Source organism: Acipenser ruthenus, chromosome 34 (assembly GCF_902713425.1).
Source record: "Acipenser ruthenus chromosome 34, fAciRut3.2 maternal haplotype, whole genome shotgun sequence".
NCBI classification, from domain to species: domain Eukaryota; kingdom Metazoa; phylum Chordata; class Actinopteri; order Acipenseriformes; family Acipenseridae; genus Acipenser; species Acipenser ruthenus.
In genome coordinates, this window is record NC_081222.1 from 10,554,237 (window position 1) to 10,626,325 (window position 72,089).

The following is a 72,089-nucleotide window of genomic DNA, read 5'->3' on the forward strand; positions in this document are numbered from 1 at the left end:
CTGTGTTTAGGAGCTGCTCTGCTGTTCTAGCTGCCTGATATTACATTGTCTGATCTGCTTACTCTATCTTTGGTTAGGTGAGTTTAGAAACAAAGGTAATTGGAAAGGGGCTCAGGAGGCTGGGAAATAAAGAATATATAATATATCCTGTTTAAACACCAGACAGAAAGCAGAGTGACATTTCTTTTATTGACTACTTTCATGTGATCTGGCTGGCTGTTGTACAAGGTAATGTGCACAGATTCTGGCTGCTTTTCTGTAACATGCTAATCAGACACTAGTGCTACAGTATGTAGATCTTCTCTGTAACTGAACTGCAGTGACTCACTCAATCGAGGTGTGATAAATACTGCACTGGAAATAGAACACATCTACTGTAGAATATCAAGTAATATAATTGTAATTCTCAAGACAAAATGTACAATATCAAGTAATATAATTGTAATTCTCAAGATGAAATGTACAATATGTTTCTGTGAAAACTTCTGAAAGTTAGTGGGTGTTATCCTGTATAGTTAAGGATCAGCAGGCTAAAGGAAGGGTCCTGATGGTGTTGAAGACTGAAGAGAAGTTCTCACACAACAAAAGTCCCAAAACAGTTTTTATTTATTTGAAAAAAATCTTCACAAAACAGAGAGAGCTCCTCAGGACCACAGCTGGTATGGTTTAAAAGCAAGGGACAGTCAAAACTATTTACAGGCAAAACAAGAAAACAAAATAAAATAAATAAATGCATAGAGCATGCATTCAAACTGGCCTGAAAGAGAAAAAAAACCTCTAGTAGTCACAGCACTCTTACAGCACCAATAGTTCCCAGTCCTATTTATCAATGGGCAGACACCCCTGCAGCTCTAAATACCAGGACGGACACACGCGTGCACACGTTCTTTCTCATGACCGCACTGAGCCCTCAGCCAGCAATACGAGAAGCTGTCGCTCAAAAGAAATAAAATGAAACTTAACTTTTAAAACACTACAGAAAACATTGGACAGTCTTTTAAAAAATAAAGATATATAGCATTTCATATCAATGCTACCCTTTTCCCATGCAATATCCCCTTCTTTTTTGTTTCCTTTTCAAGAACATGGCCTGCCGCTGCTGCCTCTGCTGCCTCTGCTGCCCCTGCTGCCTCTTCTCACGGTAAGTACTATTAGGTTTTCCCTGCACTTTACTAATACTGCTCCAAATAGAGTCACAGCACCCTAGAGCAGCAATAGTTCCCCAGTTGTTTACGGTAACAATATTATAACCAACACACCAAATAATATAGTTTTATAATTTTGTAAGTGAACGTCAACAAGTGGCATCATTTACATTCCAATGATTAGTTTTTGTAGGATATTTATAAGTCAGTATAATGCCAGTTTTTTGCATATGGTAAGTGCAGACCGGTTTGGGAAAGATGCTCTTCCGAGGATTCCTCAGGGAAGTATGAAGTAGAGGTGTGTGACGTACTGGAGTTTAATGGCCATTTGAGGGAGTATGCGCCAAGGTCTGGGTGCAATCCATCTGCAACATGTCATACAGAAGCTGATGAATTCAGAACCTTGCCAGGGACCTACTTCACTCAGGGAGTTTGCTGAGAGAAACTGAGATGAATTTTGCAAAAATGTCATCCTCGTTTTTTTCTTTTGATGTATCTATACGTTTTAGCCTGTCTAGCAAAGCTTCTTCAACAGGATCTAAACTATTTCTCTACTTTTCTAGCTTATTGTGCATCCTGGGAGTCTGTAACTGGTGCGTAATTTAGCTGAGCTACAGATGCAATTTCTGTATTGCTGCAAATACTTTCACTCTCTTCAGCATTGTCTGGTGGTGCTGGGTTCTAAAATAACAATAATAACTTCTTCACAGCACAGGCTACTTGTAATAAAATAATAATCATAAGAAAAAACATTGGAAACAAAGGTTTCAAACTTCATTGTTATGTCAAAGTACAGTATATTATTACTTTTAACTCAAACGATTGCAGACTGAATAATACTGAATAAGACATTAACATGATAGTATCTATCAAACAAGTCTAACAAGTTATCTTCAAGTTCATCTGGGAATACGTAATTATATCTAGCCTATATATATAAACTTATAATATGGCAAATTATGAAAGATACACGTGCTGCATTCTCATATTCTAAGTTAAATAATATTTCTACGGAAATAAATATTCGTGTGTTTATTTTGTGACAAAGACATGAAAGTGAGATGGGGTAAAGAGTCTCTCAAGCTAGAATTATTTTCTGTTCATGAATATTTAACGTACTTGTTCATTTCTTATTACTCCTACTCCTTAATTCCTTATGGCAAGCCTGCATATACTGTACTTGTTTGATTTATTTATTTCAATACATACCTCATCATCCTGCTCTGGCACATTTAAATATGTGTCCCTGTGTTTGATAAATTCGGATAGCCAGCTCAAAAGTTCAATATATTTCGGTGTTCTCCTACTTCCACCAGTGTCCCCACTCTTTCCCCTCATTTTTTTCTTATTTTTAACATGTCTGTCGCGTATATACTTCCACTTCTCCCTGCAGAGTTTGGCGTTGTTACCAATATGTGGCAAAGTGGTTAACAGTGTGCAGGAGCAGGTGATCAATAAACAGACAGACGATTATAATTCAGATGCAAGGTTGTTTTAATGGTTTGTAATCCAGTTGCCTGGTGGTGAAACAGCAGTAAATAATAACAATGTTAACAGGCAATCAGCGGCGTGTGTTGCTCTGTTTCCCAAATAATAAACAGTCCCGTTCTTATTCACCCACACGTAACACAAACAAGTCCACAGTGGGTGCTCGAGTGCTCGTAGTGAATATACAGTCCTTAATGAAACAAAGTGCAGTGATGTTGTCCGGGTTGGTGCTGGCCTTTGGCGACAGCTCCAGATCATGTTAGCCGTCTAAATAATTACAAACAGTATTTTTAGACGTGACAAAACAAAACACTCATGATACTCTTTCACAATGCTGGTCCTTCCGGATCCTTCCTTAACCATAACTGAGGGAACAGATTACGTTGCTTCGACCCTGATTTGTACCGTCACGCATGACCCCTTGGTAAACGATTGCAGCCGCTCCTCCAATCCACGGCTGCCACATCATTTCCCTTCCGGGTCGATGAGTTAGTGCATCGAAGCTCCACCCCCTTTTAACCCTAGGAATAAATTCTCAGACCAAACAGTCCAGGGTACTCTGTTCCCGCTACTTAGCGCCCTCACAGGTCAGGAGGGAGATTTACCACCAAGAATCATTGTCTTTCTGTCACACAATATTATTAGCAATTTCCTTCCATGAGTTATTGCACATTTCACTGTCTTTGTGTTTTAAAAGAGGAATCGTACATATGCCTGTACTTCCTAACCTCCTCAATTAGCTTTTCTTCAAAATCGTCCATGGTTTCTGCTGTGGACGAGGAAGCGCCTCGCATAAAAAGTGCAACATTTTCAACTTAAGGATTTGATGCGCGCGTCTACACCTTGCGCCTCACACATCTCAAGACGCGCACCAATTATTTTTAGAATGTACTGCGAGTAGGTTGCGCGTCCTGGACTCTGAATAGCCCTTAATGCTGCTGCTGTTCTGCTCACCTGCGAGTGCATACTGTTCCCGCACGCTGCAGACCTGGATGAAACATGAAACCTCTCTGGTTGTGTTTTTAGAGTTTTATTAAGAAGAAACAGCATACAAAAGTTTACAAACACAAAGTCTAGTTTCAGAGTTGTGAGGCTCTGAACATAACAGTTCACTTGGATTACAAACAACGTGTCCGGGTTCAAGATGATGGTAGATTCTCAACAAACTACAAAGAAAATTTAAACTTGAAACCTGATGAAGGCACAGACGTGCTGAAACGCATTTGTTTGTTTAAGTTTTTTTTATATAAATAAAATTAACTGAATTTTAAAGGCAACAGTTGTCATGTCTGTCTTTTAAATGACATGGTGAGTGTGCAGCCGATAATTTGATGCGATATATATATATATATATTGTGAAGTAGCGGGTTATGAGAAACAGCAGGGAGGGGGTTAAAACCTCCCTGCGCGAGAATCATGTGCGGAATGCACATTTTGTTTAATTGTTTTATTGTTTTGTTAATTGGTTTATTGATTAATTATCACCCGCACCTGGGCACGATTGTAAATTAAAACCAGGTGCAGGGTATTTAAGACGTGCAGCTTGTCTGCACAGGGGGGCTGCAAAGGAGAAGGAGGCAGAAAGGAGTGCTCTGCTTCCTGGCAGTCCTGAGATAAAAAGGTATAGTGCAAACCTGTGTGGTTAAGTTTTGGGGGCAGGGAAACGGCTTAGCCGTCCTGTATTAGTTAGGTTCCTGCGTGTGTAGTTAGTGCTCGTAAAGAGCTAGGTGTTTGTTTTGTGTTTTGTTTTATTTTGTGTTTCATTAAAAATTAGCGCGTCAGCGCTGAAAAATCAATTTCTGTGTGTTGGGTCTATTTTTAAAGGGGCAACGAACCGAGCGAGGGTGATTCCTTTTACAATATATATATATATATATATATATATATATATATATATATATATATATATATTTAGCTCAAAGAGCCAGCTGCCCAATGTTTCGATATGTTGTACATATCTTTCTCAAGGGAGCCTGTGTTTGAATCAAAACATTGGAGGTATTTATAGGTTTTTGACAGCATGACAACTACTTGTTATTGTTTACATTCAAATCCATGATTTATTCTTACATGATGTAATGGTGTTCTATATATTGTGACATCATTTTTACTTCTATCTTTGAATTTGTATTAATTCTAATTAACACTACTTTATATAAACTTATATTTTTATTATATCATGCAATGCTGGCTCTGAGGATCAGTCTAGATTTGGCCTCCCCAGCGCATCAGCATGCACAACTTTTGAATGAATTTTGTTTATTTATTTAAATGTTATATATTTATTGAAGTTAATTAGTTCATTCTTTTCTGTTGAGTCCTGTAGTGGAAATTTCAATATCTCCTTTTAGACCCAGAAAGAATGTGCCAAGAGACAAATTGAGTCAAACAAAAGGTTACCTTTAATAAGTTTGCAAACTGGCGCGCTCAACAAAGTAACACAGACTCTGTTAGCAATAGGCAGAGACGCACACTCGAGCCAATTTTAAATGCAGCTTATATAGTTTTCTGGAACATCATACAGAGAAGGAAATTAAACAGTGTAACCATATGAGGATTGGTTATAAGACTTAAAGGAAGTGGAGACCATATAAGGTCACAGAATCATAAAAACAGTCATAAGACAAATACATGCTAGACATGACAGCTAAAATTAGTTTACTGGTTGCTCCTTGTTACCCACAAAGGTTGTTTACTTTAGATTCTCATTGGTTCGTCTGAATAGAGAGGTAATAATAAGTCTCTGATTGGTTGTTGCTACTCCTGTCGGTGGGGGATGGTCCCCAGCCCCCCCCCCCCCCCCCCCCCCCCGCGAGTTCCAAAGAACAGTCAGTTCAGTATACTGCAAATTATACTTTTTTGTACTTAATAAACATAAAGATATTATTTCTTATAGCTCGTGTTCTACTCGTCCTATTGACTCGGGACAGGTCTCTACTATATTGTTATCTTAAAACCTATTTGTTTGCTATTGAGCAAACTAAGCAATTGCAATGTTATAAAAATTCCATTACAGTCCCGCTGGCATAATCGTGTTCAGTCTATTTATCCATTTACTTTCTTTTATTCTTCTATATGTCGCATTGTCTAATTTGAGCTGTTCTAATACTACAAACTTTACATGTAGTAACTAGTGACTGACTAGTGAAGTGCTGTACTATTGGTTCATTCATTTTTTTATTTCTAAATAATGAAAGGTGGTTCTGAATTCTTTTATATAAAGTAGTTCCAGTCTCTCCAACATATTTGATTTCATCACATTTTTCACAGGTATATATATGTATATATATATATACAGACGTGCTCAGATTTGTTGGTAAAACCATTTTGCTGCTGAAAGTTAACCGCTGTAGAGAACACGTGTGCAATGGCTTTAATTCTCCAGTTTGAACAGAATAATGTAGCCTATTTTAATATCTATACGTCACACGTCGTGAACACCAATCTTTCCTGTACAAATACATTCCTTGCTTTTATGGCATGAATTTTATTAATATAAAATGACTCTGATAAACTCATACATTTTAATGAATATTTTATTGTAAATATATAAATAAAATTTGGTAATAAATGTAATTAATTACAATGAAAATATATATATAGCATTCTGCTTTTCCCCTTTTTCTTTTGCAATCCATGCAATTTAGAAGTACAGACGTGCTCAAATTTGTTGGTACCCCTCCACAAAAAACGAAGAATGCACAATTTTCTCTGAAATAACTTGAAACTGACAAAAGTAATTGGCATCCACCATTGTTTATTCCATATTTAATAGAAATCAGACTTTGCTTTTGATTTTTTATTCAACATAATATTGTAAATAATAAAACAAATGAAAATGGCATGGACAAAAATGATGGGACTGCTAACCTAATATTTTGTTGCACAACCTTTAGAGGCAATCACTGCAATTAAACGTTTTCTGTAGCTCTCAATGAGACTTCTGCACCTGTTAACAGGTAGTTTGGCCCACTCTTCCTGAGCAAACTGCTCCAGCTGTCTCAGGTTTGATGGGTGCCTTCTCCAGACTGCAAGTTTCAGCTCTTTCCATAGATGTTCGATAGGATTCAGATCAGGACTCATAGAAGGCCACTTCAGAATAGTCCAAATTTTGTTCTTATCCATTCTTGGGTGCTTTTAGCTGTGTGTTTTGGGTCATTATCCTGTTGGAGGACCCATGACCTGCGACTGAGACAGAGCTTTCTGACACTGGGCAGTACGTTTCGCTCCAGAATGCCTTGATAGTCTTGAGATTTCATTGTGCCCTGCACAGATTCAAGGCACCCTGTGCCAGGCACAGCAAAGCAGCCCCAAAACATAACCGAGCCTCCTCCATGTTTCACTGTAGGTATGGTGTTCTTTTCTTTGAAAGCTTCATTTTTTCGTCTGTGAACATAGAGCTGATGTGACTTGCCAAAAAGCTCCAGTTTTGACTCATCTGTCCAAAGGACATTCTCCCAGAAGGATTGTGGCTTGTCAATATGCATTTTAGCAAATTCCAGTCTGGCTTTTTTATGTTTTTCTTTCAAAAGTGGAGTCCTCCTGGGTCTTCTTCCATGGAGCCCACTTTCGCTCAAAAAGCGACGGATGGTGCAATCAGAAACTGACGTACCTTCACCTTGGAGTTCAGCTTGTATCTCTTTGGCAGTTATCCTTGGTTCTTTTTCTACCATTCGCACTATCGTTCTGTTCTTCCTCTTGCGGCCGCGCCCAGGGAGGTTGGCTACAGTTCCATGGACCTTAAACTTCTTAATAATATTTGCAACTGTTGTCACAGGAACATCAAGCTGCTTGGAGATGGTCTTGTAGCCTTTACCTTTACCATGCTTGTCTATTATTTTCTTTCTGATCTCCTCAGACAACTCTCTCCTTTGCTTTCTCTGGTCCATGTTCAGTGTGGTGCACACAATGATACCAAACAGCACAGTGACTACTTTTCTCCATTTAAATAGGCTGAATGACTGATTACAAGATTGGAGACATGTGTGATACTAATTAAAGAAACTAATTAGTTTGAAATATCACTATAATCCAATTATTTATTATCTTTTCTAAGGGGTACCAACAAATTTGTCCAGGCCATTTTAGAATATCTTTGTAGAATAAGCAATAATTCATCTCTTTTCACAGCTTCTTTGCTTTATTCTATGACATACCAAAGGCATGCAAGTATACATGATAAAATAGCTTTTAATTTCATCACTTTTCAGGAGGAATGAAGCATTATTTCAATGAGCTGTAAGGGTACCAACAAATTTGAGCACATCTGTATGTTTGTTTTTCTTTAATTTAATCATTACTTCTGTAGTCGCAGTGCACCACATGCCTTCAGATCTGCTCGAGTGGGAGGACAATCATCTGATCTTTACCGCGGACTAGACCCGAGTCCAGGGCCAAGTCCAGGGCCGAGTCCAGGGCCGAGACCAGAGCCACTTCTCCCTAATCCATGGCGTGAAGTTGAATTTAGTGATGAGTAATATCAGTTTTTTTATTTTTGTATTTTCTGAAATATTTGTAAGACTGAGCTTTTTAAAGTTTGATATTTCTTTTTATTTTTACTTGTTTTACAGTGCTTACATGAAACTTCAAGAAGAAATAAAAAACCACCAACCACACCCTAAGGCTTCCACAACAAATATTCTTATTTTAGGCAATGTGGGTTCTGGAGAGTCAAGCTTTCTAAATTCTGTGCTCTCAGAACTCAGGAGAGAAGAACTCAACGGCAGAGTGCAAGAAATTGAAGCTGTGAGACCAGGTGCAGAAACAAGCGTCACACAACATGTAAGTTTTTAAAATTCCAACACCTCCTACACTTCTCATCTAGTGTGCTTAATTACTGTGTCCTGTCATCTCACTGGCAGTAACAGCAGAGAAAAAAGCAGCAAGTGCACATGAGGTTCAGGTGCTTTAAGCCGAGGGGACACTAGTCTACATGTTGCTGGAAAAATGTAGAAAGGGAGATATTCTTTGGAGAAAGTGAATTGGAAGCTAGAGTTGCAAGCAACTTAAAAGGACTTCTGATTTTGTAGAAGCAACATTACATCATAAAATTATTCAACCAATGAAAGTTGTGGGAAAAGTCATGTGACTACCTGCTTCACTGCAAAATAAAAACAAATGGCAGAGAAAATCAATGTGAAACTGAGAAACCGATGTGGACATGGTCAGGGGGACTCTCCTTATGGTTTTTTTCAGGGTGGTATATATTAGAGGTCGACACGGGTACACAAAAACCCGGGTAAATTACCCAACGCTACCCGGGTCTCATTTTACTATCTAGGTTTAGGTTTAATAATTTGAGTATTTAAAGAAAATGTAGAAAATTTGACAATACTGTTGTAAGCGCTGGTCTCTGGTCAGGGTAATAAAGACAACGTTAAAACAAGCTTTTAACGTCGGCAGGAAGGGGTTAAGTGACAGGATATCAATGTTTTACAGAAAACAATAACACCTACACAGCGAGTGGCAAGTACACCTCAGTAATAATAACTACTCCTCTCAGGAACTAAATCAGAAAGAAAACATCCCAACAGGGCTCTACAGTGCAACTAATTTGGTCGCATATGCGACTAAACATTTGCTTGTGCGAACATAAATTTTAATTTAGGTGCACGTGCGCCACTAGAAATTCCTAAAGGTTGACTATAAAAAATAAACATGTTTTTTTTTTTTAACCTGAAATTATAAAACATTACAAACAAACACACATCTAAACTGTCATAGCTCAAATCGTAATGTACTCTGGGAATGTTGTTTATTGGTGTCCACTACCCACTGTTAATGACACATTAAAACTACAAATCCCATACCCGCCAATTTCACTGATTTATCGGTGTGATGGCTACTCGTTTCCAGACAGTTTGAAAACTTGTCAAATCAAGATGAGGAAAATAACAAATTATTATTATGTGATTGGAGAAGTTTCAAAAGAAAACCGCGATGAACAATATTTAGATATGTTGGCGTCCTTTACAAGAAATGAGCAATGAAGACATTTATTATTATTATTATTATTATTATTATTATTATTATTATTATTATTATTGTTTCCAGTACTGAAAAAGGTCACACAAATCTACAGATCTGAAGGGACTAAATGTATGTGTACTATATAGTGTTTAAATATGTATCATGCACTTTTTATATGTCTTGTTCTTTTTTAAAATCATCACCCGAAAAACATCCGGATTCCCGGGCATTTTTCACGGCGGGTATCTAATCCCGAATTTTTACCCGTGCCGACCTCTATCATACTGTATATATTAATGTCACGAGATGAAGTGGAGCAGCATTAAGAAGTTTGACAATTATTATTATCTTCCTTGAATGACCCAATGGAAAATAGTTAGACACTTGCTTAGAAAATATTTTATGTTAATGTTCCCAAGTTTTAAAGTCGTTTGTTACAACTTAATACTACATGGCTAAAAGTCAGTGGACTGTCGGTCCCAAAATTTCTTAATGACGGTCAAAACACAAAACACTTCTTCCCACACTCCGACCATTTACGAAACAGTTTAGAATGAAACACTGCAGGTATTCAGAGCAAAGAGAGTTTTCTCACTTCCGCTGTGTGGCTTGTCACCTCATTAACTGGTCATTTAGGACAGTGGTGCGCAAACTAGGGGGCGTGGAGAGTAACGCAGGGGCGCGAGTATGACTAAAGGGACAGTTCTGTAAATATATATATAAAGGATAGAACATTTTAAATAAATACATAAATGAACAGTGGCAACAAGTGTATATAAAAAATTACAAAATAAAAATAAAAACACTAATGTTTTAACAGACGTTTTTTTTCCCGGGTTTAATGTAAATTGCATATTTTTTCCTAGAAAACACATTCTTAAAAGGTCGGAGTGTAAGCCAAATCAAACGCGTCAATGGGCGTGGGTTTGCATGTTAAGAGCTATGCACACCGGACATGAGCTTGAGAATCAAAAATAATTAAAACTATCTATTTAAATGGAGTAATGCACAACACAAGCGAAGCGAGTAGCGCAAATGAAGCAAGCAAGTATAGAAGTACATTTGTTTCATTTGTATTTTGCTATGTTCTGTTCGCGTCACAATGGACCAATCAGAAATAATGTCAAAGGTAGTGGCTGTCGGACTATCAATCAGTACGTTTACATGAAAAAGTGTTTTGTGAAAACTGAATCAGAAAACTGATTTTCTTAAAACGTCACTTTTCTGTGTTTATATGATTAACGATAGAAATTTTAATTAGAATTCAACTGTATACATGGATTCAGGTTTTCGGAAAACTCAGGATATTTTCGCAGACTGACTTGTCACGCTCACGCAGAGATTACCACAGAAATAATAATAATAAAAAAGACATCAATCAGTGCGTTTACATGAGCTTAAGAATTCCAATATTTCTGCGGTTTTAGAAAACAGAAAATAATAATAATTTGTAGTCAGTCTGCATGCATCCATTTGCTCCGTTGAATCGTATTTTGTCATATAGTTGTACTTGTTAGAACCGAAGGCATTGTATTTATCTTGCTCTTAATTGTATTAATACTTGTACTGTGATTCTTGAAATGTATTTTTGTTTACAACTGTAAGTCGTCCTGGATAAGGGCGTCTGCTAAGAAATAAATAATAATAATAAAGTTAGGGATAAAGTAATATTTATCCGTATGTATTTTTTTAATAGCCCATACTGAAGCAGCACATATTTTCCAGTTTTAAAATTACGTGATAATTTAAAATAATGTCTGCAAAAGAAACTGGTAATATAGAAAAGGATGAGCTGTTTGAAAGGCTGATTGCACACTGTGGGGAATCTGAAAAGAGGTAGGATAGTAATCTTTGAATTTAAGACCTGACACTTCGATAAAACACTTGAGTTATTGGATTGGTCTCCATTCTATCGCAGAAAAAATATCCGGTCTGTACTTAGGGTACTACAGTACTTTGCATGCGATAAAATATCCTGAGTTTTCCAAAAACCTGAATCCATGTATACAGATGAATTCTAATTAGACTTTCTACTGTTAATCATGTAAACACAGAAAAGTGACGTTTTAAGAAAATCAGTTTTCTGATTCAGTTTTCCGAAAACATTAGTTTTCAGAAAACACTTTGTCGTGTATACTTACTGAGTGAGAATAATTATTAAAGTCAAAAAATATAATTGATTTATGATTCCAGTGTCCGTTGTTATTAAGACAATAAAAAGAAGGACGCCACATGTCAAGAAATAGCAGAATAATTGGAAATCGATGGTATGTTTCTCTCTCTTTATTTCACCTTTAATTTTAGTCATAGTGATCTCGCGTCCACTCGAGAGGGGTATTGCTGCAGAACGAAGGCTCCCAGTTGCGCACGCAGCACTACCCTGTGTGAGCTCCCTGCGAGAGCTATGCTGTGGGAGCCTTCTGCAGCTACATACTTGTGGTCCACTCAACAGTGCAGCAGCAGACAATGAAGTACAGGAAGTTGAGGGTCAAAACAGGACTGCGATTAACGTACGGTAAAATTAACTCGTTTAGGTTTTTTAGTTAAATCATACGCATATGCATATATATATATATATATATATATATATATATATATATAATTATATATATATATATATATATATAATTATTAGCAGACGCCCTTATCCAGGACGACTTACAATTGTTACAAGATATCACTTTTTTTTTTTTTACATACAATTACCCATTTATACAGTTGGGTTTTTACTGGAGCAATCTAGGTAAAGTACCTTGCTCAAGGGTACAGCAGCAGTGTCCCCTACCAGGGATTGAACCCACGACCCTCCGGTCAAGAGTCCAGATCCCTAACCACTACTCAACACTGCTGCCCATATATATATATATATATATATATATATATTGTGACCCAGAGACTTGCCACACAGGCTCGCTCGGGTTCTTTTCCCTTCCAAATCACGACCCAACACACAGAATTTGAATTAAGCGCTGAAGCACACTTTTAATTATACAAAATAAGTACTAGCTAAGCATTCGCTCTAATGAAGCCGGACAGCTAAGCTGTTTACCGGCTGAAACAAAAACACAGTTTTTTTTTTTTTTTTGTAAGTTGAACAAACACAATAAAAAGGTTTCACACAGTACCTGAAGGGACTGGCTGCTCTCTTTATATACCCTGCACATGGTTCTAATTTACAATAGACAAGTGCAGGTGATAATTAACTAATAAAACAATTTAAATTAGGGCTTTTCAACCTGTGTCCTACTGGGAGGTGTAGTCCTGTGTTCTCTCTGGACTACACTTTCTTACACGTTCTCCCCCATGTGTGAAACACACCGGCCATTCTACAGCCACCTCCTCCCCAAAAACACAACCACCCACCCTCAAGTCCAAAGATTCCCATCTTCTCCTGATCCTTCGGGTGGGCTTGAGGATGGGTTGATTCCTCTGGCGCTTCAGGGTAGGGACGGTGACCTGGCGATGAGGGACCCAGACAGGGTGACCGGGGCGAGAGCTGTGCAGGCCGGAGAGCTGTCGGGAGCAGCAGCAGGCAGAGGCTTGAGGCTTGGCCACAGTGCAGCGATGTCTGAGCCGCCAGGGGGAGTACAGCAACAGGCAGGAGGAGCCCGAGTGTCGTCTGGGGCTTCAGGGTGAGTGGAGCAGGGGACCAGTTGATAGACTATGCCTAGTGGTGCTCCGGAATGATCTTCAGGCCCAACGGCTGGATTTGGGGCACTCTGACCAGGTGTCCAGGAGCACAGGTTGTTGGACCGCTCTGTTTTGTGGGGGACAAGCTCTCGGGTGGAGGTTGTGGTGGCAGTACAAATCTCACCTCCTCCCCCTTGTCTGAAGCCCGTGGTTCCGGAGATGGTAATGGCTCCACCTCCTCTGGCTCCAGGAAGGACTCCTCTAATGCTCTGGACACAGCATCAGCTCTTCTGGTGCAGGAGACTGCGGGGCTTCTCTCGCCGACTCCTCCTGCTTCTGGAGCAGCAGCTCCAGCTCGTTCGGCTCACGCTCCGGTAACCCCCTTTCCAATCTCCATTTCTTATTTTGCTCAATTTGAGCAGCTGTGTTCTTATTTATTTGGTCAATTAAATCTTTCAAATCCATTTTTGATCGTGTGTCGAGTCAGAAGGCCACTCTGACACCATATGTGAGCCGGAGACTCGCCACACAGGCTCACTCGGGTTCTTTTCCCTTCCAAATCACGACCCAACACACAGAATTTGAAAGAATAAGCATGGACGTGCACTTTGAATTACACTAAATAAACAAAACAAACACCTAGTTGCTTTGGAGCACTAACTAAACATTTGTCAGGAACCTACTCTAACAAAGCTGGACAGCTAAGGTGTTTACCGGCTGAAACAAAACCACAGCTTTTTTAACCCTTTGCGGTCCATTTATTCAGCGCGTCTCAGGAGTGTCAGGTCCAATTTATTTTCACACGCGCAGTTTATTTTAGATGTGCTGTTTAAAAGTATTTTTTTCCCCCACAGTAAAACAGGTTTAAAAGGCACTGTATATCAACAGGACACTCAGTACTGCATCTCCAGCCCCGCCCCACCCCTTGTTCGCTGTATTTTTCACATACCTCTTCATAGTCGTGCATACCGATAAATCATCTCCTGATCACCCGTTTTATCACCAAACTCCTCAATAATGTGATCCAAGTCATTATTTTATTAATATAACATCTCAAAAAGTTCTGCAAATGTCTGTGATATTCTCTGAGTGCTGGATGCAGAAACAGCTATCTTTTTTGCTTATGTCCGTGTTATCTCTGTGGCAGAGGCGGATTAAGACTTATTGGGGCCTTGGGCACAAATAACATTTAGGCCCCCAACACCCCACAGAAAACACGAATATATCAAAACGCATGAATACATAGACTTAACGGTTACACTGCATTAATAATAAAGCAATTGCATAGTAATACACTATGCCTAAATTAACTGATCAAATATATGCCTTCGGAAACTGATTTAGATTAATAGGATCGCGGAAAAAGAAAAATAACAACATGAAAACGAAATGACGTTAGAGTTTTAGCAACCTTGTAGACTCCTATTTACTGAGAATTATTAACAACTGCGGTTGCCGGCGAGCCATTATTGTATTAAGAGTACGTGGTGTCATACTGTAAAGCATCAGTAGATGTCGCAATTAGTACCGTACTAAGACTATTTACAATGAAGGTATAGCCATTATACTACGACTGTATACACAAGTTCGTGTTCGTACGGATGTCCTCTTGAATGAAGCCTGCTGAACCCAAATCCATATCCAGTTACTTCCACTACACAACCCAGTTAAAAAAACAACAAATAAATAAAAACCCATTTTACATTGTCCACTCCAGTATTTTTTATGTAACTTCCCATTACCCCTGCATTTTAATATTGTACCATCACATAATGTAACCAAAAATACAAACATAACAAATATAATTACAACGATCTCTTACCTTTTTAAATGATCAGTTTCTTCCTAGTTTTCATGGAAGAAAAGCCCTGTATAATCTCGTCAAAGTCCGTTTGTTGTACCAGTTCTGACTCCACTGCCATCAAAGATAAGGCATTCAGATGCCTTTGACACATTGTTGATCTCAGTTCCTTTTTAATCCTTGCCATCTTTGAAAATGAACGTTCTCCTTCACAATTTGTAATTGGCAGAGTCAGGAAGATTCTCAGAGCAACGTACACATTAGGGAATGTTGATTGGAGGACGCTTTGCTTAACAACTTGCAGCAATTGGGCAGGAGATTTGTCAGGCTCATCCTGGACAAAGAATTTGAACTGTACGAGTTCATCAGGAAAGTTTTTTTCCCCCCCCCAAGTCATTTGGGTAAACTGCCGCAAGTTCAGTGGCACGCTTGCGAATGTCAGTGATGTCCAAGTTTTTTTCAAATAGTACTCCAAACCGATCGTTCAGCAACCTATAGGCATCCAGTCGGTGACGAAGACAAGTTAATAACTGGTCAATTACAACATAGAACGTCTCAACCTGAAATTTTTGACTTCCCTCAAGTAAAACTTTAGGTTCTCCTGATTCATCGGCAAACTGTTTTCATTTTCGTGTACGAGTCAGATCACTTTGATATTTTTGTGAAACACTCTTTTTAGCAGCATTTTCAAAATTTTGGAATTGATCTCGTAGGGAGGCCACAAATGATTCAAGTGATTACAGTAACTGAACTGCAGTCTTCAGGTCGATGTCACTTTTCTGTAATTGCAAGCTGGTCATTTTAAACCGCTGAAGAACAGTGTCCCAAAATTGTGCCATAAAGGCCGTTTCCAAATGTTCCATTTTGCTCTTGAGGGAAGCAGCTTCCAATCATGTGTCATGTGATTGGTTTGTATCTTTTGACAGGTTTTCCAGGGCTTGCTGAATTGTGCCATAGTTCTGACACAGAGCTCTTGTAGAATCTGTGCGGCTGCTCCATAGTGTGTCTGAGAGACTTTTGAGTGTCAATGAGCTTCCATCATTATGCAAAACCTGTTTCCAGCGATATGTAGACGCTGAGCAGAAAGCATACAGCGACTGCACAAACCAGAAAAATGTATTGCATTTGGACAGCTCTTATTAATACTATTAACTCCCACTAAATTTAAAGAATGGGCAGCACAAAGAACATAGTGAATCAGAGGGTTTAGTCGATTTAGATGGGCCTGCAGACCGTTGTATCTTCCTGACATATTGCTGGCATTGTCATAGGATTGTCCATGGCAATTAGATATGTCCAAATCCAAGTTGTTTATCATTGCAAGTACACATTCAGCAAGGCTTGCACCTGTATGATCCTCTATCGGCTCAAATCCAATAAATCGCTCTACAATTTGCCCCTCTGAATTGACAAATCTGAATATGAAAGTCAGCTGATCAACATGCGATAAATCTGGTGTTGAATCCACAATCACTGAAAAATATTTGGCTTGTTGAATTTCTACAGCTGTTTTTTTATTATTATTTTCTGCCCCATCAAATCAACGAATTCTTCACAAGTAGTTGATGACAGATAAGAAGTATTGCCTTTACCCTTCTGTCCAAATTTTGCTATGTGATCTGCCAAAAATGGATCAAACTGAGCAATTAGTTCCAAAATCCCCAAATAGTTGCCATTATGTGGTGAACCTAGCATCTTATCCACGGAAAGCCAGTCCACGCTCACTTAAGAACTGCAACAACACGCTTAAGGAAATCTCTCCAGTACTGACACTCTGCCTGAAACTGCCGAGATAAAGCTGCGTAAACTGTACCTGTTGTCTTTGCACGCCGTATCCATGCCAGCATACAATTTCGGTGTTCCAAGCTTTTCTCGTGTTCAGAAATGCGTTCAGGGTGTTTCCAATCACTGAATCCTTCGATAAAAACGTGTGTTTTGGATGAAAAAAGTTTGCGGCAAAGCAATAAATATTTCCAGGGGATGGTGAGTAAATAAGCCAGGCCCGCGTGACAGATTCACCGTTGTGCAGCCGACAAGAGAACCCATCTTCAGACAGCATACACGTCCTCCCTCCAATCACCCGAGCAGAAGCAGAGAATTTAAGGTTTTTATTTTGACAAGCAGCTAAACCCTTAGCAATCCAAAAACTCCTGAAACTTTCATTAATGTTATCCCACAATGCAGGATCGCTGCTAAAGTTGTCTGCTTGTATTGCGTTTACCTCATCATCACCAGCATCACTCGGTCCCGGCTCCGACTCCGGCTCGCATGCTTCCCACAGGTCTCGATCTTTAGCTTCCTCTCGTTGAAGCAGGTCAGGGCCTATATTTCCAGCAGCTGTGTCTGCCGAACTCGAAGCAGTGTCCTCTTCGTCTGCTGTTTCTCATTTTTCTCTCTCCTTGAAGAATTGGTCAATTTTTGGTATATTGTGTAATAAAGCAACTCCTTTAGCCTCCTTTGCTTGCTTCAGCTTTCTCTTAGCGCTCCCGCTTAAGTATCGCCTATCCATGTGTAGGGACGAATTCTGGAGGTTCACCTAACCACAAACAATTCAGTCCGAGGCGCGTTGAGTTAGATCAAGTCTATTTATTTGAAGGTTAACACACAGATGTTACAGAGCGCTCCGGAGACCCACTCAACCGGCACTTTATCAGTACACGGAAAAATGCGATCTGCCTGAATTCCCTTTTACATCAGTATATAGCATTCTCTATTCTAAACATTGCACCAATAATATTCTAACACACAGCAGTTAATTCAATCTTGTACCAATCACCTTGCAGCCCACGTCTGTAACTCTTATCTTCTCTTTTCACCCCTATATCGAGAAAAACAACCATATATGGTCATACCACCAAATGGTGTCCACTGAAGCAGTTTAAACTGGTCCCGCTATCCTACATTCCATTCCCCACCCATCCTTACACCACTTCACCCCAACCATTATCTATATGAGGCACTCAAAACTTAGTCAACTGCATGAAGTTATAGTTCGCATAAAACTTAATATATTTATTCCTTCACATGATAACATATTTTACTAAGTCAGTGAATTCTAACGGAAACTGTGCATATATGACGAGTCACGCAACGTAATTTGCATATTGGAACGCGAGTTACAGCAGCAAATGCAGGCTTGATCTGACTGTCAGTGGAAGTTACACTTACCCGTTGTTCTGTTTTGCTTGAATATGGAGTCCATAGATCTGGTATAGAAAAATTTCACTGCAAAGAGATTTTTCCCAGGGCCCCAAATTGGCGGGGGCCCGTGCGTTAATCCGCCACTGCTCTGTGGTGCCGGGGCTATTTGTATCACTCAGATACGCTCAGATTTATTTATTTTTGTCGGCTTCTCTCGGCTCCTATCGGTCTCACTCGGCCATTGAATGGTTTTCTCTGCTTCTTCCGGAGAAAAAATGACTAGACCTTTTTTTATGATGTCGGACAGGGTCCAACATCGGATTGGAAATGGAAAATTGTAATGTCAGACCTGGTCCAACATAGGACCGCAAAGGGTTCAAAGTTGAACACAAACACAACAAAAAAGTTTCACACAGTACCTTTTGTATTTTACGGTGGAAAACACCATCAACCGGGCCCCTCCACACAGCAGCAGCCCTGAATGGACTGGATGCTTTCTTTATATACCCTGCACCTGGCTCTAATTTACAATAATAGACAGGTGCAGGTGATAAGTAACTAATAAAACAATTAAATTAGGGATTTTCAGCCTGTGTCCTTCTGGGAGGTGTAGTCCTCTGTTCTCCCCAGACTACACTTTCTTACTATAGATAGATAGATAGATAGATAGATAGATAGATAGAATAGTAAAAGAAGCTAAAAGTGCTTGGGGATAACAAGCAGGCCAGAGTCGGAGGACCTCAGCTTGCAGGCAGGGACATAGCGGGTCAGCAGGTTGAAGAGATACTCTGGACCTGTGTGATGAAGGGCAGGAGAATTTTTTAAATATTCCTGAACCCTACAGGTAGACAGTGCAGCTGGGCAAGACGGGAGTGATTCACGTTTTTTACATCTGGTAAGTATCCTGACGGCGGCATTCTGAACTAGCTGCAATCTGTTGACGGCGTGTGATGGAAGACCACCATAGACAGAGTTGCAGTCGTCGAGTTGAGAGGAGACGAATGCATGACAGAGTATCTCCGCATTCGGGAGGGAAAGGTAGGGACAGACTTTGGAGATGTTGCGAAGGTGGTAGAAGGAAGATTTGACCACAGAGGAGATGTGGGCATCAAAGGAGAGGTTGCGTTCCAGAAGTACACCAAGGCTTAGTACTGTGGGGGAAGGCAACAGCAGACAGTTTCCGATGTTCAGGGCAGCTATATTGAGATTAAGTTGAGTTTTAGATCCTACTAGAAGGAGTTCAGATTTGTTCGTGTTGAGCTGAAGAAAATTGGCAGACATCCAGGCCTCGATGTCTTGAATGCAAGCCGAGAGCCGGTCCATGGCAGAGGAACATCCAGGGTCGAGTTTTAAGTAGAGCTGGGTGTCGTCAGCATAGGAGTGAAACATGAGGCTATGTTGGTGGATGAGGTGACCCAAGGGAAGCATGCAGATGTTGAAGAGGAGGCCCAAGAACAGACCCTTGAGGGGCAACACAGCACTGCATCCAGCACAGAAAACAGACTGCATGCGTCCAGATAGGTAAGATGACATCCAGGAGAGACAGGTTCCAGAGATACCAGCATACTTCTGAAAGCGGTCAAGAAGAATGCTGTTGTCTATGGTATCAAAAGCAGCAGTTGGGTCAAGAAGGACAAGCACAGAGGGAGCAGCAGCATCAGCATTAAGCAGATCATTTACAATCTGCAGCAGAGCAATTTCAGTTCTGTGATGCGGCAGGAAGCCAGACTGCAGAGATTCAAGCAGATTGTTATCCATGAGCTGTTTCATCAGCTGGCTGGCTACAGCCCTTTCGAGTTTTGGAGGGAAAAGGAAGATTGGAGATTGGACGGAAATTAGATAAGACAGCTGGGTCAAGGGAGGGTTTTTTGAGGACTGGTTTGGGCAGCAGGAACTGAGCCTGAATCCAGGGACAGGCTGAGAGTATGCATAATGGAAAGAGCAAGGTCAGAAGCACAGAGACAGACAAGATTAGTTTACCAGGGGTCCAAGGGACATGTGGCAATAGTTGATTTCAACAGTAGGCCGGATACATCAGTAATGGAGAGAGGAGAGAGGAGAGAAGGAGAAGAGAGCAGGAGGTGTAACCGGAAGCAAGTCAAGGTGGTCAAGTACAAAACTGGGTTTGTGGCAAGAAAGCGTAGAATAGATGTTGTCAATTTTGTTTCCGAAAGAAGGAGGCAAAATCATGACAGGTAAGAGAGGAGGATGAACGGGAGATGGATCTGTCGGTGGCTGGATGTAGGATTTGGTCAATGGTCTGAAAGAGAATATTGGGTTTACTGTGTCCCATAGTTATGAATTCAGAGAAGTACTTCACCCTGACAACAGCGGCGCACGCCTGTAGCTACCGAGATGGTCAGTCCAGATCTCTCTGTGAACCGTTATTACCAGACGACCTCCACTTGCGCTCAAGCTTGAGGCAGGCAGGTTTAAGCACTTGAAGTTCGAGGGTGTATTATTTATTTTTTTCTTAGGAGACGCCCTTAGGGTGACTTACAGTTGTACCATGGGCAGGTGCGATTTTTTCCTTACCGTTGTAAGTGGGGCAATGGTTTAAATGATCTGAGTAGGGGTGACGTTCTGCCGTCACGATGTGTATAAAGTACAAAGCATGGCAGACAGCTAACAACGCCAACAACGTCAATAAAACCCAGCCAAAGACAGGACCAGTTAGAGGGGATGAAGAGACACATTCCGCGGGTTTTAGAGGATTCAGGTGCTTGAAGATTAATATTAAAACTGATTAAGAAATAGTCAGCGTGAGATATCTGAGATGGAGAGATTGGAGAGGTTAAGTCCCCTGATGATGAACAGATCCAGGGTGTGTCCATGGGTGTCAGTGGGGACGTTGACAGACATAGAGCCCAGGAGAGTCCAGGAGCATGAGGAAGTCAGTCACTAGAGGTGAAGAAGGCAAGTCGACATGAACGTTGAAGTCACCTAGGAGTTGAATTATGTCAGTAGAAGTGCAGACGAGGGAGAGGAATTCCGAAAACTCAGCAATAAAAGCTGTAATTCTTTGGTGGACGGTAGATAAGTGACGGACATGGGAGAGGAGAGCTTGATTACGAGATGCTGAAATTGCTCAACTGAGAAAGTGAGTACAGATTTAGCAATAACAGCAGTGCCCCTGCCTTGGCCAGTGAGGCAGGGCTTGTCAAAGAGAAAATAGCCATTTGGGGTGGCTAGATGTACTAAGTGCACATCGTTTATAGAGTGCCGGGTTTCAGCTAGACAGAGAAGATCAAGATTAGCATCAGTTAAAAGTTCAGCAAGAAGCAGAGATTTGTTAGTCAGAGAGTGACAATTGACAAAGGAGATTTTAAAATGTGTAGCAGGCAGTGTAGGGGGAGAAGGATGTAGTAGTGGTATCTGGAGCAGGTACTTAACAGTGTTTATTCTAGGAGAGGAGAAAGAGTGAGCACGCTTTGTCCAGGAGATCCAGACGTTAGGTGTCAGAGTAGGAATGAGGCCTCTAGTCGCCATTGGGAGAGATTGGGAAAAGGTCCTCGCTCTACCTGTCCTCACTCTGACTGCCACAGCTCAGACTACCCTTGGACGTGTGGCCCTTAGACTGGCTGGCACTTAGAACAGCTGGCGTTCTAAGACACTGTTTGCCAATTTATATTGTCCTGCAGGTCTAGAGCTGGTCCAGTTTACACGCTATTGACTTCAATCTACCACAGCTCAAACAGTTTAGAAAATTAATTACTACAAACAGCAGCTGATGTCGCTACAACAGCAAACTAGCATTTAGACTCACTTACCAATCTGTAACAAACTTACCTAGTATAAAATAACTAAACACCTAGGTCATAGGTGTATACTGACACCGAGGATAAAACATCAAATACTGCAGCCTCAGCAAGTAAATCACAGGAACCAAGAGAATAAACTTCAACAGGATCTGTTTATTAGATACTGCTATGAGCAAATATAGCAGTAATGAAATGCGTGTACATGGAGAAATCAGTATAGTAGGACTTACAGTATCAGAAAACTTTCAAGCAGTGTTAAATAAACCAATCATTGCAGCTGGTAGAAAAGATACATTTATATATCATGTGTTTTAATAGCTACATACATAATACCGTTTAGAAGGACCATTAATTGCAAACCATTACTACAGAACATTGCTGAATAGATAAAGAGGAAAGGAAACAGAAGCAAACTAAAGATATGCCTCTAAATAATTAGACTGCTTATTCAAAAATCTACACGGCTGCACATTACATCTGTACAGAAATAGTTTCAGTCCTGGTCTTATAGCAAACAGTACCAAAAAACAAAAACAAATGTCCAATACAGTTCCCAAAAAATAACAAAAAGAGATCCAATAAAACAACAAAAAGAAAACCACTCTTCAAACACTGAATGGCCATTCAAAAATATATATTTGTAATATCCAATATCCAGCAGAAATAAAAAAGGATTGATCTCACCCGGTCATAGTGAATCTGCTGTGCAGCTCCTCCAGTTCATATCACACCGGAAATCTCATAAGGTTGAAACTTATTCTTGGTCCGTAGCAATTGAACAGTGATACAAAGTAGCAAAACAAATCAAACCAAGGGGTTGTTGGAACTGCACGTGAAACAAGAGAGCTGCGTGTAGATGAAACAAGAACTGCATGTTTGCAGCGCTATTCTTAGTCCCGACACATACTGAAACCGCTAGGGAAAAAAAGTAAATGCGTCTGACTAAACACAAAAATAGCTGCATGCAAAACACAGCCTGACACTTTGTGGAAGGGTGGTGGGCAATTCACTGACACACACGTGAGACAGAAGGTTTAATTGAAAACACCACACTGGTGCCCAGTTTTATTATTTTATATACTTTCTTTTAGCCCGCAGAGGGCGCTGTTGTCCGTGACCTGAATACTGGCAATGGTAAACAGGACCACACAAATACCAATACTGGTAAACAGTTAAAAGCTGGCGCACTCACAGGTGCTCTGAAATAATAAATAACAAAAGGCGAAAGAAAAGGGAAAATAAAACACAGTATTAAAACTACAAAATAAAGGTGCTGCTTACGCAGTGCCCCAACTGCCGCTAAGCCGGTCAGCTCGGGTCTCTGTCCTACGCTGTTGTGCACTTACACTGGGGTGGCCAATGTTCCCCTTCTACTTATACACGTTCCCTCAGATATGTAACATTTTATTTTATATATTATTTTCTTTCTCTAGGCTGGCTGTCTTCCTCTTGCCTATTTTGGTCTCTCACTCCAACCACTGGCGTTCCTGCCTGGTCTATGTTTACACTGGCCTTCTCAGCCAGCGTCTCTGTGTGTTTCCAATCACGGCCACCCGAATGCATAACCAAGCGCAGTACTTATGGGCCGAGCAATCCCCCAAGGCTCGCCTCTCAGCCACTCGGAGAGAGGGAAGGCCAACACACCCTCTTCCCCACCTCGCCGTGTCATCGCCATGACTGACAGGCGGATCTTACGAGGCAGCTGCCTTCTTCCTGCAGAACCATGCATGCACCAGACAGTCAGCACAGATCTCCCCCCATTACAAACTTTTATAAGGTTTTGGAAACTAATTAAGTTTTCTTTCTTCACCCATAGAAGGAACAGGGAGTCCCCATAACTGGCTTTTTTGTGCCTTTATACCTTACCAGTAACAAGCTCCCAAAACAAAGGAAGCTCCGCCCCCAACTACGGATAGCAGGCGGGGCCAAATACAACAATGCATAGCCAGAAAATTACTGTATTAACCCTAATATAATATGGTAGAAAAACATGAATTATACCAGATGCCAAAGGAGTTAAAAAAAACTAGGCAACAACAAAAAGAATATATGGAGCTGAAAAAGATGCATTGACAGTGAACTAGATTGCCTGGCCAGGCTTACTGGCGTTCATTTCAGAATGCGCAGGTGCTGCGCTTCTTGCAGCACATTGTGTGGCGGTGGCTGAGTGACGTCAGCCCTTAAAAATATTGTTAATATCTCAGAAACAATAATAGCACAAACGTTTGTTTCAACGGCACAAACCGGCACAAGTGAATGATATATGACTCAACGTTTGTGCTGTTTGTAGGGGGGCCAACTTCACAGAAGTTTCTTTTATTGCTCTGAGCACACTCTTAAAATCAGGGGAGACATTTAAGGAGTACAGAGATGTTTTAAACTCCTGTAAGTGGTTTTGTTCGTGCACTAGGCTACAATATGTCTAGACACTTTTTTAATAATCAAGAAAATCACACCGACTCATTTAATTTGAAGTTTTAACGAATCAGAGCAGTAATATTGCTCCTTCAGTTTATTAAATGCTTAATAATGGATCAAGTGGTTGCAAGCCGCTTTGGATCCCTGCTAATAGGCAGTCTGGGCGTTTCCAGTGCCTTTACAGGTTTAACAGCATTAATACTTCAATACAGCAATACAAGTATGGTTATATGCTTAGCCGTTAGGCCAGCCATGCAAAAAGCTAAAACGCCCACCACTAAATCCTAAAACATCCTCAAACAATATTGTTGAAAGAACATATTACAGTTAAAAATAATTAATAATATTCTACTACTACACTCCCATATAGTGGAAGGTAAGAACAAGTTTGAATAAGTTATAGGAATTATATTTTAGCTTTGGAGAGTTATATATTGGATGTTTTAGGATTTAGTGGGCCTTTTATGTTTAAATATGGTGTTTCTGCTCTGCAAATGTTAGATATGATGAATAAGTCTTTTGAGTTTTATCCGATAGTTTCTCTTTCATTTTCATATCAAAGCTGTTTAAAAATGTAAACATCAAATTGACGTGCGCAGCGGTTCTAGTTAGTCAGAAATATCACGGTCAATGATCACTTCCAATAGAGAAGCCAGGAGACCCCTAGAGATCTTTAATACTTTTTCAAAAGAGATGCCTAAAGAGCCGTCGACATCATCAGACTCTGCAGGTTTGAGAAGGGGGACATGTTCCAAGTCTTTTATAAGCTGTGTCATTTCTTCACTGGTCCAGTCCATCTCAAGATCGCAAGGTTCAAGAACCGCATTTTCAGAGAAGTATCTAAAGTTTGCAGAAGACATGGCTGCAGACTCCTTCAATCAAAAGGGCATGTGGGGTCCCCTTTAGTATGCTCCCAAAGATTAGGTGGCAGCCTATGAGGGTTGATGACGCCTCTGGCCCCGTGGGGTGTCCTTTGAGACGACCTATCAGAGATCCATGAATGGGTGGTCCATGAGGCGCCGCCCATCGGGGCGTTTTCTGAGTTAACCCTAAAACATCCGCCCCTCTCTCTCATTGATGTTTGTTTTCAGCTCAGTCCACAGAGGAGTTTGTACAGTACACAGAGGATCCTTGGGACGGATGCTTGAAAGCTCCTTGCTTGGACTCTCTCTTGAACCTTTTTTACATTCCGCTTATACTTATTTTTTATTTATTTACGTTTTAAGAAAAACTGTTTTGGCCGAGTGGTTAAGGCGATGGACTTAAGATCCATCTGACTCAATTGTCTGCGTGGGTTCGATTCCTATCAACAGTAATTATTTTATTTCAAACTCTTTTACATTTATAAATATTTAATGTTTATAAGCGCTTGTGAAATTATATTATATATATATATATATATATATATATATATATATATATATATACCCTACCATTCCTATATAAAATCCACGCCCCCTCATTATATATTCATAAATTCATAAATCTACGCCCCCTCATTATATATTCATATATTCACACACATAAGGTCATAAAGGTCAAAAGGGTTATAAATTAGACTTTTGACATAAGCTATAGTAATATTACTACTATTATGTATGGTTTTCATGATTTATTCACTTTGATTTGTCACGTTTTAGATTCTTTGGAGCACGGCTTTTTCTATCTTGTATTAATGTTTGTTTTTGATTGTTTGATTGCTGCATGGTGTGTTTCTTTCTTCATTTAGGCACCTTTGCATGGGTTGGGGGGGCTGGGGGTCTGGACCCTCCTCTTTCATTAAAAATGTCAATATATTGTTTACTTTAATGGTATGTTTGGTATCACGTATCCCCCCCTTCAGTCTGGATCCGCTCCTGCTTTGGTGATAGGAGATCTGTGCCTGATGTGTCCCTATCACACTCCTTTCATTTTTGTCTATGGTTCTGAAGCGAGCCTCATAACAGTTTTTTTTTTAAATTTGTAACTCATAATCCACCATATATGTGTTTTATTTTTAAAGAAAACAAAAAAAATAAACTGTTTATGCTAAATGCATTATTTTGTTACTTGTAAAAAAAAATTGCACTTTGTAATTCATGTCTCACTAGTTTTCATTTAATTTAAAGTGTTTGCAGTTGTCGGAGTGTGGTTAAGTACAAGACCAGATTGAGTTCCTTCTGCTCTATATTTAACCTGGGGGTGACGCAGGTTTTGTAGCACTTTATGTTAATTGGGTTTTCTGGGCTTGAGTGTTAATGTACCTATACCTGTAGCATGTTACACATAACATCAATGCATACGCATAATAAATATGATCATTGTATAATTTCTTTGCAGCTAAGATGCCACACATTCAATGACAAGATCAAAATCTTTGATACAGCAGGATTTGAATTGGAGAAAACAGAAAATGCCACGATAATATTAAAGAAGATAGATGGTGAAGTGGCTGAAGACATAAAGGTATTTAAGTAATGATAATGCAATGATGTGTAAAAGACTTGTAGAAAGCATTTTGAAAGTGCATTGGCTCCTTTGAGTGGCTCAGCAGCTGTAACATCATTGAATACTATTTTTACAACGCATGATGCAATACAAGTGAATACAGTTCTCTCTTCCATCATTTACAGTGGCATACAAAAAAACAAACACACCATGCATTTACAACTGGGATTGAACCCATGACCCCCCCGTCAAGAGTCCAGAGCTTTAACCACTACTCCACACTGCTGCCCATATATTGTGACTTTCATCTCCTTTAAAATTCAAATTCATGTCAGAAGTAGATACAACTTTCAAACAGCCTTAACTTTTTAATTTTTTAATGTCAGATGTAGCATGTTGGACTTGATTTTTTTACACATGCATACACATATCTTTGCATCATGCTTTTTTTTTGGGGGGGGGGGGGGTAATTCTCCCCATTATTACATCTAAAATAAAACACAGCTTATTTCAATTGGACTAAAACTGTGTGAGTTAAAACCACAGCAATTAACCATACTTAATAAGTCAGTTCATTTATTCCCAGCAGGTCATTTTAATAGACCTCAGTCTCTGAAAAGCTATTGTGCGTCTCAATGCATATAGATGACTAACTGGAGGCATTAAAAAGAAAATTGCAATCATCTCAGAAAAAGGGACTTTTCTTGGTAATATTTTAAGTGTCTTTTGAGAAATGGTATTTGTTTTCTAAGACTTATTTTTGTTTTTATTTTTTAGTTTGACGATATTCTGAAGACAAAAAGCTCAATGGAAGGAGACAAAATCCACTGTGTTGTGTTGGTTATATCAATTCACAATGCTGAGAATCTGGACTTGATTCAGGTTTATGAAGAATTAATTGGAATGCTCACAGAGACTGGTAATATATCATTAGCACTGTGTGTGCTAATTTCTCTCTGTGTATATTTATATACTTTATGTGCTCGATTATACAATACTGTTTTTTTTTGTTTGTTTGTTATGTTTCTTTTCCTCCTTCTCTTGCTTTCTCTCTCTCATATATATTATATATCCCTGCAGCTGCCTCCAGGTAAGCACCTTCACCTGTTGAGAATAGAATAAATACTGTGCGCTAGCTTCAGACCTGTTATCATGCCCAATTTGTATGCCAATTAGAATTTGTACATGCCACTTAGCAAATCCATCTCTAAGTGTGTTTCTTGTTTATTTACATTGTAGTTACCTAATAAACGTCTGTGTACTTACACAATTACAGTGTCCATAACTACAATGTACTTGATACAAGTGCACAATTGTATCAGAAAAGGGTTCGGGTTAGGTGTGTTAGGGTAAGGTGTAGAGTTATGATTAGGGTTGATAGGATGAGATAGGGTTAGGATTATATTATGCATACATGCAATAAATACACAGTAATTAGAGACACTTTATGTAAAGTGTTATCACAGTTAGACACCCTGTAAAGACTAATAGGATCTTAAAACTCGCTTTAAACAGACCCAGACCAAAGTACTGTAAAACCCTTAAACCACACTGTGGCAAAGTGCCCCCCCTGTGTATGTGTTGTGTGTTACGTGTTGTGTGTAAATGTTGGTGTATAGGCATTGGTACACGGGATATAAGCGGGTCTGTGTTTCACGTGTGTGTAAATTGTATATTTGTATTAGGCACGGGGATGGCACATCACATCACGTGCAAGTAAAAAGTAATAATATGTGAGCACGGGGAATTGCACTTTAATTAATTCACGTGCAGTTGTACCGAGATTCCAATTGAATGATTGACTAGCAATCGAATCTCGGTACAACTGCATAAAAGCTGCATGTTTTCACTCACTGGGGGTTGGTGTTCGGTGAGTGGAGAACGGGAGAGGGAGGAGAAAAGAAAACAAAGCAAAGTAAAGTAAAGTAATTAGTGTTGTCACTCACCGTGTTTGTCCGTTTGTCTGTTCACTGTTTAGTCTGTTTTGTTTGTCTCTTTATTTTGGCGTATAGTGCCGTGTCCTGTTTTTGTTACAACCGTTTATTTTCTGTATGTTTATTCATTAAATGCTGAGCGCAATCACGCGCCCAGCTTCACCAAACCCCAAATCTCTGTTTGTTTATTTCCTGCATCTGGTCTGACGCCACCCACTCCGGCCGTCTTTGTGACACACACCTTAAAGAACACCACAGTTTCTCATTTCCCCAAAAATTGTTTTATTATATCTTCTGCAGTGGTCGTTACCTGAAGATAACTTACCTTGTGTTTGGTTAAGTGCTCCTTCCTTCAGCTCACTGTGGTAGATTATCTAGCTGGTAATGACTGCTGCGTTGAACATTACTGCTTAAAAATAGGTCTGGTGGAGAGTCCCCGAGTGGCTCATCTGGTAAAAGCAGTACCACGCTGCATGCAGGATGAGAGCAGGTTCAAATCCTGCCTGTGCGCAGTTAACCGGTCTGCACTGGGGACTCCAAGGGGGCGTTGCATTGGCTTTGACGCTCCCAGCGAGTTAGGGAGGAAAGAGCCAGCAGGGACTGTCTCTCCTCATCAAGCCACAGTGAACTCTACAGGCCAGACAGCTGGTAAGCCTGGGCAGAGATCTGCAGGGCTGGCCTTTGTCCTCCGGAGGTCGGTACCTCGCTGATATCCGCTCTCGATTTGCTGGGTGTAAAAAGGAAGTTAGCTTGGTTACCCACTGAACCTTCAGATCTGCTGCACTGTGTGGAGATCGCTGTTCGGTGAAGAGAAACGATGATAGTTGAAGATTCCAAATTGGGGGTGAAATAGTTGGGCACTCTAAATTAAAAAAATAAGTCTGTTTTCAGTGATCCTGATTAGCATTTTTCTTGGGTAACCCCTCCTACAGGGGTAAAGGAACATTAGGTTGTTGATGATTAGTGTTAATCAAGTCTGTTAAATGAGATGATTGACCTGAAACATGATCTTTTTTTCTATCCACTATCACACTATACTCTATATAACACAACACTTCTAATGTATCACTTTTCAGGAGTACCATGCCAGCTGCTTGTTACACTCAATGAACTTGTCGAGAAGACTGAGGATTTGAAAAGTCTGTACAGGAGAAGAGATATAAAACAAAAGGTGAGTTAAAGCAATATCAACATGGATTGTAACATACACTAATAAAATCCAGGGCTCTTCAAGAAGATTTAGTTTCCAAGAGTCCAAGTAGCACTAGTCCTGAACTGATAAATGTGTGTTTGTTTTTTTTTTCAAATAAACAATAGATACAGGAAAGAAGAACTGTATGAAGTAAAATTATTTATTATAAACATCAACTGATTTTGGTGAAATGCAGTAAAACCCAAACATCCAGAAAACAGCCATCCTTTTTGGATGGGTCAAGGGTCAACCCAAATATTCAAGTGTTTATTTTGAATACAACAACGATTGTTTGTGTGGTAATAAAACAAAGACATAGAGAAAGAAAAGCTGTAAAATCAAAATGAAAATCACTGTGGAGTATTTCTGGAGGACATCAAGTACAACATGTTTCACACGACACATGCAGCAGGCATTGAAATGTGCTGTTCTTTCTAAACTAATACTTTATTCATTCTCTTTCAGATTGAAATGTTAGCAAATAAGATGAGAATTTCAATGTGCAACGTCCTTGTGGTTTCAAACTACTTAGAGGAGATGGAAATTAACCAAATAAAAGGAACTCTGCTGTTGGAGGCGTTTGCTCAAATACTGATGGCAGCAAAACCCTTTCAAGAGAGAATGTAGAGTATCACCTGTCACACCTGAAGCAAGCTGAGTCCATTACTCAATTGGTTAATTGATTGCCAATCGGAGAATAGTCACTTGGTATATAGGGAAGTTGATTAATTTGTTTGGAGAGAGACTGGAGCAGCAGGAGGCTGTGGTCCCAGATACAAGAAGTATCACCCAGTCAGCGCTCTCACAGATTTACTTTTTGTATTTATGAAAATTCAAATCATACTCTTTGTACACTTTGTTAAATCAATTTCTAAGCTGTCAGCTTTGCATAAACAGAAAAAAATGTCAATAAGCAGCTTTGAATTGTTCAGCATTTAATCTGCTGTTTAGTCTTTTTATGAACACAATTATTTAAAATACTCTACTTGAGTACTCTCGTTTAAATCTAGTTCTATCATCAATTAATGATCTTTGAATTAATCAGCAATAACCTTTGCATTATATGTTGGAAGTTCCTTTAACCTGTTCCTTATTAATAAGAGCTGAAACTTACAGCTTACAGATACTCTGCAATAATGTAAAACACTTGGGAAAATGAAGAATGTGAATCACAGGGGAACATGAGTCTTAGTTTTCATAACATCATGAATGAAATGTGAATGATGTTTTTTGAAATAAATAAATAAAATATGCCTTTGTTTCCTATTTACGCAGCACTCATGTTTGCTGTTTTATTGTATTGGCCAGTCTGTCTAATAAGGGGGCTCATTCAAACACCTTTCAAATGTATTAACTTCAGGATGTTCACATTACTAACCACTGTATTTGAAAATCCCATCTCATACATTTCCCATGTACTGTAATATAGCTTCCCTTATAAAATGGCTTGGATAAATTAAGTGCTGTGATTGGCTGAACAAGATCACATAACCATGTGGTAATAATTGTCTTACCGCACGGCTATGACATCATAGACCAACTTACTTACCTGATCTATTAATATTACTATGCCTTAATAGTAACAATTATCTAAACAGTGTTTCTGTAGGAAAAAATGTCAACATACAACTGAAACAGCATTTAAATCGCTCAACAATCTTTTTTTTCATCTCTGTCACTTAGAATTACAGAAAAATTGGCAAATATACTGTGGTATTTATTTAGTCAGAGAACAGAACAAAGAAAACTCTGAGGCAAGCAGCAGCAGTAACACTATTCAAAAATCACTATGCAAGCCTCACTCAGCATGTAATATATACCTCATCTCCAAAATTATTGGCACCCTTGATAAAGATGAGCAAAAAAGTCTGTATAAAATAAACAACACAGGTAATGAGCTATATTTTATGCTCAAATATATGGGAAAACCATATTCTTTTATTCTAATACAATTGCTCAGAGAAAAAAAGTTTTTTTTATTAACAAGTAATAAAACATTTTCTCAAAAAGATAGGTGTCAGAATTGTTGGCACCCCTAAATATTCTTATAAATAAAATTAAAAAAAAATTAAATCTGCATTAACATTCTACTTCTTTAAGTTCATCCCAGTCTTAAGGAACTGTATTGTGGCCTTCCATGGCTTCCTGTTTCACTGGGGTATAAAAATGAGGTAACATGCATATGAAATCCATTTGTCATCCATCACCATGGGGAAAGGCAAAGAACAAATGAAAAGAGACAAATGGTTGTTGACCTTCATAAGTCAGGCAATGGGTACAAAACAATAGCTAAAAAACTAAATATACCACTTACCACTATTAGGGCAATAATTAAGAAGTTCAAAACCACTGGAACAGTGGTAAACTTGCCTGGTAGAGAACGCAAGTGTATCTTGCCACCACACACAGTGAGGCAGATGGTTCGGGAGGCAAAGGGAAATCCAAGGGCCACAGTTGGAGAATTACAAAACTTGGTTGCATCTTGGGGTCACCAAGTCTCCAAATCTACAATTAGACGCCACCTCCATTTTTGGAAGGGTTGCCAGAAAAAAGCCTTTATTGAGAGCAACCAACAAACGTAAGCGCCTGGAGTTTGCTAAACGGCATTGGCACTTTGATTGGAACCTGGTGCCATGCTGACCATGAGACGAAAATAGAGCTCTTTGGCGACGCACACCAGCGGTGGGTTTGTCGTCGAAAGAAGGATGTGTGTGCAGAAAAGAACATCATACCTACTGTAAAATATGGTGGTGGATCTTTGATGTTATGGGGCTGTTTTGCTTCCACTGGTCCTGGGGCCCTTGTTAAGGTCAACGGCATCATGAACTCTACCCAGTACCAGGACATTTTAGCCATAAACCTGGTTGCCACTACCAGGAGGCTGAAACTTGGTGGCAAGTGGATCCTCCAGCAAGACAATGACCCCAAGCACACAGCAAAATCCACACAGAAATGGTTAGTTGTCCACAAAATCAACATTTTGCAATGGCCAGCTGAGTCTGCGGACTTGAACCCCATTGAAAACCTGTGGTTTCAATCACTGCCGCCAGCTCCGTGGGTGCTGTGTGTGCTCGAGCACCCCCAAAAATTATTTATACAAGTGTTACTAAACACCCCACGAAAACACACAAAAATTTAATAAACCTAAAATAGCAACTATGTACAATTGGACAAAAAATCATGTGAATACAAGCACTTTTCTGTGTACTCACGCAGATTGTGCAGGACCTTCGGGGAGCGGTTAACTGTCATTTGACTAAATTATGGTTCAGCGATTGGTCGTTTTTTTTTTATTCCTCTTCTAATATAATGTCAGTGATAACCTATAGTAGAACCTGGACTCTTCGATTTCCCGAGAGGGGTGTTCAGTTTCACTGTATGAATAGTAATCGGTTGTTCATTAATTCAGTCACAAAAACAGAACACAAACCATTTGACTGATATTACTTTAAAAAAATATATAAGTATTTATATAGCAGTCAATCCATTTTCTACAACTTAAAATTGAGGTCCTTAGTTATAAACACCCCTTTGTTGTTTACAATTGATTTGTCTGCTAAAAACGTGTCTGCTCAAAACGCATCGTCAACGAATGAATTTAACTTTGGAGTGTAGCTAATGTTTTCGTAAATTCGTAATAAGGAAAACAAACTCAAAAGAAAAAAAAAGAAACCCCGGTATCTGTGTTTAATTTGACAACTGACAACAACACAAAGCGATCTGCTAATGAGCTAAACGATGACGAGAACGCCAGCATATGCACCGGAGCAAAACCGAAGAAAGGCCGAACATTTCAACAAAAGTGGATATCAAATTTCACGTGGCTCAAATTTGATGATGGAAAGGTGTTTTGCTAAATTTGTCAAGATGCAAAAGATAAGTGTTTAATACAGATCTCTACAAGAGCTGAATCTGCATTTATTGAGGATGGATTTAATGGATGGCATCACGCATTAGAAAGGTTTCGAAAGCATGAAAAATCTGACTGCCACCGTGAGGCTTCTAGCAAAATAACTACCACGCAAAATGTGTGTGCAATGCCAAGAAAAACGAAATGCACGTTGCACACCTGGTGTTAAAAAAAGCATTCACATCACTATTGTATCTTGCTCAGCAGGGCCAGGCCATACGTGGTCATACCGATGACAGATCTAATTTTTTGAATTTGCTTAAGTTAAGAGTTGAAGATGTTCCTGAAATAAATCAATGGATGCAGCGAACTAACTTCAAATAGCTGTCACATGAAGCGACAAACGAAATGCTTATGATAATGTATCAGGATGTGCTGAAAAAGGTGCTTAAGAACATTCAGAGCTGTGAGTTTTTTTCTATTATGATTGATGAAACTGCAGACATAAGCACCCATGAACAAGTTTCTGTTTGTATTCATTGGGTCAGTGAGAGCTTGGATATTCACAAAGACTTTATTGGGTTCTACGAGACAGCTAAAACAACAGCAGAAGATGTACTAACAAGGTGTGGCTTGGATTTAAAAAGGTGTAGGGGACAGTGCTTTGATGGGGCTAGTAATGTCTCGGGCATAAGAAATGGAGTGCAGGCTAAAGTCTGTGAAATTGAACGTTGCGCGACCTTTGTTCATTGTTTGGCTCACTCCCTAAGTTTGGTTGTTCAGGACTGTGTTGCAAATGTAACAAACCAGGGGCGGACTGGGACCAAAAATCGGCCCGGGAAGTTCGGGTCCACCGGCCCACATTTATGTCAAAATCAACATACCGAAATAATAATGAAGTCAGCGCACGCAGCGCGCCGTCATGATGAAAGATCAGTAAAAATAAAAAAAGAGTTTTAAATCGTTAGTGTAAAACTTCTTTATACATTGCAGGCTATCACTACTACCAGGTTTTCAAACATATTAGGGGCGATTTAGGTATGGCAAAGTATAGGCTATGGAAGCTGCCATACCATGGATTCATGATCTAGAAGTCACAAATAATATCCTATTGAAAATATCGTAGATTTTTCCGTCTACGAAATATTTTTCTATTCATTATTCTTGGTCTCCGCATGTCTCTGTCTGCCACCGCTTTGTGGTCAGTGAATGCAACATTGTATCAGAGCTAGATTCTTTCGCCAATTTGTCCAGTTTACACACCATGGATTATTTCATTGATGGCTCTGCTCTATGAAATTACAATTGTCTGTTTACAGTAATCGGTGGTCTAAAATCTAATTGCATATCAGATTATTTTAAACACAAGATTGCCGACAGTTGGTAGGCTATTATTTAGTACTGGTATTTACTGTAATCAAATAATAAACAAGTGCATTTATCAAGTAGAATGAAACCATTCTCCACACACAAATACCAACCTCAGTAGGCCTAATAGTAAACTGTAAAGTATAAACACGTATCTTATTTATCAGTTCTATAAACCATCACCGACCTCACACAGATTGCGGTCTCTCAATAGGCCTAATAAAAAAAAAAACCCTGTCAATTCTAAACACATCGGCTCATATTTAGCAATTCTAGAAACCATTAGCAGCACTCAGCGCCAATACCAACCCAAAAGTACAATAGGGTTTCAGAACCCCTAATTATATCTCAAAATACAGTCAACTACTTCATCCAAATCCACAGTAAACGAGACTGTCCTACCTTACATCGCCAGCAGAGGTCGCAGCAGTGCACTCTTCTGCGCAATCCTGTCAATAACTCCATCACTGTCTGGGGCCTTCAGTATCTCTTTCTCTGTAGATATTAGCATGAACCCTTCCAAGTGGTCTTGGGACATAGTGCTTCTCAGTCTATTTTGTTGACAAACTTCAGAGTAGAGAAATCTTAATTAACATCATCACTGACCCCTCTCTTTAAAATCCACTATCTTACATCTTATTAGCTTTATTAAAATGATCACTGGTCCCTCCCTTCTTTAAAATCTCTTACCTGCTATGGACATGTACGCTTTTATGAGTTTGCGTCTTTCTCCCTCCATTTCACATTCCCTCTCTCCACTGACGAGCTGGGTTAGATTGCCGTACCAGCTTTTTCCACAAGGGGGAGACAAAGATACAGCTCTTTCGACTGTGCTGTAGTTAATGGAGCTCAGATCCCCAGTACAGTTAATGGAGCTCAGATCCCCAGTACAGTCAGAGGAGCTCAGATCCCCCGTACAGTACAAGACATTCATTTTTTTATTTTGTTTTGTATTGACTTACATTTACATTTATTTTGGCTGATGCTTTTAGTCAAAGCGACTTTCAGTACCTATTTATACAGTTTTTTTTTTTTTTTTTACTGGAGCAATCTGGGTAAAGTACCTTGCTCAAGGGTACAGCATCAGCAGTGTCTCCACCTGGGAGTCCACAGCCCCCTAACCACTACTCCAAATATTATTATTATTTATTTCTTAGCAGACGCCCTTATCCAGGGCGACTTACAGTCATAAACAAAAATACATTTCAAGAATCACAGTACAAGTATTATTACAGTTAAGAGCAAGATAAATACAATCATTTTGGTTCTAGCAAGTACAAGTATATGACAAAATACGATTCAATAACAGAGCAGATAACAGTGTCAGTGATAGTTACATCAGGATATAATTAAATACAAAATACTACAGATTAAGTAACACTTGTGACAGATTACAGTACTCTAAAGTACAGGACGAAATGCAGTAAAATAGGGAGCGGATAAGAGCAAGTAAAGTGCATTTAAGGAAGAGTGATAAGTGTCCAGATGGAAAAGAGGAGTTTCTACAGGTGTTGTCTGAAGAGGTGAGTCTTGAGGAGGCGCCAGAAGATGGTCAGGGACTGAGCAGTCCTGACATCTGTAGGAAGGTCATTCCACCACTGCGGAGCAAGGGTGGAGAAGGAGCGGGCTCGTAGAGGAGGTAGAGCCAGTCTTCTGGAGTAGCAGAGAGGTCGAGTTGGGGTGGAGGGAGAGATGCGGGTCTGGAGGTAGCTGGGTGCAGTATGGTCAAGGCATCTGTAGGCGAGTACAAGAGTCTTGAACTGGATGCGAGCGATGATCGGGAGCCAGTGGAGCGAGCGGAGTAGTGGAGTTGCGTGGGAGAAGCGAGGCAGAGAGAACACCAGGCAAGCAGCGGAGTTCTGGATGAGCTGGAGCGGACGGTTGGCGGACGCAGGGAGGCCAGCCAGGAGGGAGTTGCAGTAGTCAAACAGTATATGAACTACACTGTGTTAAACTCCATGTTGTAATGTTGGACTGAGCGTCCTACAAGTGCTGCTCTGATTTCTAACCTAATAGAACTTCTGATGCTGCATATAGATTGTGTGGCAGAGAAGGGGGGGAGACAAATTGTAGTGCGAGAGGGTTTGTAGGACTATATTTCCCAGAATGCCCCGGGACTGCAAGGTAACTAGGAAGCACCTGAGGCCAATGCGCTTCTTTAGTATCATGTCACATCCACCTCTAGGTGTTTCTAAGCAAGCAGGCGAGTCAATGGCAAAAGGCATTAGTGTGTTTTAAAACCTCTGTCAGTGTACTGGGTTTAGCGATATTACACTCCATTTTCTCATCTCTTTTACAATATTTAGCGATATGGCCCAACTGATTACATTTAAAACACCGGTAATTAGCATACCCCTGGGCCTCTGCCCTTGCTTCCACATCTGTCCCCAGTCCCTTCACAGTGCCAGGCCGATCTTCACCCCTCCCCGGCATTGCCAGTTGCTTACCCGACCGCAATGCAGACCGTAGTTTCCATGACGGTTGGCTCGGGTTCCTCACTGCCGGGATCTGGGGCTGATGAGAGAGCTCCTCCGCGGCCAACTGCCACTCTACGAGATCCACAAACTCGTTGATGGTACCGGGGTCTCCTTGCCCGACCCACTTCCTTGGTGGGGCCGGTAATGACTGCAGGTACCGATCCATGACAAGTATCTCCACAACCTTTTCTGCATTATTAACATCTGGTTTGAGCCACCTGGAGGCCAAATAAATCAGATCGTACATTTGCGATCTGGGTGGAACTCCTGGGGTGTTCCCCCAGGCATCATATTTTTGGGCCCGTAAAGCTGAGGTCACCCCTTCCCGAGCAAGGATCTCGGCCTTCAGATGTGGGTAGCTCTCTGCTTCCTGTTGGGCAAGGTCATGGTATGCCTTCTGAGCTTCTCCTACCAGGAACGGTGCAAGAATTCCAACCCACTTCTCTGACGGCCATCCCTCCCGGGTGGCGGTGCGCTCAAACGCAAGTAAAAATGCCTCTGCATCATCCTCCCACGTCGTCTTCTGCAAGACGTGGGAGGGTCGGATAGAACACACATTGCTTTGAGATGCTGAAGAGTTGTCCAGGCGTCCCTTTAAAATTGCTACCTCCTGCCGGGTTACCGACTGGCTGTGTTTTCAAGTAAATGAACTTTATTTACAATATTTACACAATTAAACAGTTTCTTCAATAGACTATTGCCCTGTATGGGCCACTGACTGACTCACTTCTTCGCCCCTCTCTAAGCTACTTCAAGACTACCACAGTACTACAAGCTTTGGCCTGTGAATGTTCCAACTGGACGGCACCAAGTCCACAGGAGCGAGCTTCACTGGCTGACGTAGATGTGGATCCAGGTAAGCAGTGTAGAGGTTCCCTCTTTGGGAGTGAGTCAGTCCACAGGTAAGTGAAGAACAGGTTCCCTCTGGTGGAGTAAGCCAACAGCCCAGGTAAGCGCACGACAGGCTCCCTCTGGTGGAGTGATCCTGCAACACAGGTAAGCGCAGGACAGGCTCCCTCTGGTGGAGTGATCCTGCAACACAGGTAAGCGCAGGACAGGCTCCCTCTGGTGGAGTGATCCTGCAACACAGGTAAGCGCAGGATAGACTCCCTCTGGTGGAGTGATCCTGCAACACAGGTAAGCATATAGCACTAGCTACATGAATGCAGCATAAGTAATTTTCTGCCTACTGCTCTTAATTGAGTATCAGAATACCTGGCCAGGTTAAGTTAATTCTCTATTCAATTGCTAAATAAGTAATTTTTGTCCTTGTTTCTAAAGGGGGCCTTTCAGATTCATAAGACAAACTTAGGTGAAGCTATATCAATTTACTGTCAGTTTTTGGTAAGGGGTTTATCTCTGCATTGGTTTCTCTCGTTGTTTTAACTGAATGATCTTTTCCTTAATTTCCACATTGAAGTTCTAATTAGATTCAGGTGTTTTGCTAATTGCCTTGGCAAAGGGCTTATTGAGCTTAATTTATCATTATGTCTAAGTATCTTAATTGGGAGCTCCTTAAATATGGCTATTACTTCCTGGGAAGGGTGTGGTTCCTTTTTCTGGGGTGATTCTTTTTTGGGTGTGGTTTTTGTGGATGCAGAGTGTTTGGAGGAAGGAGCAAGGTTTTTTGAAGAAGGTTGCTGGTCTGTAAAGGAGAGAACGGGAAGCAATAATCTTTTGGTTGTTAGAAACAGTGTATTTTTTCTAATCTGCCTGTAACAGGGCGAGCAGCCCTGTACATTGTTTTGTTTATTTTTAGATCGGGGTCTCCCCCTCCGCCCCTATGCAGTGTATTTATTTTGTATTATTTTTATTGTATTGTATTTATGTCGGCGAGCGCCGTATGTTTTATTGTTTTGTATTTTGACGGCGTAGCCGGTTTGTTTTGTTTAGCGTGGACGGGTAGCCCCATCCACAACATAATTAAAACTCATGCAGAAGGTGGCCAACTCCCGAATTAGTTAGGTGATTTAATTTGTTGCTAATCGGGAGATGGTCATCTGTTATAAAAAGCCTGCAGCTCTCTAGCTCGGGGTGGGGTGTTGGAAGGAGAGAGCGAGAACGAGAGGAGAGAAACAAAACAAAACAAAACGAAACGTAAAGATTCCAGGAACAGTGACAGCAACTGCCCAGCCTGACCTGGGATAGTATTATTTAGTGTTTATTTTGTGTTCGTGATTTGTTTTTGTTTAACCTTTTATTTTGCTCTGTGTTTTCTGTTTAAATATTTTATTTTATTTTTGTTTGCTTTAAATAAAACGGCGCCCGCGCCACTGCACCGTACCTTTTGTTTTTGTTGTGCCTTCTTCTGGTCTGACGTCACCACTAGCCATTCCTGTCACACTGCCATTTTCCAGTTTGAAAGTAACCAGTTATCTAATCTCCTGCCCAATTGAAACTATCCACCTCATTCAAATGGTTTATTTTTATCCTAAGTGCAACAGTGGTGACTAATCCATTTCTTATCCAAATCATCACTTTTTGTCCCCTTACCTGGTTGGAAACTCCAAGCTCTACAGGACCAAGGAAGAACTGGGTGAGATCCCCTGATGGGGAGGAATCTTATTTTTTGCTGCTGGATTATCTGGTTTGTTTGGGATTATTATCTTTTTTGTTTATTGATCAGGGTTTAATGAGCACCCCGCTCAGAAGTCTTTTTTTTGTGTGTTTAAACTGTTCTGGCTCAACTGCATTCTCAATACGGACCTGATATAACAGCTTAAGACTTTTAAAGTATTGGTTGTTGTTGTTTTATGGATATTTTTTTTTTCTATAAGGACTGCCTGATGGACTCATTGGTAAACATTTTAATCAACATGGACATGTTAGGCTGTACATTACTGAAAGCTTGATCTGTCCTATATGACTGGCATTAATGTGTGTTCTGGTAAGCATTTTGACTGGTCCAAATGCTGTCTGATTAAAACCCATCTACACCAAATGTTTGATACATCTGTCTACAAGTATAATATTCCACACATATTTAATAACATCTGCTGTTTGAATTCTGGTGTTGCCTTCTGGTTTTATTTTCTTCCTATTTTCTATGTTGTAAACAATCCTGCTGTACCCAGCAATTTTTCTTGGTTCTGTCGTGCAATCCTACTGCTTTGGAGAGTTATATTGTATATTTGTATTTCCATCACAAAATACTAGTTATTGGATGTTGCTTAAGGATTGGGTTTGTTACAACCGTCATACTGAGGAAGCCATTTTTTGCCTCTGAGCGTATTGTGAAAAAGAGCTTTGAGTCACTGCAGTTCCCTTGTCTTTCAAGCTGAAAGCTGGCTTGCTGCTTTCATGGAATCAGTGACTCCTGATTCAGTCTTTTTCTTTCTTCCTCATCAACTTGCGTGCGCTCGCGTTGCAGGCTGCTGCTTTCCTATCTGTGTGGTACATGAGTAGACTGCCTGTGCAGTATGGATTTAAAAGAGTGAGTGTTTTTCCAGCCTTCACTCGTGTGACAGACGCTTGCCTGCGTTGTGCAGCAGCAAAAAAAAAAAAACAGCAGGCCTTGTCCTCCACGGGCTGTATTTTTCCAGACCCTCTGTAGAGTAGACCTCCGCCCACCTCTGTGCCTTCAGAAAATCAACAGCAGCAGTGTGCTCCCCTGTAATATTGTTGTTATTGTATATATATTGCATTGTACTCCGTCGTGACTTCGGCCTGTGTGTCCCCTGGTATATGCTACACGCTGACCAGGCGTGTGACTACACGCGGTTAGGGTAGGCATCGCTGCCTCAGCTGCTCCCCGGTGCTTCGGTACCTTGGTGCACGCTCAGCCCGTGGTACTGCTGTGCTCGGTGCTTAGTGCACACGTTGAACACGGTGCGTACAGTACCCGGTGCACGCTGTGCTCGGTGCACTCGTTACACGCGGTGCTCGGTGCTCACAGTACTCTGCGAGCACGGTGCTTGGTACGCAGGTGTCTAGTACCTCGGTGCACGTGGTGCCTCGATGCCCTCTGTCTGTAGACGGTGCTCCACTCCGCTGTAAGCTACACGCTGGCCCGGGTTGTGTGACTGCATGTAGTCCAGGCTAGACACCCTTGTCCAGTTGCTGTGATCGAGACTGTGTGAAACAGCTCTCTTTCTCGTTTTCTGAAGTTCCCGTGCAATTTCATTGCTGGAAGCCGGCTTGCCACTTCCCTGGAATCAGAAACTCTGTGTTTACTCTTTTTTTCACCAGCCTACATCGCTTTGCGATTGCATTCTTTTTTCTAACTTTACAGCGCTCGCTCTTTTGTGTTTTTGCTCTGCTATTGCAGTTTAAAAAAAAAAAAAAAAAAAAAAAGAAAAATCCTCCACTAGACCCCGGCTCTGCCGTGCCCCGCTGTGGAGTTCAGCCTCAGCCCGCCCTCTCTGTGTGCTTAATTTCAGTTCACCCGCGTTGCCATGTGTCTGGTGTATTACCCTCACAGCTTGCTGGTGTGTGTGTGTGTGTGTGTGTGTGTGTGTGTATGTGTGGTTTTATTTCACACACAAGCATGATTCCTCCACTGGGACCCAGCTCTGCTGCGCCCCGCTGTTGAGTGGCATTCGCCGGCTTGTTTCAGCCCGCCTACTCGTCCAGCGCACAGGAAGTATCTCCGCTTCGCCTTTCAGGGGAGCGTCTTTGAGTTTTCCGTGCTGTGATTCGGCCTCTCCTTAGCACCCGCATGTTTTCAAAGTGCACGGATGCCATTCTATCTTCCTTGAGGCTGTAAGTGATCAGGGTGATGAACCACCTGGATGACTGGTTGATCTGCTCCCAGTTGCAGGAAGGAGCAGTGGCCCACACAGCGATTGTGATGAAGCATCTGTCAAGGCTGGGTCTCACCCTCAACGATGCCAGAGCCAATTAATACCGGTGCAAAGTACGGTCTACTTGGGTCTCCAGCTGGATTCCCATACGATGTACCTGTCAGACAACAGAGTAGCTGCCATTTGCAACTGCCTTGCCCTGTTCAACAAGGGTTCACAGTATAATTGGTGTTGTGTTAAACTATTGGGTCTGATGGCCGCAGCTTCATCAGCCACCCAACTAAGGTTACTCCACATACGCCAGATCCAAGTGTGGCTCAGTGCCTTTCAGATACACCCCAAGCACGACAGACAACGTCGGCTGACCGTGTCTCACCTATGCTGGGAAGCTCTACGCTGGTGGAGGCAAGCCTCTCACCTGAGCGAAGGCGTAAAGATGGGAGTGATACGCAACCATCAATTGTTGACGATAGACGCATCCAACTCTGGTTGGGGGGGTGGTCTGGGCAGGCAGAGGAGTCCGCAGACCCTGGTCGGATTGCTGGACATCCCTGCACATAATGCATGGGAGCTGAGAGCAGCCCACGAGTGGCCCAAACGTTTTGTACGCTTTCCTGCCGATACCTGTGCTATTTTATTCCTCTTAATCAGTTTCCATTGAGACAGAACAGAAGCGGGCACTTGAAACCCCTCAGCTAAGGCCAAAGAGCAGCTCATTTTCAGTGATTTATTTTAGCCTGTAGAGGGCGCTGTTGTCCGTGGCCTGAATACTGCCAAAAGTAAACAGGACCACAGGGTTACCAATACCAGTAAACAGTCAACTGCTGGTGCACTCACAGGTGCTCTGAAATAATAATGAAAACAAAAGGCGAAAGGGAAAATAAAACACAGTAATAAAATTACAAAATAAAGGTGCTGCACTCGGCAGCGTTACCCCGACTGTCGCTATCCGCATGGCCCAGGTCTCCGTCCTACGCTCACCCGTTCCCTCAACCTGCTGATACTGTTCGGGGTTCTGCCCAAGTTTTTCCCCACTATTAAAAATTCCTTTTCTTTTTTTAAATTAGTTTGTTGTTGTGCTCGTTCTTCTCCAGCCGTGCTCGGTCCGGCCGCAGAGCTTCCATCAGCTGGCTCGTTTTGTCTCAGAGGGGCAGGCTGAGGGAACAACAGAGCGCTATCTTATAGGGTCAGCAATCCTCCAAGGCCCGCCTCTCAGCCACTCAGAGAGAGGGAAAGCCAACACACCTTCCTCCAACCTCTCTGTGTCACTGCCGTGACTGACAGGTGGATCTACAAGGCTGCTGCCCTCTTCCTGCAGTACCACGCATGCGTCAGAGAGTCGGCACAGACCTCCCGTTACAGAAGGGTATAAAAGAAGGAAGAGGGATTGGGTTGGGTAGTGCAGGTTGGGTAATGAAGCCTTTGTAATACAATGGTGTTGGTCCCAAACCAAGATTTGAATGATATTTGTCAATGGGGTGAGTAGTGAAGGATAAATGTTGGGAGTTAGAATGGGCTGTGTGCAGCGGGCTTGAGAGCAGGGTTAGACTCCTACAGAAAATAGTGCGTGGACTCCATAGGTTTAACCAATGTTGAGCAGTGATGCACATTTTCCTGCCCGCAAGGGGTGTTGTAACCCGAGGCCCCAATGCGGTCCGGGGGCAAAGCCCCTGAGGAACTTTTCACATTCACAGTGCCAGTGAAGTCAATTTTACACCTAAAAAGATGAAGACATTGCTCTATAGATATTATTTGGGGAGCCAGGTCCATGAAAAATCATACTGTTAGCTGGATAGGATCATCTTTTATTTGCATTTAAATAATGATTTTATGTGGAGACTGGAACTAGGTTTTGGGTTACCAATAATCCGTATAATAATTAGAATTAATAGTGGAGCATATGCTGTCACTGTTGGGTAGATCTTCTATGGAAGGTTCCCAGCCCAGAATAGAGACTCTCACTCTCTAAACTTGGAGGGCTATCCTTGCCAGCTCTTGAGAAATATTATTTGGCTGCAAGGCTATCGGTGCAATACTGCATTTTAAAAAATATTAATTGCGGAATGTACCCACCACATGAAACCATTTGGGAAAATAATCTGACTATACACATCTCCTGGTCCCACAAAAAAGTGTTTAAACATTTAAAATTGTATTTTGCATACACTCATTGTCTGGTATAATGTTTAAATTATTTTTTAGGATTAGACAATAATTATTTAAAATTGGAGAACAAAGATATTTCGTACACAAAATAGAAAGCATGGCATTAACACACTGCAGGACATCTCAGGATGGCACACTGTTATCCTTTGACATGCACAGTCAAGCACAATACAAGAGTAAAGACACAATATAGCCTACACACTAATAGCACACATCCAATTGAAGAAATATTATTGCTGCATGCCAGGCCAGAGAGAATCTTCTGTAAAGTCTTCAATATTCTAATATCTAATAACAAAATATTTAAAACACAAAATAAACCCTGATTAACATGTTTAAAGAGGATCAGAGCAGGACGGTTGAAAACATTTTAATACTATCAGAATGTCTTCATGTAAACGACTTGGTTTTTAACTGAAAAAAAAAATCAAGGAGGTTTATGCCTTAAAATTCGATGTTTTAGTCATCAGTGGGGCTTGCGAAGCAAGAGTCCCCGCTTTAAATCTTACTTCTTCTTCTTCTTCTTCTTCTTCTTCTTCTTCTCCTTCTTCTTTGGCACGCTACTCCTCTTACGCCGTTTAAGCTAGAAACGCCGTTCAAACTTTAAAACGTGTAGACCGGTCTGGAATAGTGTGCTTGTATACAACTTTGTGATATATTTTATACTTTTTAAACTATTAAGCTTTTTGTCCTTTTTTGTCCATTTTCATTCACTTTAATGGGACTTTTTCAACATTCTAAAGCTCCCCATTGTTTAAAAACTCCCAGACTTGCATCATTCTATTTACATTATATATACAGTATGTTTTTGCTCTGAAGAGCCAACTTCCCAACGTTTCAGTATGTTTAACATATAAGGAAACAAGACTCCCATTTCATAGCAGTTTGATCCATTCTTGGTTTCACTGAGTTCAAAAAGACACGCCACAGCTTGTTTACCTATACACACTGAGACTAATCAAGCTTGCAGTAAAACATGGAATGGGTGAGACTGCTGTGCAAAAGGAGTCTTATTATGATCACTATGTGTATATACAGAGAATGGAAAAACATAAAACCGCTCTGTGGGTGGGGCAGTGATAATATTAATAAAGCTAGTAAGAGGTAAGAGAATGGACAGCCACAGGGGTCGCTGGTGTGTGGTGAGTCAAGGACTCCTCAGCTGACCTAAGCCCTAAATGTTTGGAGGTTTAATTGGTTCAAGTAAACAATTTCAATTGGGGTTGGAACAAATACCACGAGAGGAAAGGCCAGAGTTGCCCACCCCTGGTCTAGACTACGCTGCTCTACAGGAAGTCAGGAAGCCCTGTAGTTACTTCGCAATGTGGTAACACACAGGAAACCTTGCACTCAACTTTATGCACGCTTGGGCACAAGTTTTGCTTTCATAAAAATGATTTCTTCTGGGAAAATGAGTCTTCTTTCTGGGCGTTTCCTACATTTATGGTAAGTTCAATCTTTTCTTTCTTTCTTTCTGACACAAAGTCTGTGTTTATAACAAGTTTAGTTAACTTTCAGATACAAAAAAAACACCAAAACTTTAAAAGAATCTATTTTAAGATGCAATACTGGAACTGAAAATGGACAACAGGAGAATTTCAAGCAGAAAATATTTAATGTATGGGGATACAGCTTATATATAATTAAGTATTGACATATCCCTTATAAAGGTTTCTCATAGTAAAAGCATAAGTGATACTTTTAATAAAGCTAATAAGAGGTAAGAGAATGGGTTTTAAAGATGGTTAGCACTCCTTTAAACCAATGATCATGTTAACAAAGCTAAATTCATGGAAGCTTAACCCTCTGTCTGCGCCCCCCCAGCCCTCTAGATTGGAACCCAGGTCCCCAGAGAAAGATGACAGGCAGGAAGGAGAGGCTACTGGCCCACTGTCTGTACTGTGTGAGGTTCACACTATTAAAAAGCAAGCGAGTAAACAAGAATACCAATGTGCTGCATGAAAAGGGAACATCATCTTTTCTTCAGGAAGTATGGCTAAGAAGATACCATGCAAACAAAGGAAGCTAGCTATGTCAGTCCTAACAACTTTCAACAGTCCTAACCACAGAACTGGGATAAGGTACAAATTTCAGTTTCAGTTTTGGTCAGAGTCTGCTATCTACAGGTGTATTTATTATTTTAATTATTTTTGCATTTGTTATTTATTTGAGTCCATTGAAATCTGAAATACAAGGGTTTTTCTGGTGCAAAGTTTGCAATATGTAAGACTGACCCCTGCGATGTAAATAAAGTAATACATCAAAATATACCAAGTCTGCAACAGCTTTTGCAAAAGAGTGCCTGGAAAAATATACATACGCAGCATGAGGATCAGGTTAAACTGGTTAGCTGGTTGCCAACTCAACCAGACTACATGTATCAAGGCTCACTGTCAGCTCAATACCAAGAGTAATGCAGTGTGCAGGTTCTGTAATGGTTTGTTAAACCAGCTTTAAGCTTAGCAGCTTTGTACAGTAACTTGTTTAATTTTTGTTGCACCATGTGTGGAGTGAGTTTTTCTCATGAAAGTATTATTGTTTCCATGCTTGCTGCCTTGCTTGGCCATCCTGTTTGTGTTAAACTGTATTTTGACTACATATTCCATTTGGTGCCCTTCACGTCACAGGTTGGTGGCCAGGATGCAAAATTAATTTCCATCCTTTCATTTTACGAAGGCTCTTTTCCTTTTATATCATTTTACAAAATTTTTGTTGTGTGCCTGACAGACATTAAAACTGTCACGGAACCTCTGTGAACCAAGAAGAGAAGAAACAGCAATGGTAAACAAGCAAGGGTGAACATCAGAAACGAGTGAAAAAATGCAGAAATATGCTAAACATCTTATATATATACTCGTAAATACAGTACCTTAAAGTAAGCTAAAATGTCAACTTGTTCCCAATTACTAAATTGGGTCATAACTACTGTTTATTTTGACTTTGACTTTTAAGATCCTTTATTAAACATTCCAATTAGAATCCATTAAAATTCAATATATGTAAAGCACAACAAAAAGCTGGTCCCCCCCCCCCCCCCCCTTCTTCATGGCCGGCAGCTCCCCTTCATGTGGCTCCAGCCACAGTACCTCCTGCTGCATGGCAGGACCGGCAGCGACCCCAGGCGAAGCAGAGCCCCCGGCAGCGACCCCAGGTGAATATATTGCCTGCGTGCAGTACCTTACACTTTTCTTTATTAAATGTCATTTGACATGTGTCTACCCAGTTCTGAATGCTGTCTAGATCATTTTGAATGACCTTTGCTGCGGCAACAGTGTTTGCCATTCCTCCTATTTTTGTGTCATCTGCAAATTTAACAAGTTTGCTTACTATACCAGAATCTAAATCATTAATGTAGATTAGGAATAGCAGAGGACCTAATACTGGGCCAGGCTAAATACAAGTGGGGCTTGCAGAGGGGTTGCCCCTTCTCAGTTACGACAGAGAAATCAGTGGCCGAATGTGATTTAACCCATTAAATGCAAGGCTACTTATTCAACGTAGATACATAAAGAGCGATCAGAAGCTGAGCAATTGGCATATGTGGCATATTTACCCACTGTTCTCCCCCAGTATACCACTTTGGGCTGGGCTAAATACAAGTGTGACTTGCAGGAGGGTTGCTCCTCGCCAGGTATCTGCAGAGAAATCAGCGGCACAACATGATTTAACCTGTTAAATGCAAGGCTACCTATTCAACATAGATACATAAAGCGAATAAGAAGCTGAGCGATTGGCATATGTAGCAAGTGTACCCGCTGTTCTGCCCCAGTAAACCACGTTGACCTGGGCTAAATACAAGTGGGGCTTGCAGAGGGGTTGCCCCTTGTTAGGTACCGGCAGAGAAATCGGTGGCCCAAAGTGATTTAACCCTTGAAATGAAAGGTTACTTCTTCAACGTAGACAAATACATGTATGCACTTAAAAGCTTGCAAATAAGAAGCTGGCGAATAAGTCAACTTCAGCCTTGTGTTTTACAGTGTAAATGTATGAATAGAAGACAGACGTAGCCATAAGACAGTCAAATTTAATGTCACTTCTTTTAATGTCACACTCTGCTTATTCTCATCAAATTGAAATGTCCCGGCCTGTATATAATACATGCTGTGACTTTGTTTTGTTTTTAAAATGTATTAATGATCAATGCATTGCTGAGTTTGTTGCACTCACATATCAGATGGTTTCTGGAATGATCCAAATGCAATTAAAACAGCGGGTGGAGGCGTGAAATAAATATATTTATAACTTCTCTTATGCAATTATTTCAATAGCGATTAATACCCTTTGCGGTCCATTTCAATAAATTAAAAGTAAATCAGCTCATTTTTGCGGTTTAATCTACTATTTGTTAATAATACAAGTAAAACTTCAAAGAAAAGTTTGAAGTATTTGGTGTTGCCAGGCAGTCTCCCATCCAAACACACATATTATTGTACAACGAAGCCAAACCACGAGTACTGAAACTGCAACAAGATGCACTATTATTATTAATATTATTATTATTATTATTATTATTATTATTATTATTATTATTATTATTATTATTATTATTATTTATTTTAGTACAGCAGCAGTGTCCCCCACCTGGAATTGAAACCATGACCCTCTTTCAAGAGTCCAGAGCCCTAATCACTACTCCATACTGCTGCCCATGCTTGCCTTCAACAAATAACTAGTTTTCTGCTCATGGGCCAGATAATATGTGTGTGTGCGTGTGTGAGAGCATGCTTGCGTGCGCGTCATATATAATTTAGTGTGCGTAAAGAAAAACGGTTTTGTCACTTGCACTAATCCCTGTTTTTAACATTTTGTTTTTCAAAGTCTGCATAACGCTGTACAACACAGTCAGTTTAATTACTGTATGAACATAGCATACAAGTTTTAAATGTTTACAAAACTCGACAATGTTGCCAAATTTGTCATTCAAACTTGTTTTGTTTTAATCAGTTTTGTCTGCTTGTTACTTTTTTCAGACAACACATTCAAATGACACTTGTTTGTTACATTTTAAAAGATTGATTTAAACGTTACAATGTAAATGTTGACTGAGTAGCTACCATTTAATATTTCAACCTCAGTGACTTTCTTTGATGCGCTATTAATTTTAGTCAACTTGCAATATATACAGACATGCTCAAATTTGTTGGTACCCTTACAGCTCATTTAAATAATGCTTAATTCCTCCTGAAAAGCGATGAAATTAAAAGCTATTTTATCATGTATACTTGCATGCCTTTGGTATGTCATAGAATAAAGCAAAGAAGCTGTGAAAAGAGATGAATTATTGCTTATTCTACAAAGATATTCTAAAATGGCCTGGACACATTTGTTGGTACCCCTTAGAAAAGATAATAAATAATTGGATTATCGTGATATTTCAAACTAATTCGTTTCTTTAATTAGTATCACACATGTCTCCAATCTTGTAATCAGTCATTCAGCCTATTTAAATGGAGAAAAGTAGTCACTGTGCTGTTTGGTATCATTGTGTGCACCACACTGAACATGGACCTGAGAAAGCAAAGGAGAGAGTTGTCTGAGGAGATAAGAAAGAAAATAATAGACAAGCATGGTAAAGGTAAAGACTACAAGACCATCTCCAAGCAGCTTGATGTTCCCGTGACAACAGTTGCAAATATTATTAAGAAGTTTAAGGTCCATGGAACTGTAGCCAACCTCCCTGGGCGCGGCCGCAAGAGGAAGAACAGAACGATAGTGCGAATGGTAGAAAAAGAACCAAGGATAACTGCCAAAGAGATACAAGCTGAACTCCAAGGTGAAGGTACGCCAGTTTCTGATCGCACCATCCATCGCTTTTTGAGCGAAAGTGGGCTCCATGGAAGAAGACCCAGGAGGACTCCACTTTTGAAAGAAAAACATAAAAAAGCCAGACTGAAATTTGCTAAAATGCATATTGACAAGCCACAATCCTTCTGGGAGAATGTCCTTTGGACAGATGAGTCAAAACTGGAGCTTTTTGGCAAGTCACATCAGCTCTATGTTCACAGATGGAAAAATGAAGCTTTCAAAGAAAAGAACACCATACCTACAGTGAAACATGGAGGAGGCTCGGTTATGTTTTGGGGCTGCTTTGCTGCGCCTGGCACAGGGTGCCTTGAATCTGTGCAGGGCACAATGAAATCTCAAGACTATCAAGGCATTCTGGAGCGAAACGTACCGCCCAGTGTCAGAAAGCTCTGTCTCAGTCGCAGGTCATGGGTCCTCCAACAGGATAATGACCCAAAACACACAGCTAAAAGCACCCAAGAATGGATAAGAACAAAACATTGGACTATTCTGAAGTGGCCTTCTATGAGTCCTGATCTGAATCCTATCAAACATCTATGGAAAGAGCTGAAACTTGCAGTCTGGAGAAGGCACCCATCAAACCTGAGACAGCTGGAGCACTTTGCTCAGGAAGAGTGGGCCAAACTACCTGTTAACAGGTGCAGAAGTCTCATTGAGAGCTACAGAAAACGTTTGATTGCAGTGATTGCCTCTAAAGGTTGTGCAACAAAATATTAGGTTAGCGGTCCCATCATTTTTGTCCATGCCATTTTCATTTGTTTTCTTATTTACAATATTATGTTGAATAAAAAATCAAAAGCAAAGTCTGATTTCTATTAAATATGGAATAAACAATGGTGGATGCCAATTACTTTTGTCAGTTTCAAGTTATTTCAGAGAAAATTGTGCATTTCAAGTTATTTCAGAGAAAATTGTGCATTCTTCGTTTTTTGTGGAGGGGTACCAACAAATTTGTTTAAATTTATTTATGCATTTGTTTAAATTTATTTATTTCTACCAAATAAATTATTCCTTTATTTATTTTTAATTAAATGAGGAACTACAATTTATCAGAGTTCAGAGATTCAGACAAGGAAGCTACATGCCACTCTTGTGTGTAATTCCATTCTATGGTATCTACCAAACAAACAAGAAACTAGAAATTTTCAAGCAGGAAATCGAATATTTCTAGACTCGAGCAGCACCTTCAGGTTTTCAGCGAAAGCTGGTCAGGCTTGGATGTAAGCTTAAAAAATGAAGGTATTTCAACAACTGCACAGTGGCGCAGCGGTGCTAAGGTCGTGTGCTCTTCAACTCTTCAAGAACGTCATGTTGCAAGTTCTAACCACAGCTTTTTTTCTCTCCTGCGATATGTGCTGTTTTAAAACATAAATAATTTGTTTAATATAAATGGTGTGGATATCAAACTGCTTGCATACCCTGGTTTGTTTTGACGTTGACCAACATGTGGAATCACATGATTGGTAGATGTCCAGTTATTTAAATTTTCTGTTTGAATAGTCGCTGCACACCCTTAAAAAGTAGACTGAAGAGGAAGAATAACAATTTTACCTTAGTTTGACGACTTCTATCTCATTCTGTATAAGAGGTATGTACGTTTTTTTTTCACATTTGATGTAAGAAAGTTTCAGACTTTTGATACAGATGGTAATTCTAAATGATTTAGTTTTGCCACTGCAACATGGTAAAAACAGCTAAACTCTTTGAGCTGTAGAGACTCTCGGTAGTTTCAGACGAATTTTTCTAACTTGTACGAGGAACTACCATTCCTCTCAATACCTGTGGATAGAAAAATAATTCTCTACAGAATTTTTTTGGGCGTCGTTTATTTTGGAATTGTCTATTTTCTGTCAGATTTATAATTTGACAGCAAGAAATCTTATAGATATGTTATAAAAGAAGAAAGATTAAACCAAGCATACATTACCTTGTAGAATGACTGGGAATTTTCAAACAGTATGAATGACAACAACAAAGCATATTGCATAAAGAGGATACAAAATACCCTTTACAAAGGGAATCATTTCAACCTTCATAAAGAAAATCAGCATATCTCTAACTAGCTGTTTTAAAACAGAAAGCTTCCTGTTAAACGCAACACCACAATCAGCATATCTCTAAATTAGCTGTTTCACATTCTTACAGAATACAACCCCCAAAGAATAATGTATTTAGAAGCCATGCGAAAAACATACAAAGAAGCATACCCATATGTAGTATCCTTGATAATACCTTAAAGGATTTACTCGACACGGTGTTGCATAAACACAACGTGGTTTATTTTCTGGTGATCGCCATCTTAACTCTCAGTAAACTGAATACAACATCCGGAACCCCAGGCTAGTAATCCTTGTCTCTAACTTACATCTAGTAACCACTAGATGTCAGTATCTAACCATTACAGCCTAACACTGTTCAATTATAATGTATACCCAATACATTACACTCCTCCCCCTTAGACTTTTAACCCTTAACACAGCAGTTTAATAATTGTTTTTTTTTCTTCTAAATTGCCAATTCAAATCTAGTAAGGTAGAGGTAGACTACTCTGCCTTACAACAAGCCCAGGGGATTATTCTGCCCCTTTCTTGATGGAACTTGTTAAGAATAGGAGTGCCTAAATACTACAAATTCAGTCTCTTTGGTGCACTCCTAACTCTCCCTGGCCATCTGCGAACAGGTGTTCCCCTCGCAGCTACTTCAGAAGTTGAACGAGTTCTTCTAGGAATTACTACAGGTTCAACAGTCTCAGTTGCATGTTTTGGTTCCTCCCCCTCTGGTGTTGAAACCGGCACAGTAGGTTCGATTTCCTCTGAAACCGCTGGCGTGGCTGGTAACTGACTGACTACTTCAGGCAGTGAAAACTCCGTAGACAACGGCAGTTCAGTTTGTTGCTCAAGTGCCTTTGCAGGTTTACCAAGCACATTCTCCCTTTTAACTAGTAGGTGATCGATGTAGACTGTACGTCTCCTCAGTCCCTCTTGAATTAAGTATGTCACTGGACCCATGCGTTTAATGACTGTTGCACTGTTCCATTTTTCTCTTCCCCCTCGGAAATTTCGAACCAGTACTTCTTGTTGAGGTGTAAGCTCTCTCAGTGACAACGTGCCTTTGTCAAAATGTAACTTCTGTAACTCCTGTTTGTTTTCCACAGTCGTAGCGAGATGTGGTTTAAGCAGGGTGAAGCGTGTTCTGAGCTGACGCTTTAAAAACAATTCTGCAGGAGAGCGTCCCGTCACAGTGTGTGGTGTGCTCCGGTACATCAGCAGGAAGTTCGCCAAGCGATGGTGTAACGGAACTGATTTCCTACCTTGATCCACATTGATCACTTGCTTCAAAAGAGCTTGTTTCAGTGTTTGAACTGACCTCTCTGCAGCCCCGTTTGATGCAGGGTGGTAAGCAGGCACTAGAGTCTGTTTAATTCCATTCCACTTTAGAAATTTTTCAAATTCAGATGAGATAAACTGCGGTCCGTTGTCTGAAACTACTTCTTCAGGTAAGCCATAAGAAGCAAACAGTCCCCGTAGCACTTCAATGGTCCTGGTTGCTGTGGTTGTTGACATGTGGAAAACTTCCATCCACTTAGAATGACTATCAATCACCACCAAGAAATGCTCCTTGTCCTTCTCTGCAAAGTTGATATGTATCCTCTGCCATACTCTGGTAGGCCATTTCCACGGGTGCAAAGGAGCAACAGCTGGCATCTTGCGTACCGCCATACAGGTTCTACAGCTCTGTACCGTCCGTTCTATATCATCATCCAACCCAGGCCACCACAGATAAGACCTAGCCAAAGCCTTCATACGACAAATACCTGGGTGTTCTTCATGCAGGTCGTTTAGTAATCCCTCTCTGTATACAGGTGGTATAACAACTCGCATTCCCCACAGTATACAGCCTTGCTCTGCCGAGAGCTCATTTCTCCTTGTGACATATGGGCGTAGAGCTTCATCCGCCATAAAATTTGGCCAGCCATGCATTGTATAATCCCACACTTTAGACAGTAGTGGATCTTTTCTTGTGGCCTCTGCAATGTGTTTAGCATCTACTGGTAACTCCTCAACATAGGAAAAATAAAAGACATTACCTTCTTCCACTGTGTTTGCAGTGTCTTGCCCTGGCAATCTGGAGAGAGCATCTGCATTGGCATGGTCCGCAGACTTGCGATATTCAATGTCATAGGTGTATGCTAACAAAATCAAAGCCCAACATTGCATTCTTAAAGCTGCCAATGTGGGAATTGATGATTTTGATCCCAATATTGTCAGAAGTGGTTTGTGATCAGTAAGCAAGTTGAATTTACGTCCGTACAGGTATTTATGGAATTTCTTTACTCCATAAATGATGGCAAGTGCTTCCTTCTCCACATGTGCATATTTCTTTTCTGCATCAGTCAGCGTTCTTGAGGCAAAGGCGATCGGCCTTTCTTCTCCATTTTCCAAAAGTGTGAGATATAACCGCTCCCACTCCATATAGTGAAGCATCACACGCTAATCTCAAAGGTATCCCTGTATCATAATGAACCAGGACCTTACTGTTCAGTAGCTGCTGTTTCCCTTTTTTAAAAGCTATGTCACATTCAGGTGTCCATCTCCATGGTACATCCCGCCGTAACAACTCATGTAATGGACGCAGTGTGGTTGACAGGTTTGCTAAAAATCTTCCATAATAGTTCAAGAGACCCAGAAATGAACGTAGTTCCGTCAGGTTGTGAGGCTTTGGTGCCTCTGTGGTTGCTTTCACTTTTTCTGATGTTGGATGCAAACCTTCAGCATCGATCAGATGTCCTAAGTACTCGACACTCTCTTGCATGAATTTACATTTAGACAGTTTTACTCACACACAATATTGCTCCAGTCGTCCTAGCACTTCATCTAAAGTCTTCAGATGCTCTTCCTTGGAACTTGCAGTGACAAGAATGTCATCGAGGAAACATACAACATGGTCTAAGCCTTGCAGAATCTGATCCATGACAGCTTGAAAGATTGAAGGTGCGCTGGAAACACCATAAGAAAGATGGTGATATCTGTACAGCCCACGGTGTGTGTTTACTGTCAGATATTTCTCTGAATCTGGATCCAGCTGGAGCTGCTGGTACGCATGTGAAAGATCCAATTTACTAAACAAAGTCCCTCCAGCAAGAGTGGCAAACAAATCCTGCGTGTTTGGTAACGGATACGTTTCTTCTTCGACACTCTGATTGATGGTGACTTTATAATCCCCACAAATGCGAATGGATTTATCTGATTTTGGTACTACGACAATTGGTGCAGCCCAATCACTTCTGTCTACCTTGGAAATGATGCCAGTGCTTTCTAGCCTCGACAACTCCTTATCTGCAGCTTCTCTCAGCGCATATGGAACTGGTCTGGCTTTATGAAAGATTGGCTTAGCGTCTGGACGAGTACGAATCTTTGCTTTGAAATTCTTAATGGTGCCGGGCCCTTCTTGAAACACTTTTTGGTGCTTTTCTATTACTTTTGCTACTGCTTTGTCACCTGACACCTCAACACATTCCACAGAAAAAATGCTAGCCCAGTTTAAGCAAATTTTCCTTAGCCAATTTCTACCTAACAAAGCAGGTCAGTCCCCTTTTACAATTACTAAGGGTAGGGTAGCACTCTGATCTTCATATTTAACCGGAACTCTCACCTGTCCCAGCAGTGGAATCTTCTCTCCAGAGTAAGTTATCAGTCTCATGTTGGTTTTTCCCAGAGGTAAATGCGACAGGGTTTTCCGATACAGAGTTTCTGAAACAGTGGATACAGCTGCGCCTGTGTCTAACTGCATATCCACGTTTTTGTAATCCAGGTACATCCTCACCATAATGCCTTTTTTTCCATCTGAAGCAGTGTAAACTGTGAAAACTTCGAACATTTCATCTTCCTCTTTATTTGTTTCAGTTCCCACATACTGTGTCTGTAGTGATAATGTTCTACTCCAGCACATTCTTGCTATGTGTCCTACTTTCGAGCAGTAATGGCAATTTTCCAATTTAAATGTACAGGCTTGTGCAGAATGTCGCCATCCACATCTGTAGCACTGTTGATTTCCTCTACCTTGCCTCTGCTTATCTGTCTGCATGTTTCTTCTAACTGCATTTTCCATCTGCTTCTCTTCAGTTACTTGTTTTGCATACGCAGGCTTTCCCAATGTTAGGCTATTCACCATGGCCGGATCTTCTTTTGTCCTTCCCGAAAGTTCGACTGTATTTTTAGAAGTCAACTCCATTGAAAACGCGATGTCGCAAGCAGTTTTAAAAGTCAAAGTCCTTTCTGACAATAACTTCCTTTGTATTGCTTCTACTCTTAACCCACTAACAAATCTGTCTCGCAACGCATCTTCTAGAAAAGTCCCGAACTCACAATATGTAGAAAGCTGTTTCAAAGCTACTACATAATCAGAGACCGATTCTCCTCCTTTTTGATTTCTCTTCTGAAATCAAACGCTCTGCAATCACAAGCGGTTTTGGCTTGTAATGTGCTGCTAAAGTCCCCGTTAACTCAGCCAAAGACTTCGCCGTCGGTTTATCCGGCACTAACACATTTTTCAACAAACGATAGCATTCAGGCCCAATTACTGAGAGAAACACACTAACCTGTTTTTCTTCACTCAATTCATTTGCAATCATCCATTGCTCTAGTCGTTCAAAATATGATTCAAAATCCTCCTGTGACTTTATATTCGGCAATGTTTCCAATGTGCGCCATTTTTGCAGCGCCTTGTTCCTCTGACCCGTTTTTTTTTTTTTCACTTTTCTTCTGATGTGTGACTTCAGGCTTATGTCTTCTCTTAATCTCTGCAATCCTTTTATCCTATCCTAGTCGCCAAAATGTAGTATCCTTCATAATACCTTAAAGGATTTACTCGACACGGTATTACATAAACACAACGTGGTTTATTTTCTAGTGATCGCCATCTTAACTCTCAGTAAACTGAATACAATATCCGGAACCCCAGGCTAGTAATCCTTGTCTCTAATTTACATCTAGTAACCACTAGATGTCAGTAGCTAACCATTACAGCCTAACACTGTTCAATTATAATGTATACCCAATACATTACACCATATACACGTGCACTTTATTTTAGGGTTAATAGATTCCTTGGTATTGGCTCTTCTGTTTATGTTTGACACGTCTGTGGCGTCGGGTCAGGCAGCATCAAAACAAGACCAGAACAGTTGAGTAGGGGTGCTGACACCGCTTTGAACTATTGAGGATGTTTCCTGTATTTGTAAAGCAGGTTCATGAAACACCTTTGCTTAATTTACATGTTAAGATCTCGACCAAACCCCTGGCTGTTTTGGCCCATGACTACGATGTAACTTTTTTTTTTTTTTGCCCCCCCCCCCCCCCCCATAGGTATCTCCACTTGGTCGCTCAGTAACGGGGGTGTACACTTTTTGTGTTTTCTTTATTGTGTGTTTGTTTTTAGTTGATGTTCATTTGTTTTTAAAAGGCGGTCTTTCAGTATAGTTTAGTGTAGGTTACTTGTATTCATTCTTTCTTTATTTTAATAAAGTCAATTTATCCTATCTATATATTTTATGTTTTTCAGTGATGCCAGAGACTAACTCCTCAGACATAAAGTAATATGAATGCAATGTTCTATTACTACCCAGCCATATTGTAATTTTTAAAGTAAAATGTTAAGTTTGTTTAAATTATTGATTGTTGGCACTGGGTAGCTAGTAACTTTTTAATTAGACTGGCGATCTGTGTACTATGTTTAATACGTTCATATAAAATCCTTAAGAGGGCTGGTATAGCTATACTTTAATATCTATAACAAAAACATTGTCAATGTAAAAAAACAAGTTAGAAAAATGCAGCAGCCGTTTTAAAGGTGTGATATCAAACACAAAAGCCCAACTTAGGAGAAGCAATTGGGGCAACCTGGTCAAGCATCAAGCAAATAGGCACAATTGGAAAGGTGCTGGGGGCCAACATTCACGCAATTCTTGCTTCTAACTTGGCGCCTTTTTTTGATCGCTTCGCTCCACTTTATCGCTCCACTTGAAATGCTCTTTGTATGACTTGAAGTGACTGAGACACACACTGAGACACACTCACTCACACACACACTGACACACATGCACACTCACACACACACACACTGAGACACACATTGAGGCACACACACTGAGACACACATACACTGAGACACGCACACTGAGACATACAAACACACACTGACACACACACCGAGACACACACACACACACACACCAAGACACACATACACTGAGAAACACACACAGTCTCAGTGTGTGTCTCAGTCACTTCAAGTCATACAAAGAGCATTTCAAGTGGAGCGATAAAGTGACTATTTGCTTGATGCTTGACCAGGTTGCCCCAATTGTTTCTCCTAACTTGGGCTTTTGTGTTTGATATCACCACTTTAAACAGCTGTTGCGTTTTTCTAACTTGTTTTTTTACATTGACAATGTTTTTGTAATAGATATCGCTACTTTTTTTACTTCATCAAATAATTAATAAAGTGAGGGAAAGATATTTGAGAATGTGTATGGTAAATAGACAGACAAGATAAGAGAGTACTAAGTAGAGTAATAGAAGAGAAATTAGAAAAGATTTTAAAGTAAAATAATGGTAGAACAGACTTTTGGACAGTATTGAAAGAGTAAACATTGTATTCTTATAGTTGCATGAGTAGTGAAAACAATATGTCTATTTTGGTAGGTATTAATATATTGATATTTACATAGGTACAAAACTACAATATTATGAATGGTTCAAAAGGTACATATACATGTCCGTGCTAAAGGGTAGTATACTAATATATTGTAATGCTGGAAAAAAAAACAAACATTATTCTCCTTGATATAGCGGTGTTATGAACTTAGGCTAATGTAAGGCATTTGTAAAGCATTAGATCTCTTCATAAAAGGCCATATACATGTCCTTTGCATTTCTTGGCCATGGTTTGACTTCAATAAGTGCATCATTTGCATGCACCCATTTTCCAGTAGCACCCACAGCAAGAACAGACACATAGTGTCCTGAAGTAACATCCTGTTCTTGGTGTATGATAATGGAAGCTAATTGGTAATCCCTGTTGTCCACAGTAATTTTGCTCTTCTGCACAGCAGTAAACTTAGCATTGTGTCGCTTTGTAACAGTCCCGTCTGGTTTGGTTTCCCAAAGCATAAGTTGGACTGCAATCATTCTTCCTGCTCATTGAATAAGTTCACGTTTCACGATTGGAGTTTTACATCGCCTACATTTGCTACCAGGAATCATTGCCCATTTGTTATTTCTATAAATGAGTACTTCCAAACACATGGAATCTGTACTAGGAGGTACATGTAGAGGATAAATATGCAACACCTCTCGGTTTGATGAACGGTAGTTACATGTAGTACATAGAATGTCATGACTTATTGTGACTGAAGCCATGCGAGATACTTCAGGACAAATTTCAGACAATTTGATGAGAAACTCTGCAACATCTTGCTGCTCACCTCTATTAAAAGGTTCTCCTAAAAAGTGACACATATCCACAGTAGTTAGAGATGCAGTGGATGGCAAGTGATCCTATTTGTGAACAGAGCTCCTGATAGCCACTTGTTGGTTGTGTTTTAATGAATCCTTCAGAGGTTGCAAGTGAAGAAGGCACTGCAATGTTGCATTTGCATAGCATGAGGTGAAATTGGAGTTGCTCAATGGTCATCCCATTGATATTGTATGCTGCAACTCCAGTGGGTGCTGTGATTGCCACTTCTTTTCCCAGGCTTTGTCTCAATTATGCTGTGAAAGTTTGAATAAGAAAACTCTTCCCTGTGCCTCCAGTGCCACTCACAAACATGCGGAGGATGGGAGCTTTTGTTTCAGTTTGTTGTTGCAAAGTTTTGGCAATGTGGACAAACACTCTCTGCTGATCTTTATTAAGGTGCTTGAGCATGTCTTCTACATTTTGTAGAAGAGGTTGTGCCGCCTGTGGCGGAGTGTCCCGCCCCTATTTATTATTATTTGTATTTTTGTTTGCGGCGCGGGTAAAAGCGCCGCGTCTTTTATTATTATTTAAAAACCCCGTGAGGATGCATGGCTGATCAGCTACTGATTATTTAAATAGCTGACAGTCATGCATCCTTACCAAACGCGTGCAGACTCTGGCCGGGGGATAATAAGATAATTACCAACTAGTTAAATCCCTCGGCCAGAGTATATAAACCAGCAGCACTCTGCACTCGGGGTTGGGGTGTTGGAGTAGAGAGTACGGGGAGCGGAGAGCGGAGAGAAGGAATACCATTTAAAAAACAATTGCTAATACGTGCTGGATTATCCAGCACGGCACTTACTTGTTTGTTTGTTCATTCGTTTGGCCCTCGTGCCCTTTTGTTTTGTGTTTTCTGTGTTTTGTTTAAATCTTTTGTTTTGTTTATTAATAAATACGCTGAGTGCCGTTGCACTCAGCTTTAACCGCCCAACCATTGTTTTGGTTTCTACTTCCTGGTCCGTGACGTCACCACTGCGAGCCAGACTGCCACATATGGTGGCAGCGGTGGGATAAACAACGCCTCCAACAGCCAAACCAGGAAAGGAAAGGACGTTTTTTTTGTTTTTTTCAAGGTGTTTTTTTGTGTGTTGTGTTTGAAAAAAAAAAAAAAGAAAAAAAAATGGATAAAGTTGATGCATACATGGAGAGGTGGCATGAGCATCAGAGGGAGTTGAAGGAAGGAGGGGCTACGTGGTGCCTCGCCTGCCTGGAGTATGGGCACCTCCCTGAGGTGTGCCCATATGAAGACCCCCTCTTTGTACAGGCCTTTGATCGAGGTGAGGTGGAGACTGCGGAGGAGTGGATCCACCTGAAGGCCATACCATCGCCGCAGGTGGATCAGGAAACCTGCCTCACCTGCCTCAAAGGGGAGGAGTGGTGCTTTGCCGTCGGCAAGGTCGGGCACAAAGCACCCGACCAACCCCCTCCATGGCAGGAGGTGGAACTGCTGGTCCCGAAGAAGGGAAGGAGGGGCGGTGCTAAGAAGGCAAAGAAGCCCGCACGTCCTGCGCCTGAGTGGGAGGAGCCCGCACGTCCTGCGCCTGAGTGGGAGGAGCCCGCACGTCCTGCGCCTGAGTGGGAGGAGCCCGAACGTCCTGCGCCTGAGTGGGAGGAGCCCGAACGTCCTGCGCCTGAGTGGGAGGAGCCCGAACGTCCTAAGCCCAAGAGGGGGGAGTCGGTGCGTCCACAGCCCAAAAGGGAGGAGTCGGTGCGTCCACAGCCCAAAAGGGAGGAGTCGGTGTGTCCACGGCCCGAAGAGAGGGAAGTCGGGGCTTCCACAGCCCTAGGACCCAAGCTGCAGTCCCAAGAGCCAGAAGGGGAGGAGTTACAGGCTCAACCCCCTGAATTTTTCTGGGGGGGAGAAGGGCAGGATGCTGGTGTTCCCCAGCAGCCTCTATTTATGCTGCTGAAGGGAGCACGGCACACACCAGCCCAGCCGCCACAGCAGAGGGAGCCAGCACCGCCACAGCCTCCCTCTGAGTGGCCAGCATCCGCCCCATCGCCTCTGCCTCCACCACCACCAGGAGCAGAGCAGCAGGAGCTGCCTCTGTCTCCACCACCACCAGGAGCAGAGCAGCAGGAGCTGCTTCTGTCTCCACCATCACCAGGAGCAGAGCAGCAAGAGCTGCCTCTGCCTCCGCCACCTCCACCAGCAGAGGGTGAATGCCTGCTGGTTCCGCCTCCACCGGCGTGGGAGGACTGCTTGCCCCTCCCACCTCCGCCAGCAGAGGGCAAATTCCTGCTGGTTCTGCCTCCACCGCCGTGGGAGGACGACGTGTTGCTCCCGCCTCCGCCAGCAGAGGGTGAGTTCCTGCTGGTGCCACTTCCACCCCCGTGGGAGGACTATGTGTTGCTCCCGCCTCCGCCAGCAGAGGGAATATGCCTGCTGGTTCCGCCTCCCTCGCCACCACCAGCAGAGGGAGCATGCCTGCTGGTTTCCCCACTGCAGCCTGAAGGGGAGGAAGCCCTGCGGCCTTCGCAGCCTGAAGGGGAGGAAGCCCTGCCGCCTTGGCCGCCTGAAGGGGAGGAAGCCCTGCCGCCTTCGCAGCCTGAAGGGGAGGAAGCCCTGCCGCCTTCGCAGCCTGAAGGGGAGGAAGCCCTGCCGCCTTCGCAGCCTGAAGGGGAGGAAGCCCTGCCGCCTTCGCAGCCTGAAGGGGAGGAAGCCCTGCCGCCTTTACCGTCAGGAGGAGAGGAGCAGGAGCTACCTCTACCTCCACCACCACCACCATTGGGAGAAGTGGAGCTCCTGCTGCCGCCTTCATGGCCAGGGGCTCCCCTCCCGCCGTCGGCATCGCCTAGGGTCGCCTGTGTCTCCTTTGCATCTCCTAGGGTTGCTGCCGGTCCTGTGTCGCCTCCCGAGGGTCCGCTGCCGTCGCCTCCCGAGGGTCCGCTGCCGCTGCCGTCGCCTCCCGAGGGTCCGCTGCCGTCGCCTCCCGAGGGTCCGCTGCCGCTGCCGTCGCCTCCCGAGGGTCCGCTGCCGTCGCCTGGGGTCGCCAGGGATCCGGCTTCGCCTGGGGTCGCCACACTATGGCCGGAGCCCCACGGAGGGGAACTGCCGGCCATCAAGAAAGGGGGGGAGGTCAGGAGACCAGCTCCCCCAGCCGCACTTTCGCGGCAGGAGTTTGGGTGGTCAGAGCCCCACGGAGGGGAACTGCTGGCCATGAAGAGGAGGGGGAAGGTCAGGAGACCAGCTTCCCCAGCCGCACTTTCGCGGCAGGAGAGAGTGTGGAGGGAGCCCCGGAAGAGGGAGCTGCCGGCCACGAAAAATTGGGGGGTGCCGGAGATTCCACCATGGCCACCCCCCAGAAGCAACTTGCTTCCCCCTCTTCCGGGACTTTAAGACTGAGGGGGGAGGTGGCCGTTGGGGCCATGTGTGCTGCGCACAAGGGGGGGCATGTGTGGCGGAGTGTCCCGCCCCTATTTATTATTATTTGTATTTTTGTTTGCGGCGCGGGTAAAAGCGCCGCGTCTTTTATTATTATTTAAAAACCCCGTGAGGATGCATGGCTGATCAGCTACTGATTATTTAAATAGCTGACAGTCATGCATCCTTACCAAACGCGTGCAGACTCTGGCCGGGGGATAATAAGATAATTACCAACTAGTTAAATCCCTCGGCCAGAGTATATAAACCAGCAGCACTCTGCACTCGGGGTTGGGGTGTTGGAGTAGAGAGTACGGGGAGCGGAGAGCGGAGAGAAGGAATACCATTTAAAAAACAATTGCTAATACGTGCTGGATTATCCAGCACGGCACTTACTTGTTTGTTTGTTCATTCGTTTGGCCCTCGTGCCCTTTTGTTTTGTGTTTTCTGTGTTTTGTTTAAATCTTTTGTTTTGTTTATTAATAAATACGCTGAGTGCCGTTGCACTCAGCTTTAACCGCCCAACCATTGTTTTGGTTTCTACTTCCTGGTCCGTGACGTCACCACTGCGAGCCAGACTGCCACACCGCCACACCTCTGAATTCAGCCATTGCCTCTGCGGCCTTCAGAGGAGCAAAGTGAACTGGATTTTCAGGTCCTTCTGTTTCAAGCTCATTGTCCTCTTCAGCCTCTATTTCCTTTTGTTTTTTCTCTACTAGTCGAGTTACCTCCTCATCAGCTGCAGCTATTTGTTGTAGTTGGTCATGATAGGCCATAGCTTTTTGCAGGCTATCCTTACATGCACAGAAGGCATCCACAAAGGATGCCTTCCAATTAATTGATTTGGGGGAAACTCCAATAAGTGGTGCATCTTCCACCCAAAGAAGCATGTGCAAGTGCTGCATTCCACGATCCTGGTACTCTCTGCACCAAAAGTAATGTGTAGCTTTGCCCAGAGGGCCATTTGGGGACGTGATAAAATTCAAGATTGCAAGAAACTTGTTGTGCATGAACCGAGATACACTGACAGGATTTTGTGCAAAAAGTTCAATGATGGGCATGTTGGCAAACCCTGGTCCATTCACCTCCTTTATATATTGTCCCAGGTCAGTCCAGGTCCATTCTGCAGAACTCAGTGTGACAAACCATGTTGCTGCTCCGTATGCTTGAGTCATAGCATCCACATCATTTCTTGATTTACGCCAGTATTGTGGAGTGTTCTTTAAACGGAAGAAAATGGTGGTAAGATCAGATTCAAGGTCATCATTGGACACCTGTTGCAACCACTGTGCTGCAGTCATACGTTCCCGGGGACGGTGCACCTTCAGCTTGTGGTAAATGCCTCTGTTAATCTGGCAAAGAATGGCCTGATGCTGCAGGTGAAAGATATATTGCTGATTCAGCCTAAATTGCGCATGGCATGACTGAAGTCGAGCTTTGGCAAGCTCTGTTGGATTCAAATGAGGCGTCCGTTCAGCATGCATTCCATGAATGCCATGAGTGTACAAGTCTGGGAAATACAGTAGGTCTAGTTTTTTCTCCCAGTCTTCCAGAGCGTCATCCTGTATGTGAAGCATTTGGTTAAGATCAGTAGCTGTACCTTTCTTTTACTGTGTATGGGGTGTATTGTGTAATTGTGGTAAATTACATCTTCTTCCTCAGGTTGAACCTTATGTAGCAAAGGTTCTTTGGGGTTAGGTTGTTCTTTGGTTATTTCCTCCACAATGATTTCATCATCATCATCTTCTTGTTCGTTGTCAGAATGACACTGAAATGTGTTCAAGTTGTGATCAGTAAGCAAGTTGACAGAGTTTTGTGGCAAGATGATGTCTTTGTAGAAAGGACTGATTTCCTTCAAATTCCATAAAGCATAATACACTTTATTGAGATCCACAATGTCTTCCCAAACAGTTTTGGATTTTGTTGGTGCACCGCGTACCAGGATGTGCAGTTCCAAGTCATCTAGCAAGGCTTGGTTTGGCGGAGGCAGTGTGCTCAGTGTTTCCTGAAGAGGCAATGGCAGGTGAAAGGTTCGGCCATGCACTTCTGAACCCTCTGCTGGTGAGGCAACTTCTTGCTAGTGGAAACTGGAGACATTCTTGAGACGGCTTGAAATGCTTTTGCACGTTGAATAAGAATTTTTGTCATAATCATTGAGGCATGAAATTTCATTATAGACCTTGTGGACAGCCATTTGGTTGAGGACACATTGGGGTGGCAGTTTGTTGATACAAAACTTTTGCAGGCAGTAGTGGCAGACAAACTTTACTGGTGCGTTGGTATTATCTAAGTAAATCCTTAAATTCAGCCACTTGTCATTGTTTGGTGTTTGCATGGCAGCTATTTCAACACATTGTCTTCTGTGGCACAGCTTGTCACAAGAAGCACAAGTGTGTTTTCGTGTGTCAGCTGAGTGTCGTGTGTAAGTCAGAAATTGTGCAGATACTTTGTGAGAATGGATGCATCACTCAGTAAGAGCTCTGGATGTTCCTGGGGATGCACGTCCGGTGTGTTCAAATAAGGTTTGCACAGTTCTGTCATAGTGTGCTCACCACCATCTTCCAAGGCTTTTTGCAAAGATGTTATTTGGCGGTACACTGTGACCACAGAATAAATGTTATGTACAAGTTTTCTTACACAAGGAAAATGGCAGCCAAGGGTACGGAGATAACGGAGTGACGATTTACAAGTGCTCCTAGACATTCTTCACTGTCATCTTCATCTGGAAGTGGCTGGGGCTGACTATGCTTTTTATCCTTTTTCAGTGGCACATCAGGGAAAATCTGGCATTGGCCTTTTTCAATAATGGGAATGCATGACAGAAGAGTGCTGTTATATTTGGCTTCCCAAAAGTAGGCCTCAGTGTGTGATCTGTGTTGACTTGGGCCACATATCATCTCTGCTTTTTGGGAGACATTGTCCTGTACAAGTATTTGATTAAGAAGGACATGTGTGTTGCTTTGTAGTGCAGTAAATCGACATTGTAGACTGTTCTGCATTTTCAAAGAAACCTTGATGGAAAGGTCAACAAGATATGTTTCTGTCATGAGTTTTGAAGCATGACTCCTGCCTTTTAAGTTTTTCACTAGTTATGTGATGTAGTATTGTTTTTGGTGTTACTGTCTTAAAATATTTTTCCTTTTGTACGTGTTTGTTAATTGTTTAACTTTGTAGCAAATGTTGTAGGTTTGTCTTCTTTTAGCTCTCACAAGGGTATATTTGTCAGCATAATATGCCCTGCACAAAGTTTTTTTTTTTTTGTTTGGGTTCTGATGGTATTGTCTTTTCTTTGCAGTTGTTTGTAAAGCAGGATTTGTGGCATACTTTGTCTTTTCATTGTTTCTTTTTGGCTCTGGGTTTTTATTGTAGCTTTCGCGCTGCTGAAGTCGCTTTGCCTCCAGTGGAAGCTGTTGTTGTTGCCTTTCTGTTTGGATATGTGGGTCCTTATCATGGTGTTGTAAATTTTTTTGTTGTTTTTTGTTCTGGGTTCTTTGGGCGACATTCCAGCTGTCTTTGTTTTTGGTCTGGCTGTGGTTTGTAATTTCTTTGCTGCTCTGTTTTAAACATTGGGTCATGATTGGTGTGGTGCTGTATTGAGGCATGATTGGTGTGGTGTTGTATTGAGGCATGATTGGTGTGGTGCTGTATTGAGGCATGATTGGTGTGGTGTTGTATTGAGGCATGATTGGTGTGGTGTTGTATTGAGGCATGATTGGTGTGGTGCTGTATTGAGGCATGATTGGTGTGGTGTTGTATTGAGGCATGATTGGTTTGGTGTTGTATTGAGGCATGATTGGTGTGGTGTTGTATTGAGGCATGATTGGTGTGGTGCTGTATTGAGGCATGATTGGTGTGGTGTTGTATTGAGGCATGATTGGTGTGGTGCTGTATTGAGGCATGATTGGTGTGGTGTTGTATTGAGGCATGATTGGTGTGGTGTTGTATTGAGGCATGATTGGTGTGGTGTTGTATTGAGGCATGATTGGTGTGGTGCTGTATTGAGGCATGATTGGTGTGGTGTTGTATTGAGGCATGATTGGTGTGGTGCTGTATTGAGGCATGATTGGTGTGGTGTTGTATTGAGGCATGATTGGTGTGGTGCTGTATTGAGGCATGATTGGTGTGGTGTTGTATTGAGGCATGATTGGTGTGGTGTTGTATTGAGGCATGATTGGTGTGGTGCTGTAATTGAAATTTCTGTGGCTCTGGTTCTTGATAAAGTCGTGATTTCTGCTGTTGTGTTTTGTGCTGTGTCTCCAAGTAATGCAAATATGGCTGTTTGTGAATAAATGACAAGTAATTCTCCTGTTGTTGACTTTGTTTGGGTAGGTGTTGGTCCCAATGACGTTGTTCCTGTTGCTGTTGGGGTCTGGCCTGTGACTCATTGTGATGCTGATTCTGCTGGTTTGTGTTACAGACAGTTTCACGACGGTATTGTTCAATGTGCTGTGTTCGGTCTGCAGATGTCACTTGGACAGTTGCACGACGGTATTGTTCAATGTGCTGTGTTTGGTCTGCAGATGTCACTTGGACAGTTGCACGATGGTATTCCTCAATGGGTGGATTTCGTTCTGAATATTTTACATTGACAGTTGCATGATAATAACTCTCAACGGGCTGTGGTTGGCCAGGAGATGCAACATGGACAGTTGCACCATAGTAACTCTCAACGTGCTGTGATCGGTCTGGAGATTGCTGAAATTGTGGTTGTGTCTGTGTCTCTGGTTTCTGATGTGTTATTGTAGTTGTTGTGAGTGGGCTGCCTATTTGTTGATCCTTATCCTGTCCTATCCTATTCATGTAGTATTTATGTTGTTTTCTTTGTCGTTTCATGGTGAAAGGCATGATGGTTCCAGTGTTTCAGGCTGACTTACAACACTATGTAACACAATTTTTGTTCCTTGGTAGTAAGTGTTATTTCCTAATTGCTTATGCCTCAAAAGTATAGAAAATGGCTATTATTCCCCACAAACTTTGCTTTTGTGACCAGGACAGTGATATTTTGAAATGTACCTATTTCCAATGAGAAAACGGGCGAATTTGTGTCTTTTCGTTCACACAGTCAGAAAAAAACAACATATGAATCCAAATTAACATGTATTTATACTAAAGTAATACAAAAATGACTACAAAAGATTTAAAAGTGAGTAGTTTTTCGAGATTTACTATTATACTGTAAATCACTTTCACGAATCAGCCCCCAAATGTAGTCTCCCATCATGTTCTCGTTATACTGTCCTTGGTAGCGGCGTTCAAAGTCCAGTATATCCTGGTGGAAGCGCTCGCCTTGCTCCTCCAAGTACGCTCCCATGTTCTCCTTGAATTTATCAAGATGAGCATCAAGGATATGGAGTTTGAGGGACATCCTACAGCCCATTGTGCCGTAGTTTTTCACCAGAGTCTCAACCAGCTCCACATAGTTTTCGGCCTTGTGATTGCCCAGGAAGCCCCGAACCACTGCGACAAAGCTGTTCCAAGCCGCTTTCTCCTTACTAGTGAGCTTCTTGGGGAATTCATTGCATTCCAGGATCTTCTTTATCTGTGGTCCGACGAAGACATCGGCTTTGACCTTTGCCTCAGACAGCTTAGGGAAGAAGTCTTGAAGGTACTTGAAGGCTGCCAACTCCTTATCTAGAGCTCTGACAAATTGTTTCATAAGGCCCAATTTGATGTGCAGTGGTGGCATCAGCACCTTCCGGGGGTCCACCAGTGGCTCCCACTTGACGTTGTTCCTCCCTACAGAGAACTCGGTCCGCTGTGGCCAGTCCCGCCTGTGGTAGTGCGCCTTGGTGTCCCTGCTGTCCCAAAGGCAAAGATAGCAGGGAAACTTGGTAAAACCGCCTTGGAGACCCATCAGGAATGCCACCATTTTGAAGTCTCCTATGACCTCCCAGCCGTACTCATCTTACTTCAAGGCGTCCAGCAAGGTCTTGATGCTGTTGTAATCCTCTTTGAGGTGCACCAAGTGAGCCAGGGGAAGAGATGGGTACTTGTTACCATTATGGAGCAGCACGGCTTTGAGGCTCCTGGATGAGCTGTCAATGAAGAGGCGCCACTCATTCTGGTTACAGGTGATTCCGATTGCCTCAAACAGACTGGTCACATTGTGGCAGAAGCACAGCCCATCTTGACGGGTGAAGAAGCTGGAAAAAGGTTGGTGACGCTTCCCCTGATCTGCGACTTGCACACTTTCATCCAACAAGTTCCACTGCTTGAGCCTAGACGTCAAAAGCTCGGCATTGGACTTGGTGAGACCAAGATCTCTTATCAAGTCGTTGAGGTCTTTTTGGTTGGGGTAGTATGGGTTTCTCTCCTCAGCTCCACCTCTGAAATTGTCATCTGGATCTACAACTTCTTCCTCGACTTGCTGCTCTCTTCTAAAGACGGCTGCTCTCTCTCCGGAGGAGTGGGTACGGGGAGCTCATGGCAGTGTGGCACCGGGGTGATGGATGAAGGAAGGTCCGGATACGTGATAGCAGGTGTATTCTTGCCAGTCCAACGTTTGGAAGGGTCCACTATGCAGAAGTAGCAGTTGCTTGAGTGGTCAGTGGGTTTCCTCCAAATTCTTGGGATAGTGAACTTCATGGCTCTCTTTTCCCCTCTGTACCATCCTACAAAAATACATTTATTTCACCCATGACTAATGTGTAAGAGATTCTCGCAACATTTTTCATATATGATATATTTTTTCAATAACATTGAAAATTGTAAAACATTTTAAAATTAAAAACTTTTACAATTTTAAAAATTAACAAATTTTATAACATAAAATTCCGAGCAACAATTGTCCATCTTACTTTCCAGAGTTTTTTTGCAGTGCTCGCAGGTGAAATGAGGTGCCCAGGGTTTGTCTTGATCCCCGACAGGCATGCTGAAATATGCCTTGTAGGCCTCACACATCTTAGCAGATGCTTCTACAGAGTACTTTTTCGCTCTTGTCTTGATAAATTGGCCGCAGACATAGCAAAATGCGTCTGCCGGATGCTTGCAGCCTCTTGATGCCATCTCAGAAAAATGCAGATATGTATCCACTTAGGCAGCTGGAACTAAACTGAAATGGTGGGCTTAAGGCCCCTGTATTTATACTACTATTTATATTACTGGAAAGTTCAAGAAAGTTCTAGAAGTTACTCCAAGTTTACTCAGCACTGAATCTATCTGGAATGTTCTGGAAAATAGGTAAATTTCAAAATATCACTGTCCTGGTCACAAAAGCAAAGTTTGTGGGGAATAATAGCCATTTTCTATACTTTTGAGGCATAAGCAATTAGGAAATAACACTTACGACCCAGGAACCAAAAAAAAAATAATTGTTACACGGTGCAAGTGTCACAATTATAGCACATTATGTTTACATACAATTACCTATTTATCCAGTTGTTTATAGTGAATCTAGGTAAAATACCTTGCTCAAGGGTACAACAGCAGTGTCCCTCACCTGGGATTGAACCCACAACCCTCTGGTCAAGAGTCCAGAGCCCTAACCACTGCTTTACACTGCTGGCCCGGAGTCTAGATACAAAGTAATGTGTCGATTTAAACCAAAGTAATGGTTTTGGAGACATTTTCTAGGGGAAACTACTTCAGATAATTCAAGAAAACAGAAAAATTGTTCAAACACATATAGTACAGTGGCTAAGATAAGAGTGTGTAATGAGCAAAACCAGGTGTCTGACCTTCATACATTTGTTTAAAATGTTGTGTTTGTGAAATAATAGAACAAAAAGTATAAAAGCTACACTGAAAAACACTTGTCACACTTTTAAAACACATCACTGGGTTTATGATTTGAAATGTGTTTAGGATTTAAACACCGTGTGGTGTTTATTTTATAAACTCTTGGACGTGTTTATGATTTATAACACTTTTTAAACATTCATACGCATTTATAACAGGGCTGGTGTTTAAAATCTAAACAAAAATGGCACAGATTAAACACATAACGTTTAACAATTATTTAGAGTTCCAAATGACTAAACACCTATAGCACTTATATTTGTATTTTTTTTACTATACACACATGCCATTTACCTACAAACATTTCACATGTCTGTGGTTTTACAGTGCAAATATATGAAAAGAAGACAGATGTAGCCATAATACAGTCAAATTTAATGTCACTGAAATTGAAATGTCCCAGGCCGAATATAATGCATGCTGTGACTTTGATGTTTTGTGTTTTTAAAATGTATTAATGATCAATGCAGTGATAAAATAACTGCAAGTTTTAAGCATACTTTCCTGTTTAAACATGTTTAAATGGTTTACATCAATTATTATTAGTATTTATTTCTTAGCACACGTCCTTATCCAGGGCAGCTTAAAATTGTTACAAGATATCACATTATACAGATGTCACTTTTTTTTGTTTAATCATACAATTCCACATTTATACAGTTGGGTTTTTACTGGAGCAATCTAGGTAACGTACCTTGCTGAAGGGTACAGCAGCAATGTGCCCCAGCTGGGATTGAACCTACGAACCTCTGGTCAAGAGTACAGAGCCCTAACCACTACTCCACACTGCTGCACATCGATAATACAGTTAATTAATACAATATATTAATACAGTATATTAATGCCTAAAAGCATGTGTCAGTGTGTAGAATTGTGCACACTGTAAACTGAAAAGAAAAGCTGTTTGGGGTCTTCTTCTAATTACAGAAGCAGCCTAATGCCTGTAATTGTACTTTAAATGAATAACATCTGATAATGTCCCAGCTGTGCTTATTGGCACCGTTGCAGTAAAACATGTGGAAAACGACTGAACAGTGTACATTTTTGTACAAATATTTGCGCTTCTGCAATGCTAGATTACACTATCACAAATTCACAATAAATATGTGGAACATTAATAATGTAGACTTACAATAAATGCAAAATTAGCAAAAT

The 72,089-nt window shown here is 41.4% G+C and overlaps 1 protein-coding gene across 1 annotated transcript; it reads left to right on the plus strand.

Moving 5' to 3' along the window:
* The first annotated feature begins 7,946 nt into the window (after positions 1 to 7,946).
* LOC131705039 (interferon-induced protein 44-like) lies at positions 7,947 to 31,192 on the plus strand. The gene is made up of 6 exons (XM_059007062.1): positions 7,947 to 8,106; positions 8,204 to 8,414; positions 26,673 to 26,798; positions 27,558 to 27,699; positions 29,791 to 29,885; positions 30,372 to 31,192. The coding sequence occupies exons 2-6, from the start codon at positions 8,211 to 8,213 to the stop codon at positions 30,531 to 30,533; spliced, it is 729 nt and encodes a 242-aa protein (XP_058863045.1). The 5' UTR covers positions 7,947 to 8,106; positions 8,204 to 8,210; the 3' UTR covers positions 30,534 to 31,192.
* The last annotated feature ends 40,897 nt before the right edge of the window (positions 31,193 to 72,089 follow it).

Bases quoted from the DNA above. Each gene is read 5' to 3' on its own strand.
- LOC131705039 (XM_059007062.1), top strand. From the start codon at position 8,211: ATGAAACTTCAAGAAGAAATAAAAAACCACCAACCACACCCTAAGGCT. The intron at 27,700-29,790 runs GTAATATATCAT...ATCACTTTTCAG, and splicing joins TGGAATGCTCACAGAGACTG to GAGTACCATGCCAGCTGCTT. The intron at 29,886-30,371 runs GTGAGTTAAAGC...ATTCTCTTTCAG, and splicing joins GAAGAGATATAAAACAAAAG to ATTGAAATGTTAGCAAATAA.